The sequence below is a fragment of the Elaeis guineensis genome, chromosome 4 (assembly GCF_000442705.2).
Source record: "Elaeis guineensis isolate ETL-2024a chromosome 4, EG11, whole genome shotgun sequence".
Taxonomy (NCBI): Eukaryota; Viridiplantae; Streptophyta; class Magnoliopsida; order Arecales; family Arecaceae; genus Elaeis; species Elaeis guineensis.
In genome coordinates, this window is record NC_025996.2 from 132,615,257 (window position 1) to 132,687,345 (window position 72,089).

The window sequence follows — 72,089 nt, forward strand, 5'->3', positions numbered from 1 at the left end:
AAGCCATCGGAAGAAGGGGAAGGAAGAGAGGAAGGAGGGCCGGGGCTTACCTTCAACTTCGGTGAGGTCTCCTGCAAGAAATCAAAGCGAGCACGATGACAGCTTCTGCGAGCGATTTCTGGCGATCCTCGTCATTTCGCTCTAAGATTCTTTGGTGGGAAGGAGGGAGAAGGATCTCTCCCTTAAATAGAGCCGGAGAGAGGAGTTTGACTCCTCCCTGGCAAGGTTTCCGACCCCATTTAGGAGTTGGTCGAAGGAAGAAGAAGACTCCCTACGGAAGTCTTCTTCAATTTTTCTCTCTTTTTTTTTCATTGGGCTTTTGAGATTTTGGGCCTGGTCCAAGGCCCAAATGGGCCGAGTATTACATTATGGTTTGTCTGATGTTTGTTGTTTGAAGTGTAGGAGATTATAGTGTCACTTAGCCTCCAGTATAATCTCAGATTAAATGTGCTCTTGACCTCTTTGAATAGACTAAAATGCTTAGATGTAAACCCATTAGCTTTCTTGTTGCTTTAGCCAAGTTATAGCAGCACCTACAATCCACCCAAGTTGTTATTATAGTGTTGTTGGTGCTTTGCAATATCTTACCCTTATCAAGCAAGATTTCTCCTTTGTAGTAAACCAAATTGCTCAACATATGTCGTCCCCAATTAAAGACCATTGAGTTGCTGTTAAAAGCATCCTATGTTACCTAAAAGCAACTCTCACTCATCGATTGTTCCTATAGCCTAGTCCAATTAATCTTGAAGCTTATAGTGATATTGATTGAGCTGATTGCCCATTGATCATTGCTCGATGAGTGGATATTATATTTATCTTATATTTAATCCAATCTCTTGATTTATTGAACAGTAGCCTTCTGTCATTTGATCATCTATAGAGGCTCAATATAAAAGCTTGGCCCACACCATTGCTAAAATCACTTGGATTTGCTCTCTCTCTCTCTTTAGTGAACTTCACCTTCCACTCCAAACCACTCCTCTCATTTAGTGTGATAATGCTTCTACCATCTCCATCATCTTTAATCCAATTTTTCATTTTCGTACTAAGTATATTAAGCTAGATTATCACTTTATCTATGAAAAGTTTTTTCTATAAAGAACTGGACGTCCAATTTATTTCTATAATTGATCAAATGGTTGACATCTTCACAAAAGTCTACATCCTAGCTGCCTATATTGTTTGCAAGTTAAGCTCAACATTCATGCTCACTCGTTTAGCTTAAGAGGGCATGATAGCATATTTGATTCATACGAGCCTCAATCACAAGATATACCAATATGATTGTCATTTCTGATGCATTTAAAATTTGAATTTGAATTTCAAATAATGACCATTGGTAGAAAGTTTGATTCATGCAATCATGAAATATATTAACATGATTACTATTTTTTGATACATTTAAAATTTGAATTTCAAAAATCAGCTATAGATAATAAGTTTGATTTATGTTATCATGAGATATGCCAACATGTTTACTATTTCTACTATAATTTAAATTTGAATTTGAATTTTGTAATTTAAATCCAAATTAATTTGGTCAAAGTTTCCATTTATATTCATATATAATTATGAGACTATAAATATAATATAATATAATATAATGGTGGCAAAGTACAAACCATGGTTCATCATACTACCTTGATGGGATATGAGGAGTATCATATCGGTACGCCATACTGCTCTATACTAATAGTACTGTACAGTATTATACCGTATATAGATACTATAATGGAATTTTACTGGTATGGGATCTGGCATCGAGATGACAAACCTTGGCAACCACTATTCTCTTCCCAAAAATCTTGTCTTCTTATCCTCCAAAACAATCTTCTATTCTTTCTCAATCTCCCTAAGATCCTTGATATGCTTATATCTGAGTCCACTAAATCAGCTAGTTTTGAAGTTATCCTTCTCATTGTTGACCTTAGCTATAGTGGTTTGGTTGTCATAGTTCATAGACACTGCTAAAATTGGTTTTATTAAGAAAGGTAGAACAGTTAAAAGGTCAGTCACACATTTCATCTCTCTACTAGCAATTTCAAGAATCTGTTTGGCATTCCATGTTAGCTAAAACCCTTACTTGAAAATTGCAAACTCACCAAAGATCCACCGCCATGTGGTGCTCACTTCTCGGGGCCGTGGTTGCCAGATGAGGCTACAAACACACATAACTGGGTCGACAGCATGGTGCAGTGATGAGGGCTGCATTCCAATAGTAGCCACCTATGTGCCGCATGGTCATGGATGCTGTTATAGGCTCCTCACAAGGGGTGCTGGCATGGGCATGGCACGGTGTGATGGAGGATTTATTGTGTAGCACAAGCTACAATACTCCTTGATACTTTGGAACCCCCTGGTTGGCCATCAAATGGAAGCCTTGATGGGGTAACAAGAGGAGCAATGGCTAATTGTGGGGAATCATTGCTGGAGCTTGATATCATGGGACTCAAGAAGCTTGATATCTAGCATGGCGATAGACCATCAGGTCATATATGGATATTCGAGGATTCCATATGGATTTTAGGAGGGGCATGGTGCTTTAGATGCATTCCTAATTCCCATAGACCCATAGGATACAAGCCTACAATGGCATGATTGCAAGGCAAGGTAATGCCATGCTCCAGTGGTCTTGTGGAGGCATTCGGGGCAATGTTGGTTGATGAACTGGCCACGATGCAATGGTGGTTCTATAAGGTTGGGTCTTGAGGAATTGTTCCAGCTCTCTTATGCACTCTTGATTTCTATGATCAATGGAGTGTATTGGCAATAAGGGACTAGGTAGGCAAAGGGATTATCCATGAAATTTTGTCCACACTATTTTTAGCCGTATTGCCAAGTAAGGTTTTGGAAGTCATATCAATAAATAGGATTCAAGACAACTATGGGTTCAAGCAAGCAACAATAAAGTTTTGCCTGATGGTTGAAAAAGGATAGGGAAACATGGCTTGCAAGAATGGCAATAAATAGAGAGGAGAAAATTTATTGACTGAGGCACATCCTAAGGGGGTTCTAGTTGCATCTTTTGCACAAATGAACAGTTGATCTTTTTTCATGACATCAATCATTGGATCGAGCCTTGCACAGATTTTGAAGCAATCCAATATCTTTCTTCCTTCTATTTGCATGGATCTCGAAGTGAACATTGTGCAATCCAATAGTTGACATCGTGAAACAAGGGGAATCATTCTTTCACACAAAAGATACAACCGGAACCCCATCCAAAGATATTGCTTTTAAAGAAAGATTCACCTCCATGAGGAGCACATATTACTTGTTTTCTTCCCATATATAATGATCCTCCTATGAACTATGCATGTAGTAGGTGATCACTCAATCCCAAACAAATTCACAGCATTCACCCAAAACTTAGTTTGAATATAGTTTTAGAGAGTTTTGGAGAAGAAAAGGCTCAAAGCTTTGATTAAAACTCATATGGAGACACCAATTAATACTCATAAAGCCAATCAAGTTATCATGTGCAAATATTATCTCGTAGGAGCAAAAAAGGTAAAACTATATGATAAATAAAATCATATTTCAAATCTCAGTAAATAAATATGGTCAAATTCATATAAAATAGGATAAGCTAAATGAGGCACATGGTGACCAAGACACGGCGAGAGGACTCTTATACATACCATGACATACTATTCTCGTAGGCAAATGTGGCCAACATCATCAGATGGAACTAGTAATGCATTCATATTATTAGTTCACATATGCTGATTTGCTGGTCGATGTTAAGATTTTCTTGATTGTGGTATACGATTTGGCCTGTTGCTCTTGTGTATTGGTCTTTCTGTGCTCTTGGTTTGTGGCTTTCTTTTTATATTTTTTCTTTTCCTTCTCTCGTGGTGCAGGGTAGCTGGTCAGCATTGGTATGGCCTGAGGATCATGGCTTGGCAATGGTTTTGCCCCTCCAGAGTGATGAGCTTAAGGTTACTTGGTCTCCTGCTTTTCTTTGTTCAGATCAAAGCTGTCTGATTTCCAAATCTTTTTTAGAATTTTATTCTTGATATCCTTATTTACATACTGACCTGCTCATTTTCAGTCTTTTTCCTTTCTTTATTTTTTTGTTTTATGCTTGGTCTGCATGTTTTTGAAGGAGAATCTTTGTTAAGATCAAAGCTGCTTCTCTTTGTTTTCTCCTGGTTACTGAATGTCTTTCTCTTTCATGCGCTTTGTTAGAGGTTGCTCGGTCCCATGCAAGGGAATAGCATCATGTTATGGTAAGTCTGATGTTTGTTATTTGAAGTGCAGGAGATTATGATGTTGCTTAGCTAACTAGTTTGGTAAAAATTTCCCCTTTTTTTTTTGTTTTTTGCCTCCAATGCAAGGGGGAAAAATGGATTATATTTTCTTTGTTATTTTGTTGTATTCATCTATATTTATAGGGAGCCCTATGCTTGTCTTATTTATTACTTTGTGGTGAAACTATGCTTCTTGGGTCGGCCTTGTGCCATATCTGTTTTTGTTAGCTATTTGCATTGGCACTGCAATTGTAATTAGGCTATAGTTTAGACCTTTTTCCTCCTTTGACATGAAGCATTAGCATTAGTTTTTATTTATTTATTTATCTATTTTTAAGGTATCCATTGATATAGGGAATTGTGATGTCTATGCTGAAAATTTCAAGTTCTTAATTTTAAAAACATGTAATAGTAGTTTGGCCCTTTATGTATGGAAATTGTGTAGCCAATTTTTCCTTTCCTATCCCTTGATTAGTTTTATTATGTATTGAGTCAGCATGGAGCATCTTCTTAAAATAGATATATGTGACAAAATCTTATATCTTAACATGGATTCTCTCTTTGTTATGGTGGTTGCTATATAGGGATGCATGTTTTTTCGATAAACAAAGGTATTTATCGGCATCTTTGAATGTGCAGTGTCTATACTGGGAACTCCAAGTTCTTAATTTAAAAAAATAGAGCTAATTGGGTCCTTATGTATAAGATTTCTATAAGTCAATTTTGCCTTCCCATGCTTCACAATTTAATGTATTATTCAAATCCTAAGCTATAGGAAAATAATATAATAAGCAATTCTTTTCCTTGCATATTGGTAAATAGTCTGCTGCAGCAAAAAGTGCAGCATGCCTTCACCTCTTAGTAATCTTTACATGATTGGTTCATTTTTTTTCGCATTTAAATAATTTATGATGCAAAGGGTTCATTATGTATTTGATTATTTTGTATGTGTGGTTTCTTTCCTGTGATAATGTTGGAATTTTGGCATCTCAAATTCGACCCACAGCAGCGAAAATCTAGATGCGGAGAGACCCAACTCAAAGAGCACGTCGCAAAGAGCCTAAAAACATGGCATAGTGGGGCCCGCAGTGTGCAGCTTGTTAGAAATCGGATAGATTGTATGTATGAATTTCAAAATAATTTTTAATCGCAGTGGAAAACAGATCTAGGTTAAACTCCTTTAATCCTACATGCAATAGATCTAATCTATAATATCCGAGCTTCTGGATTTATGACATGCACATAATCTAAAAATAAAAAAAAAATATTGAGATCGAATCTCAATACTTTTGTACGGGTCAATCTACACCGCAGTCGATGATTGTGGATCTAAACGGATTCCTTTAGCTGCATATGTATACGGCCTCCATAGGTATCCATACGAGGACTCATTTCGACAAGAGGTAGGTTTCTTCACCGGGGTGCTATCTCCCTTACAGAAGACTCTTATTTGATGGCTGAAGTTGTTCTCTCATAGATCTCATATACTCTATTGAGAACTATGGAGAACAAAGAGGAAGAGGACTCGGATTTTTAGAATATTTTTTCTTTGAATTTTTTTTATTTTTCTCCTCTTCATCATAGGGTCTAAAAATTAGTCCCTACTAGCTTAGAACTCTGTGCGATGCACGATATGTATTTATTTCTTCAAATAATATTTTTATAAATTAAAAATTCAATATAAAATATTTAAATAATATAATAATAAGAAGTAACATAATTATTTTTGTCTTTTACTGATAGAAAAATCATTTCTTGAATCAATATTTTTAGCATCAATTATTTCAAAATCCTCATCATTAAGCAGAGCATGACTCCCTGTTTGCATCCCACGTATATCTTTTTTCTTCGTAGTAGGATCAATAAAAATAATATATATTTTATTATTATATAATTTTTTATTTTATTAAATTTTCAGTCATTATTAAAGACTTACTTCAGAGAAAAGGTATGATCAATCGTCGATCGGCACAACCATTGATAAGATTGAAAGACGGAAGGGACGGAAGGAAAGAGGATAGAGGGAGTAGAGTGGAGGAAAGGGGGAAAAAATAATGCGTTAAAAGTGAGGAAGACTAATATAATATATCGAGCATTTTAGATATAAATATATCAGAAGAAGATAGTATTTTCTTAAAAAAATCAAATTAATAAAACTAAAAAAAGAGAAAAAAGATTGAGAATTTTTCTTAGAAAGCCAACTACATGTCCCAAAAATCCTCACCATTCTCCCAGACTTATTCTCCTTCCCATTTCTCTCCCCTCTCTTCTTCCTTTCCCCTCCCATCTCTCTCTCTATCCTCCCTCCCCCAACAAATCTCAGTTTCATTCTCTTTCTTAGAGCAATAGATAAGGGGAGGAAGATTCTATTCACCTCTGTGGATTGCAGACCATAGTGGCATCCCCGCATTGGTGAATAACGACCACTGCCCTATCCCGATACCCCTCCGACGATGATGGCAACCGTGAGGGTGGATTCGGTGCCTACTCTACCCTCTTGAGGACTGTCTTCTTCGAGCCCAACGCCCATCGCCGACGTGGTCACGTGCATGCTCGACGACTCCAAATCGTTTGTAGCTCATCTGATTTCACCGTCGGCCACCATCCGAACATTACCGCCGAAGATGGTGAAGTCAAGAAGAATGTCTAAATGTGTGGTGGTCATCGTGGACTCGTCTACCCTTATTGTGGTCTGACGAAAGAAACAAAGGACATTCATACCAAAAAAAAAAGAAAAAAAAACAAAGGACACCACCACCAGCAAAACCTCCGATGAGAGGGACAAATAGAATAAAAAAAATTTTTCAAGTCACTCCATCCTGATTCATTGAACGTAGGCCAACCCCCCTCCTTCCCTCTCCTCGAGTCCATTTAACCATGTATTGTAGTGTTTCTAGTGAAATATTAAAATTATATTTTTCGATGCTATAATAGAGCAGTAAAGTAAAATTTAAAATTAGTGGGTTAACCGTAATTTATAATTAAGCATGTCAAGTAGCTCTTTTAGATTATTCTCAAGAATATCTAGTCAGCTTGTTAGACATGCCACTTTTAAATGCCTTAACCTAGTTTGTATATTAAATAAATGTGCTAACTATTCTAGGTCATTTTATCAGCTTAAATAAGAGTTGCCTTCAGTCTCGAGATCCTGAATGCTTGTCAAACAAGACATTTCAAAAAGGGGTGCTTATTAGATAGATGGATTCGATCGATAATTTTGTCAGCATGCCTATCACTCAAACCAACGTGAACTCAGCCTATTTTTCCAAGAAAATATTCACCAGAATCAACCTGGTCTAGTAGGAGGCACTTCCTGATACGTTATAAACATAAATATCGGCTCCAATATTTCGGTCCATATAAACTGATAAAACCTGAGATACTGGCTTATAGGATGTGTTCTTATTGGCATATAAGAGCTCTTCTACTTCATCGCGTGCTTCACTATCTTCCCCCACGTGTCACAGCCACCTGGTAGAGATGCTGCTCCGCTTCGACGAGTGGTGCGTGCAGGTTGCCGATCTGGTCCCATCCATTAAGTTGGAACCCCATGACAAAAATGGCGTCTTTGCAATGCCCTCCGCTTTGGCCCCACCTTTTATGTCTCTGCAGATCTCCGCAACAAAGCCCCCTCGACGAATCTACGCCTCTCCCCCCACCCCAACTCCGCCGCCTCCAACAACCGCAAGCTCTACTTCTCCTCCTCCACCCCTGTCGCTTCTAACTTCCTCTACCTGAGCAACCTCGTCAACTCCCGTGTCTGTGCCGATGGGCCCGCTGCCTCCGTCGCTACCTGCAGCTCACCGTATTGAAAACTCAGCTCTTCAGAGCTCCGTCCCCTCCCTCCTTCGGGCCATCAGCATCTTCCACGGCCGACACAAGTGCACCAATTTCGAGCCCTTCCGGCTGTGCCATGGAATCGGGGCCAATCCTAAGGGAACGTTTGAAGCAACAAAAAGAAAAAAACAAAAATGCTGCTTTGGGACACATGGCAGTCTCTCTCCCTTCCTCAATACTCCATTTCGGGATGTCTAGATGGCCAATAGAGGCGTCATATTTTTTGCTACGTGTCACGTGGAGGCCTCTCCATTGAGAGGCCTCTATTTTATATTACATATATTAGATTTATGAGAGAGAGGACTAGGATTTCTTGGGAGAGGGGCACCACACATGCCAAACAATTTTGGCATTAAGAAATTTACAGCAAGTATTGGCATGAGAAATTAGATCTGATTTCTCACGCCCATATTTCTTCATGCCTAAGAGAGGAATTGGTTGTTGGCACCACCCAGTTACCATAAAAATTAGATTAGTTTTCCTTCTTATCTCTATCCTTGATTTGAATCAAATTCAAATTAGGAAAGAGATCAAGAGATAAGATGGATGAGCCATCAACCAACTACCTGCCATAACAACCTCTCTCTCTCATATCTATGTCCAGAACTCTCACGCAAATTATTTCTCATGCCAAAATATTTTTATCAAGGAATATGGAGTGTGATAACCAAAGGAGGGGTGGTGGAGAGAGAGTCCCAGCTCCAATGGACTCTAAGATTTTCAAATTTGAATTAAACCGAATCCAATTCAATTTGATCCAAATAAGAAGAAGAAACCTAATCAAGTTAGAAATCCAATATCCTTAATTAAATTCTAATCTTTTTAGGAATTAACTGAACTCAAGTCTCAATCAAATAAAGAATTAATCTTCCTCGTAATTAGGCTCGATCTAATCAAATCCAACCCTAATCAAATTAAATCCAATTCAATTAGACTTGATCCGAATCTCAATTGCTCAATCAAATTGAGTCAATTAGTAATCCAATTGCTAATTAATCATCCTATGATTCACTAACACTTAGTAAATTACCTAATTACAACTTTTGCACAAGATTAATCATCAATCAAATTGATGATTTTATCTTTTAATGATTCATAATCATCGATTATCCATTTAATCAGATAAGAATCTTTTTTGTGTGTGATCCCATAGGTTCCATTCTGTCTGGTAGTGAGATATATTGTGTTTTCCATCATAACATCATCGAAACTCCTTTCAATGGATTGAAAAATTCTAACTCTATCCTTTGAGGGTCATCGATTATCGAGATGATATCGATGAGTCTCACAATCTACCAGTGACATCTAGCAGTATGTAGTAATAACACAGTAGAATGAAAGTGTGAACCTCTAGGTACAATTATCATGTGATTCAATCCTTCTATCATGAGTCCTGACTTGACGGAGGTCATAGAGAACTCGTTAAATCCCATTATCAGTCATATGCAAGATTGGCTTGACTTGAGTTCACTTGTGAATCTCATGAAAACTTTTTTTCACTATTCACACTTGCTTTAACCAAAAATTTTCTAAACTCAGTCTCACGAATCACATAAGACTTCTCTTTTTCTACCAAGATTGATGATTCCATCTAGGTGCATCCTACTCTAAACAGTGAATTTGAACCTACTGTAGAATCTGAATGGCTAAGGATCAAGAGAACATGCAGTCAAACTCAGTAGCCTCATTGTGAATAGCAGATGATACCGCAGGTCAAAGAATCACTCACACTACTACAGCATCAAGAAGATCACTGATGAGTGAGTAGACATCTAAGTAGTTTCTCATGTTGGTCACGCTCAGTGCAACTTGTTCCCTAACAACTATCTGCACTCTCACCTTAGTGTTCCTACATCGCAGACACAAAATTCATCTATCCGAAAGGGAGGTGATCCATGCATCGATCTCAAATAGATTGATCACTGTCTCCGTGACAATCTTTTGATCGAGAGTATTTAGAAACTAACCACTAATAATATATATCTCAAATTCTCAATATCTTGAGAATATACAAAATAATCTTTATTAATTTTTAGAACAAATATGATTGAAACAAAATTATTTTTTATTAATAATAAATGATTTATAAGTATAAAATTTATTCTGAAATTATAAAATGTGTCAGCCAACAATTCGCTTCTAAGATACACATTTAACACGGCTTAGTGGGGCCTGTAGGTTGGTCCAAGGCTCACAAGGCCTGCAGCAATGTGGCCCAAGCACGGTCGAGGCCCAGGCCCTGTGTGCGTTATTTGGTGCGGTCCACGATGGATCATGGGAGGAAATCACAGTCCACATGGCTGCCATGGACTGAAGTGGTCTACACGCAAAAAATCAAGGTGTGCAGCCTAGTTGTGTGCGATCCAATAGCCCAGGAAGCTCCAGGACACAATCCAATGGTTCTGGGTGTGATCAGGCTTGATCTAGTGGGCAGGAGCGTGATTAGGCAGCTCAGGAGGCTCTACGATCAAGATCCAATGGACAAAAAAGTGTCTGACTCCTGTTGAAGATAGGACTTCGATTTGGACTAGATTTTATGGCTATAAAGGGTGCCTAATGGTTGTAGAGCAGAGAAGTGCATCTCAGTGGGTCTGAGAGAGACCATGAACGGCTGAGAGCATCCAGGACATCAACAGAAGCGGATAAGGAGCAACTTGGCATGAGTAGCAGGCAGATCAGTCGAGAGTATCTTGGAATAGTCGTGGGAGTGGCCGTGAGTGTAAGGACAGAGGCTACAGTCTGATATAGCACCTTGCATCATAGGAAGTGGCCAGGGGTGTCGAGGATCCTGACGTGACAGGCCTATGAGAGGGTCTTCTTGAGGGATTTTGTGAGAACTTTTGTGAGGATCAGTGCTTCTTGTTGAGAGAGATTGGTGTATGAGAGTTGAGAGCATGAGATCTCCTCTTATACTTATTTTTTTCTCATAGTTGTAACATCCAATCCTTTGGGCCTTAGACCAGACCCATATAGAAGCAAGCCCATAAAACAAAAAAAAAAAACTGGGAACGGAAGAAGACTCCCTTCGGGAGTCTTCTTCTTCGATGAATCTTGATTGGAGAAGGGTTATAGGACTCTTGAAACTCTAGGACCCTGTATAAATAAGCCTCCCCTCTCCCTCTCAAGCCTCCACCGGTGATCGTTGAGCTCAAATTCTTCTCTTTTTCTCTTGGAAGCTGCGGTACTCTCTTCTTATGTTCGTTGGAAATCGAAGGTCGAAGAGGCCATCGGAGTTCAGGTAAGGGTTCAATCTTTCTTCCTCTCCCTCTTTTCTTTCTTTCCATGATTTTAGACTCCTCGCTGGCCGTCAGGATCGTCAAAAATTCCATGAATCATGAAATCTCTGTTCGGTTAAAACTTTTTCCTCTCTTTTTCGACTACCGACACCGTCAGTTGCGGCGTCTCACCCTTAAGATAGGACCCTCATCCCTTTATCTCTCTTCCCTGAAGGTATTGGCCATCGGTGATCGGCCAATGATCGAAAAACTAGAGAGAAAGTGGCGGTCTCCTATTTTTTCAATCTCTTCTTGATTTCTCGTCGGTCGAACCTTGCCGCCGGCCATCCCTTGCTCCACCGCCGCCTCCACCTGCTATCGAACATCCGCCCATGCCGCCGCCTCTTGCTAGAGCTCGAGCCATCGAGCCCCTTCCCTTTGGTCCTCCCCCTGTTCGGCCAAGGAAGAGGAAAGGAAAGAAGAAAACGGGAAAAGAAAGAAAGAAAGAAGAAGGAAGAAAGAAAAAAAAAAGAAAAAAAAAGAAGAAAAAAAAAGAAAAAGAAAAAGAAATAGAAAAAAAAGAAAGAAAAAGAGAGAATTTTCTCTCTCTCCTCTCTCTACCTTCTCTCTCTAGATTCTCTCTATTTTCTCTCTCTAGACCTTTCTCTCTCTTTATGGATTTTGTCTCTCTAGGGTCTTTCTCTCTCTCCGATTGCATCATGGATCCTAGGATAAACTTAAAATAAAAATATGATGATCTGAGATTGGTTCAAAATTTGTGCAGCAGATTAGATTCCGGTCCGATCTATTTCAAAATTGATAACATCAATCATAGTTAATTCATATTAAGTCATCCTGATAGGACCTCTGATGATCTCAATCATGAATTGCTTCATCTGAAAGATACGAAGATTCTCTCTTCACTTTTTCTCTCTACTTTCTCTCTCTAAAACTTTCTCTCTCTAAAATTTTTTCTCTCTTCATGAATTTTCTCTCTCTAGAAGTCTTGTGGACCAATGGATGGTCCAGATACTCAGACAAATCTCGATTTTGGTTAATCCTAAAAGAAGTCCTGGATTTGTGTTATTAGGATCGATTATCGATAATTTCTTCATATATGATTTTAATATTTGATTAGGATCATGATGAGATATGATTATCTGCATAAGATTTCAAGTAAAATATCTTATTTTCAAAATTCATAAATCAAAGAAGAACATTGATTTCTATTCTTGGATCAGTCACCAGTAAAGGTAAGAATCCCTATACATGATCACCATTATATATATATGCTATTTTACTGTTGGTCTTACATTATTGATTTTGCATCGTTGGATTTGAGATCGATGAATTTGCTATATCTGAGACACCATTATTTGCTTATATAATTTTGAGCATAAGTATGTTATGTCAATATATATGTATCAGAGATTGATGGTATGATTATATAAATATGACATATCTAAATTGATCATAATGTAAGTTGAAATTGATTTGATGAAATCAACACATAATGATTAAATAAAAAGAAAGAGATATATGATATGGACTAGCCTTGTCATGTGGAACAGCCCGTCAGGAGCTTATGCCTGGGACAGCCGGTCAGGAGCTTATGCCTGGGACAGCCCCCACTGGCTTATAGGTGGATCAGCTGGCCAGGAGCTCATGCCTGGGATAGCCCATCAGGAGCTTATGCCTGGGGCAGTCTCTCGTGGATTTTCGTACGTAAGACAGCCAGTCAGAAACTCATCCTGGGACAGCCTTGAAAGGCTTTTAAGTGAAAATTGATTCGGATGATGACTGAGGTATAGACTTGGTTAGTCCAGAGCCAGAAAAAAAATATTAAAAATCATGTGATTATGAAAAGAGAAATAAAAGATAAGACATGAAATAATTGTTAAACAAAAGTATTTCACCTGTTAATATATGATGATATATTTTTTTGACAAGATAAATAATTTATAGATATTTATATTATTTCAAATATTGAACATAAAATTTTATATTTTATTGCTTATCCTTATTTTCAAATTATATTATTATATCAATGTGATATGAAAATTCTTATTGGACTGTAAAGCTCACACCCCTTCATCTTTCTTTTTCTTCTCAGAGTTACAGGATGTTGATGATTGGCTATGGCTTGAATTTATGGATGAGCAGATGGATAGATAGAGTGTCATAGTACCTGATCAGAGGATTGAAGAAATTTAATTTGTAATTATGCAAGGTTTTATGAATTATTGTTGAAATGAATTGTTATGGATGTTGAGGTTGTAAGAAATTATTTTTGGCCTTGCATATTCTTTAGGGCTTGCTCTAAGGAGTGTACGGCCATCATGTATCCGAACCGGCTGTTGGGTTCAGGACGTGATAGAATAGTATCAAAGCATAGGTTATGATCATTAGGAATTATGATATAAGTGATTAGAATATTACAGAGTGATATCAGAGCCTAGGTTATGATCATTTGGAAACTAGGATATAAGTGATTAGGATATGATAGAGTAATATTAGAGCTCAGGTTATGATCATTTAGGGATTATGATATAAGTGATTAGGATATAATAAAATAATATTAGAACTTAAGTTTAGGTCACTAGGGATTATGAAGTGATATCAAAACTTTATGTATGATCAATAGAATGTAACAGAATGATATCAGAGCATATGATTGAAGTGGTATCAGGATTTTTATGATCATTAGGGATTGTGACTTTTCTAGGATTATAATCAATAGAGTAGATAGATAATATCAAAGTCTAGGATTATGATCGTTAAGGATATGATAGAATGATATTAGAGTTTAGGTTATGATCACTAGAGAATATGATTTAAGTGATATTTGAGTTTAAGGTTATAATTATTCAAAATTGTAAATTTAGTAATATCTGAACTTAGGTTATGATCATGAGAAATATGATGGACATAAAAGAAAGGAATCAGTATTTGAATTTCGAATCAATAGATATTATGATGAAATTTATGCATAAGTGACATATGATGTCCATAATAAAATTAATGAGTTATATCTTGGATTTTAATTAGTAAGATTGACCTAAGTATGAGAAGAGTTGACCCTGGAATGAAGTGCAAGGTATTGGTAAGTTATATTGAGTATACTAGATGATTTTTGAATATTAAACTTATATGATTGAAGATCATGATACTTTTTCTAATTTCGATGATAATTATTTAAGCATTATAAATTTTGGACTTAACAAAAGAAAGTTAATTAGGGTATGGTCTAAGAAAAAATTACATCATATGAGAGAAAAATATTTTTGAGCAATGAACCTATAAGAGATCATATATGAGACTTAATTTAGATGAAAAATATATTTGAATTTTATTATGAGAATATGAGATACACATCTTGATAAAATTTTTGGTTATTCAAAATATCATATTCGGATGTGATTTTTTTGATCTTTCAAGTTGCATTGAATTTCAAATCAAAAATTTACTTTTCTAAGTAGATCTAGGATATTTTGATATTTTTGTTAAATTAAATATGAAAAAAATTAATTTTATTAGAATATGATATATATATAAGTTATGATGAAATCTTTAATAATTCGTATTACCATCTTTGGATTAGATTCTTTAATTTTTCTTGTGATTGTTGAAGATGGTGAAGTGTATTAATTATTCAAATCAAAGTTCAGAATTCTGAATTGAACTAAGATATCTTGCTAGTGTCAAATTTTGAATAACTTATACAAGAGATAAAATTTTGTATGGATTTATTGAGTAATATTAAGGGTTGTGATGAAGAGAGCTCTACAAAAAATAATCAAGTTGATTCTACTTACAAAAATATTGACTTGAGTTTTTCTAGCTTCTTCAAGTTGGAGTTAAGATTAGTTTGGAAGTTGTCTAAATGATTGTAAGGTAAATCGAAGGTTAACTCAAATTAATTTTAGACATATTGGATTCTTGAGGAATGGTGAAGCTTATATAATAAGTTTAAATATATAAGGTGGATGAAGATTTAATTTTGTTATGTTATGCCTAAGAGATAGTAATGATAAGAAAACTTAAAATTTTGCTCTAAATTTTATATGAAATTTGAAGATTGGATCTATCTTTAATTTATCTAACATATGAGGATATTATTGATCTTTGATAGACTTATATAATTTGATAAATTAAGATCAGAGTGCACAGCAAAAGCATGATGGTTTAAGTCGATTAGAAATATTAATTCTTTGATTCAAAGATATTATGATGGAATACATTAGTTGCAAATAATGAAGAATTTTATTGATAATGAAAGGATGCTATTGATTTTGATCTAATCTGATCATAGTCGGATAATTTTTGTCAGTAGGTTGCTTCATTATAAATAATGTCAAGAAATTTTAGATATTTTAAGTTTATTATTAATAACTTGATAGTTCTGTTATTAGTGAAAACTTAGAATGTCTTGACACAGATATCATTTTTTTTTAGATTTAATATTGTTAGTCGAACTAACGTAGAAGGTTGAGGTTTTTTTTAAGATGAAAGTCCACTTGTTAAATTTGTTGCAAAGTCAAGAGAAGAAAAAAATCGATGATTGTGAAGAGTGCCCGATGTTTGACCTTTCTTTATTTTTCTATCATAGGTAGTCTGAGATAATTATGAATTCTGAGTGGAATGTATTGGATAAATAACTGTGGTATATTAATACAAACCCAAAATGTTATGGTTCTTCAAAAAAGTTGAGAAATCAATAAGAAGGGATGAGTTTGAGATTCCAAATAATTTTTGTTATAACAAGATCATGAAAAATAAATAATATGTAAGACATTATTAGAAGCGTAAGAGTGACATGATGCATGTATATATATATTTTTAGAATATATATCAAACAACATAACTTAATTTTGAGGATGAAATTATTTGAAGGGGGGAGAATGTAACATCCAGTCCTTTTGGGCCATGGACCAGGCCCATATAGAAGCAAGCCCATAAAAAAAAAAAACTGAGAACGGAAGAAGACTTCCTTCGAGAGTCTTCTTCTTCGATGAATCTCGATTGGAGAAGGGTTCTAGGACTCTTGAAACTCTAGGACCCTCTATAAATAAGCCTCTCCTCTCCTCTCCCTCTCGAGCCTCCACCGACGATCGTTGAGCTCAAATTCCTCTCTTTTTCTCTTGGAAGCTGCGGCACTCTCTTCTTGTGTTCGTCGAAAATCGAAGGTCGAAGAGGCCATCAAAGTTCAGGTAAGGGTTCAATCTTTCTTTCTCTCCCTCTTTTCTTTCTTTCCATGATTTTAGACTCCTCGCCGGTCGTCGGGATCATCAGAAATTCTATGAATAATGAAACCTCTATTCGACCGAAACTTTTTCTTCTCTTTTCCGGCCACCGGCACTGTCGGTTGCGGCATCTCACCCCTAAGATAAGATCCTCATCTCTTTATCTCTCTTCCCTGAAGGTATTGGCCGTCGGTAACCGGCCAATGATCGAAAAACTAGAGAGAAAGTAGCGGTCCCCTATTTTTTCGATCTCTTCTTGATTTCTCGTCGATCGAACCTTTCCGCCGGCCATCTCTTGCTCCACCGCTGCCTCCACCTGCTATTGGACATCCGGCCATGCCGCCACCCCTTGCTGGAGCTCGAGCCATCAAGCCCTTTCCCTTTGGTCCTCCCCCTGTTCGGCCAAGGAAGAGGAAAGGAAGAAGAAAACGGGAAAAGAAAGAAAGAAAGAAGGAAGAAAGAAAAGAAAAAAAAAAGAAGAAAAGAAACGAAAGAAAAAGAAAAAAAAATAGAAAAAAAAGAGAGAATTTTTTCTCTCTCCTCTCTCTTTTTTCTCCTCTCTCTATCTTCTCTCTCTTTATGGATTTTGTCTCTCTAGGGTTTTTCTCTCTCTCTAATTGCATCACGGACCCTAGAATAAACTTGAAATAAAAATATAATGACCTGAGATTGCTTCAAAATTCATGCAGCAGATTAGATCCCGATCAGATCCATATTCAAAATTGATCACATCAATCATGGTTAATTCATATTAAGTCATCCTGATAGGACCTCTGATAATCTCGATCATGAATTGCCTCATCTGAAGGATACGAAGATTCTCTCTTCGCTTTCTCTCTTTACTTTCTCTCTCTAAAACTTTCTCTCTCTAAAATTTTCTTTCTCTTCATGGATTTTCTCTCTCTAAAAGTCTTGTAGACCAATGGAGGGTCTAGATACTCAGACAAATCTCGATTTTGGTTAATCCTAAGAGAAGTCCTGGATTTGTATTATTAGGATCGATTATCGATAATTTCTTCATATATGATTTTTATATTTGATTAGGATCATGAAGAGATATGATTATCTGCATAAGATATCGAGTGGAATATTTTATTTTCAAAATTTATAAATCAAAGAAAAATATTAATTTTTATTCTTGGATCAGTTACCAATAAAGGTAAGAATTTCTGTACATGATCATCATTATATATATGCTATTTTATTGTTGGTCTTGCATTATTGGTTTTGCATCGTTGGATTTGAGATCGATGAATTTGCTATATCCAAGACATCATTATTTGCTTATATGATTTTGAGTATGAGTATGTTAGGTCAATATATAGGTATCAGAGATTGATGGTATGATTATATGGATATGACATATCTAAATTGATCATAATGCCAGTCGGAATTGATTTGATGAAATCAACACATAATGATTAAATGAAAAGAAAGAGATATATGGTATGGACTAGCCTTGTTATGTGGAACAGCCCGTCAGGAGCTTATGCCTGGGACAGCCGACCAGGAGCTTATGCCTGGGACAGCCCCCACTGGCCTATAGGTGGATTAACCAGCCAGGAGCTCATGCTTGGGATAGCCTGCCATGAGCTTATGTCTGGGACAGCCTCTCACGGGCTTTCGTATATGGGATAGCCGGCCAGAAGCTCATCTTAGGATAGTCTTGAAAGGCTTTTAAGTGAAAATTGATTCGGATGATGACTGAGATATAGACTTGATTAGTCCAGAGCCAGAAAGAAAATGTTAAAAATTATATGATTATGAAAAGAAAAATGAAAGATAAGACATGAAACAATTGTTAAACAAAAGTATTTCACCTATTAACATATGATGATGTATTTTTTTGACAAGACAAATAATTTATAGATATTTGTATTATTCCGAATATTGAACATGGGATTGTATGTTTTATTGCTTATTCTTATTTTTAAATTATATTATTATATCAGTGTGATATGGGAATTCTTACTGGGCTATAAAGCTCACATCCCTTTATCTTTCTTTTTCTTCTCAGAGTTACAGGATGTTGATGATTGGCTATGACTTGGATTTATGGATGAGCAGATGGATAGATAGAGTGTCACAGTACCTGATCAAAGGATTGAAGAAATTTAATTTGTAATTATGTAAGATTTTACGAATTATTGTTGAAATGAATTGTTATGGATGTTGAGGTTGTAAGGAATTATTTTTGGCCTTGCATATTCTTTAGGGCTTGCTCTAAGGAATGTGCGGTCATCACGTATCCGAACCGACTGTTGGGTTCGGAGTGTGAAAATAGTGAAGCTTGTGTGCCTCGTAGAGATAGACCTTGATCTAATCTATGTATTTAATTGTGTTCTTATTTTATCTCTTCTTTCTTTTTGCCGCAACAACAAAATGGTACCAGATCTCCTACGGATACCTATCTATTTTTTTCTTCCATCCCATCTTACTTGGTTCAGAGAAACGGTGTTGCAGACTTTGTGGTACTTGCAGACTTTGGAAGGTGCGCTGGCTTATCTTTGCGGGCTAATACTTCGAGATTATTCTGCATGCGGTTAGTTGTTATTGTTTCTTAGTGTTTGCATTGGCATGACCTTCTCCTACGTGCAATGTATCAAAATTGTATTTTAGTTGGTTTATGACTTGCTCTGATTGGTTTGATCTGGTAGGGACAAGCAATGTTTATGATTTCATTCAATTATGCACGTTGACAATTCTTTGCTGTATTGAAATGTTGAATACTAACTTTGCAATTTATTTCTGATTTGTCATTTTGGAATTATTTTGCTGGTATTGATAATTTTGTAGGTTAGCTTAAAAGAATGGAGGACAATACCGACATATACTTAGAAAGAGCAGAAGCAAAATTTACAGCAGGCCCATCGAAGAGAGAAGATGACAGCTTCGATGGAATAGGAAATTGTTAGTAGCAAGCATGGATGATGCAAATTGAAATACTACTGGTTCTAAAGGTGGTCAGTCTAGCTTTTGCAAAATAGTAGAAAACTCTTCTACAGTAGGAGTTCAGAAAACTAGTGATGGGCTAGTCATTCATGATGACCTAGTTGATAAAAGAGGGACAGGGGAAAAAGATGCTAGATCGGGAGTTTCTTGAATGAGAGTTATGGAAGATTTGAATCATGATTTAGAAATATGAATGATGAGATGAGTAGTGGCATTGATTTGAGAATTGAGAGTAGAGTTGATATAGATGATTAGTGTGTGTTTCACTAATTTATATTATCTTACTAAAATTGCCTGCTCATTTTATTTTTGTTTTCCATTCACACATTTTATAGGCAAAGCTGCAGACAGATCATATTTTGGACATCCAACATCCACTTGTTCAAGGTGCAATGCAATTTTGAGGGTGCAATGCAAGCAAGAAAAATGCAAGTTTCTACCTTTGTTGTAGGAATCTGAGAGTTGTTGTTTTCTTTGGAAAGAACACCTGAAGACATATTTCTAGATCCAAGTAAAAGTGATGTCCCTAGGAATTTCTGGAATTACATTAGACTATACAATTCAATAATTGCTTTGACATCTATGGGGGCAGAAAAAAGGCATGAGTACTATGGTTGATGGTTGGGCCTTATAGTTTTGGGATATATGGAATCCCACCTACAGTCGCTTAATATGACTTCATTGTCCAATATGAAGACCACAATGCTGCTATACAGCCTAGGTTCGAAGGTTGAAAATTGAAAGGTTGTTTGGTGTTGTGCATAATTTTCAGCAATTATTTCAACCATTATTTGCTGATAATAATGATGTCTTGACTCTGAATTGATGGTAAGGGAATGGCCTCAGTAAGATCTAAATGCCAGGCAAATTACTATGAAAAGTAAGATTCTAACTCTGCATTGTTACTTGGCATGGTATGCCATCCATAATAAAGATCCCAGGCCATAAGAAATCTTGTTCAATTCTTCTTCTACTTGGTCTTTGAAGTAGGATGTAGGAACACTGTATTCGAACTACTTTCTTCTTTGTTTCAATGATAACTACCCCATATCCTTTTATTTAAGTTCAACCTCCAATTAGGGCTGAAAGTAAAGTCTAGGAATGGAGAAAAGTAACAATTCTTTTGAAATCCAAATCTAATAAGAATTTCATATAATCCTGAAAATTGAGCCTGCTATTACGAGCAAATAACATTTCGTCACCTTATTTAAGTGATTGGCCAGGAGGAATTATAAAATATCGATCTTTAGGCCATAGTCATGTGATCTTGTTCTACCATGATACAAAGATACCAATAGAGATGAGCAAGAAGGAAAGGAGACAAACAATCAGCAGCCAGAAAGCAACTACAATTTTAACCTGTATAGTTGTGATTTAGATGGAGGGCACATAGCATATATTTCCACCACCACATTAGGAGGAAAGAGCGATGCTCAAACACAGCTAATGAGCATTCTTTCCACTACATATGGTCAAGAAAATTGCCATACTCTCTAGCCTTTGGAACATTATATGGAATATCTCTCTGAGCGAAGCTCGATACCAGTTGGAAATAGAATTGGTATAGGCATAGATATCCAACAACACTACAAGGAAATAATAAGGCATTCACATATCTTGATGAGTACTTTATACCGATAGAGTACTTTTTTGATAAGTTCATAAATTTTGCATGATTTCAACAAATTTCCTCTCACTTTGTCCATTCTTGTCACTTAAGCATCCTAGTCAGGTGAAAGGCCTTTTTCTGAGGAAGAAAATCAATAACTTGATCTTGACTATGGCAAAAGAAAAGGTATTGGGACCAGATGATTTTTTGATGTCCTTTTATCAGCATTACTGGCCCATTATCAAGGATGATATCTACAGACCATTCGATGGTCTGTATAATGGCAAGGTTGATCTTATGAGGATGAACTATTCGTTTATCTCACTTATACCAAAAAAAATTGAATCGATATCTGTTGCCGACTACCATCCTATCAGTTTATTGTATGGCTTAATGAAAATCATCTCTAAGGCTTTAAGCAACAGACTTTCCTAATACATAGATCAGTTGATGTCCTCTTCTCAATCAGCCTTTATAAAAGGAAGGTTTATTGGTGATAGCATCATCACAACTACAGAAATCTTAAATCACTGCAAAAAATCAAATCAGCAAGGGATAATAGTGTTGATTGGAATCTCCTTCTGGTTTTGCTGAAGGAGAGGGGATTTGGACCTAAATGGTGCAATTGGATTTCCAACATTTTATAAACAAGCAAAGTGGCTTTGCTGCTCAATGGAGAACCTACTCATTGGATTAAAACACATCCTCTATCCCCTTTACTTTTCATTCTTGTTACTGATCTACTAAACCATATGCTTCATTTGGCATCGACTAACAAGATTATTCCTGGGATAGGGTCTTCAAGGACTACTGGAAACCTTCTTTGTTTTTAGTATGCATACGATACAATTGTCTTCAGCAAAGCATCCAAATACCACATCAAGAATCTTAAGTTCCTCATCTACTCCTTCGAACTAGTCAGTGGATTGGAGATCGATTTTGTGAAAAGCTCGATCGTTGGGGTAGGTCTCAACCAGGAAAGATGTTCAGGCTATTCGAAAATTACAGGATGTGCTATATCTATGCTACCAATAAATTACTTGGGATTCCATCTACACCATAAAAAACCAAGAAGAGTTGACTGGTCTTTCTTAGAACAGAAGGTTGCAAAGAAGCTTGATGCATGGAAAGGATGTTTGATATCTTTGGCTAGTAGATTGGCTTTGATCAATGCCTTTTTAGGTGCCATTCTCATATATTGGATGTCCTTGTATGAAATTCCTGCATCTACTATTCAGAAGATTGAAGCAATGCGTAGAAGATTTCTATGGAGAGGTCATAACAAATACAATGATGGCCAGAGTCTCACATGTTGGGATTACGTTTGCAGACTAAAATCACTCGGTGGTTTGGGCATAATCAACATTAAACTACCGAATCAATGCATTCTTACAAAATGGTGGCAGAGATATCATAGTGAGCCAAAAAGATTGTTGCGAAACCTCACACATAAAATCCATTTTTCTAAGAAGCCACTGAGTCAGAGCTTAAATGAGGTAATCAGAAAGGCGTCACAGCCTTGGAGAAGTATTATCAAGATTGGTTAGTGGTTCTTTCAAAGCACCATATTCATACCCCAAAAAGGAGATCAGATTGCCTTCTGGCATGATTCTTAGCTTCTACTAAACCCCCTCAAGTTACACTTCCCACTCCTATTCTTTATCAATGACAATTCTGAAGCTTCCATAGTTGCTTTTATGATAAACCTCACAGCTACAAATCAAGGAATCAATAGTCCAATGGCCCAAGGCAAGGAAGAATTGGACTACCTTCAGAACATCAATCAACCAGTGAACTTAACAGTAGCTGAAGATGAAGTCTTATGGAAATGGTTCTTGACTCACAAATTCTCCATCAAAAACTGCTACCAATTTCTAAGCCACGGAGATATGCTAAGTCAGTTCGCTGCTGTAAATTGGAGGTTGCCGATTCCAGAGAAAATCAAAATTTTCAATTGGATGAACTATAACATTAAAATTCCGACAGCAGGAAACCTCAGGGAAAAGAATTAGATGGCACCCAAATATTGTCCAAACTGAAGTAGAGGAAACCTCTGTCGATAACTTGTCCATTTGCAACCATGGTCTGGCAGCAACTACAAACTCTCCTAGCATTGCTAAATCTACCCTGCCACATCGAGGATAATTAGAATATTTGGAGAAAGGGTATTCAAAACAAAGACATAAGGATAATATGGGATTGTTGGTTCTCAGTTATAATATGGAAAGATAGAAAGAAGCTGTTTCTTATAGCTGCGATACTGCCGTATCGGTTTTCCATCATAAATGAGGCTCACCATGTAAAGACTATGAGAGGAACATAAACATGGAAAACGAAGGCCCGGACGAGGAAGTAACTACTCACTCCCCTGCATTCCGAAATCTTTTAGTGCAGTAACCAACCAAGTTTTTATAGGTCCAGCTTTTGGTTTCTTTTAGTATGGAAACCAACCAAGTTTCCTATAGGTCCAGCTTTTGGTTTTGTTTTATAACCTTCGGTCAACCTGTTGGGTTTATGTTGCTCCTCTTGGCGAAAATCCACTTCTGTGAGTACTATAAGTCTTCATAATAAATTTTTATCCCCTTCTCATAAAAATAAAAAATAAAAGAAAATTTTGGCAAACCTGAGTTTCGACCATCTCATCGACCACAAACCTTTCTTTTATTGTAGAATTTCTTCTTTGGACACACATCTATGCATCCAAAGCTTCTAGAGGAATTTGTGACTTTCATGTGAGGGCTGATGCAGTTCTTGGACCTCCCATCAATTTGGATAGGTGACCAATGTCTCTACTTATATCGGCATTGCATGGCACAGTATATCATGGTGCCATGTTGTTGGAATTCAGTAGTGTTGCAACCAATCTCCTCGTCGCCTGATCGTCCGGGACGCGCACCTACAAGGAAAATCCTCATTGACCGGAGATGCCTCCGGCGGGGACCCTCTGATGCTTAAATCAGAGAGGAGACTGGGCAACAGTAGAAAAATCAGGGGCTCAGCGAGAGAGAGAGCGCTTACCAAAACTGTTGCCTTACCCCGTTTTATAGTAGAATGCGGTATGGTCCCGTCATTAATAGTGTAGACAACTGCGGAGTTATCAAATCGCCGGGGCCTATTAAATCGTCATGGGTTGTCAGGTCATCAGAATTAATCCATGTCCTTGGCAGGACAACGCCCCACGGCGATCGTACAACATGTCCTTGGCAGGACAACAGTCCATCGCAGTTATACGGCGTTTGGATGGGCTGGCCGACTATATGTCGGTATTTGATTGCCGGAACGTCGGGTGATGACTCAGAAATACTGTCGGCTGATTTGGTGCCTTGTGGAAGTCGGATGTCGGCTGCCACCCCCGACAGTGAGTCGGTGATACGGGTTCGGTGGCTCGGCCAGTTGGAAACAGTATTGGCTGTTTGGCCGGCATATCTTTGGCCAGATATTGTCGGCAGTCATTGTCGGAGTCGTCTATCCATCCGGTGGGTAGAGTCGGGCGTCGGTCGGACCGTTCCGAGGATAAATCGGCGTATAGGGGTTAGCCAGTATATCCCAACAGGTAGTTAAGAGATGGATGAAAAAATTGGGGGTACTTGAAAGAGGAGAAGAAAGTGGGGGAAACAAAGGAGTGAGACTTAATGGCTATAAGCAAGGGAAACACTAGAATGAGTTAAAATGGCACTGAAGCTCTTTTTAGAGATGATTTTGTTCCATAATGGCTAGAAGTATGATGGCAATAGATTGGGAATCATAATATAGCCGTTAGGCTGCTATTATTATTGTAAATTTTGATATTGTTGAGATAATCACGAAGAATAACTTGTTTTTTTTATCACTTTTTTTGTTTTTTAATAAATTTCAAATTTTCAAAAAAGATGGGAGGCATATGTTTGCCCTAAAACTTATATCAGCAGCCACATGGCAAATTGTGGCTCAGATTTAATTACACAGTAAATATTAGGAAATTCAAGTCCGAAATTGTTAACCTAACAATGAATTTTCTCGCCTAGTCCTATGGTCAATTGACATTTGGTGCAAAAAAACAAGTGATCAAAGTCAGCACATGAGAATCAGAGGGGCTCTAGAAACTAAGATTAAGGGGCAATATGGCCTTCGATGATTGTTCAAGCACATTGGTTTCTTGCAGTACACAAGCTTAAGAAGAAATGAAGCCAGAATCATAAAGGTGATCTTCAACATACTTGAACAACTATCCTCGCAAGCTCCAACTAGTCTCCATGGAAAACTTCATGAACTTGCTGTATCTCTATTCTTTAGCATGAAATCCTTTCTCTCCGGGTGAACACTGGACACGTACTAAAGTTACATATACTTCTCAGTATAATTAATCTTGCTATTGGCTATTTCTCTGCAAGTTATTACTCTCTTTTCTTTGCTTCCATACGTGATTCTTGTAGATTTTTTATATATTTACTATTAATTTTAAAATAAATTATCAAAATAATATTTCTTAAAAAATATTTACCAAAATACTGTCCAAAAGAAAGTCGTCCTATGATAGGGCGACTTTAGGTGCTAATTGGACCACCTTCCACGCCATGTAGAAAGATGAGTCAGCCAAAAAAAATCACCTCTGGATAGGACGACTCATATATATAATATATTTTTCTTACATTATATTAATATACATATATAATATATAAGAATATATTATATGATTATAATATATTATATAACTATTATATTTTATTATTATATATTATATAATTATAATATAATATCATATATTTTATTATTATATTATTATTTATAATATTATATTATAAAATAATAGTATATTATATTATATTATTATAATATTATATAATATAATATTATGTTATTATATATTATAAATATTAATAGATAATATATTATAATATATTATACTCTATTATGATATTATTATAGTATTATATCAATTTGTAATATAATATATGATATTATTTTACTCTTATACATTATGATAATATAATAGATATGATATTATAGTATTATATTATATCAATATTTTATATTAATATAATATAATATATATTATACAATATAATTATATATAATAATATAGTATAATATATTATATTATTATAATATATTAGAAATGTTGGACAATTTCAAACTCCAACCATATAACCTGTATCAAGATCAATAATTAAATTTTTGTGCAACTAGCATAAATTGTAACATGTGCTTTCAAATGAAAAAAATTTATAATATTAATTTCAAAATAATGTAATCCAATAGTTGATTACAAAATTATTTTAGCAAAAAAAATATACAAATATCATAACTATCGAATAGTGTATATATCAAGATACTGGGGCCTCTTGCACGTCCGTCTCTCGTAAATGCATATCATCTCTAGCCGCTGGCATGATGGCTCAGATGCGGTATCGATCGATGGAGAGGGAGGTGGAGGCTCACTCATCCTCTGTGATAGAGACACATCATTCATGGGGAGGTCGAAGTCTGAGAAGCTAGGATATGAGATATGGTGGGCATATGAAGAAGTTCTCAGATCATCGGTCGATGATACAGTCTGAAGTCGTCTATCTTCAGAGATAACTTATATAGTATCAACAAGACCGTCCATAATATCGACAAGTACTCGATCCTTGCACCCAACAGTGATCAAATAAAAACTGCTTCTTGCCGTATGGTATAGCGATGTGATCCTCTGAAACTGTCAGTATGAAAAAGAAAATAAATATTATTCATAAGTATACCAATAACAACATAACAAAATGAGACAAAAGTAAAATATACTTACAACAATGTCCATCATGCCGCTCAAAGCACGGAACCTCATCTCAAGCCACTCACTCATCAATGGCGAGATGAATCGCCTAGTGATGCTCCTGTACCACTATAGATATGGATCATAATAATCCATCATGGAAAGCATGGGTGGACCAGCCACAATCAAATCCTCCCACCGCTCTCATGCGTTAATATACTTTCGATGCTCTCAAACCCAATCATGGCGATGCCTTCCTCGTCGATCCAAACGATGGAGAGTGTCACGAGTGTTGCATAGTGGGGGGATGTCCTGATGCATGTCAAACTGTTGCATCATATACTCTAGACAATAGATCTCCATGATATCAAAGCAAATGAGAGGTGCGTGTGTCTTCTATACCTGCTGATCTGATTAACATATCTCAAGCAATGCGGTTAATATCTCTGGTGTGTAAGGCATCCACAGCATCTGATCATCGCGCTGTTGATCTAGCTGATTCCTATAATATATGACTGTGTGTACCATCAGATTGCTAGCACCAGTCAGTCGAGTCCTCTACTTGTCCAAAATAAAGCCACTATATTATTATGTAAAAAGATGCAATCATTTATCATATAAAATTAATGCTACTAGTTACATACCTGTAACCTAGTGGATCAACCTGATCATGCTATACGGCACCAAATGGATCCTCAAAACCAGCATCATCCACATCTAACGGGACATGTCCTGCTACATCACCTCTTGCTGCTGACTGGTGGGCTTCTACTCTGGGAAGCATACGATTTAACCGTCTGACATGTAAATGCTCCTAGATCCAAAGCTGAAGCAACACCAATGGCCCTGCTATCTCACATGCATCTGGTCTGCTGGCCCTACAGAGCTCATGATACGAGAAGGCTAACGTAGCGCTGCCCTAACTCCACTGCCCACATGCATCAAGATGATATAGCAGGGGTAAGTACAATAACTACACGTAAAAGTCAGACTTATCGGTGAACAGATGGCCATCGATAAGATAAAAAATAAATACCCGTGTATGCCTCCATATGGTCCATCATCTGCATCATTTGGTAAGTGGTGGAACATATCGTAAAGCCAGTGAAATCTCAATGAAGATCCCGACAATATCACCTTTGATGGTCTAATGTCAAACAACTCCTCGCAGAGATCCGACCAAATGATCTACGTAGTACCGGTGATAGCAGACCCATGTACTTATAATCCAAGAAGAACAGCAACATCCTGCTATGCGATTGTTGCCTTTCCGATGTGAAGGTAGAAAGTGTGAGTCTCCTGACACCATCGCTCTACCATGGCTGTAACGAGGGCCCAATCAAGTTGTATGTCGCAAACTCTAAAAACTCCATAAAAGCCAACCACATGAAGATACTCTACAATCCTCTGATGTGACTATCAAGCGCACATCGCGGTGGAGCCTCTGTGTCTGCAGTGCAGAAGCCCTATGTCCTTCCCAGAATATATACTATCACTACGGTGTTGAGATTGGAGATAAAGCACGAGAGGGTCAATCGGTCCTGGATGCACGTCGGAGTTTGAACCAGCTATATCTGAGGTGCAAAATATAAAGACAAGTGTGCGACAAAGATAGTAAGAATATTAAATAGCCAATATTAACAACATAATCATTTCATACATTTTTTCAAATATTTACATGATATAATTACATAATCAAAATAGTATAAAAATAACACAAGCATTACATAAAAATAGTCCACATGAAAAGTAGAGATAAATCAGTACCCATGGGGATATCTATGCTGATTATGCCCTATCTCTTTGCACAATCTACACCGTACAATATTGTGATGCTCTATTGCATCTATATCATTTCGAATCCTCCTTGACTGTGGACACCCCTTTCCTTATCTTCTTGTGGATGAGTGTGATATCAGTCTCGGTGCAGTCCACTCAGGCCAATAATGCGGACTCTCTAGAAGATGAAAGGTAAATGCATATGACTGATCATAATATGCAATAGTATAATAGTCATCAACGAACTGCTTCCAATCTAAGTTTTCGTTGGCACAAACAGCAAACAAGTGAGAGCATGGATAATATAGTAATTGCCACTTCCTATATATGCATGTGCGTGCCCCTAAGTCGATTGTTTGTATATAATCAGGTTCATTGGGACTATAATGCCTTCATCTCAATCGAATCTCATACAAATCCGATTGGTTATTGTACTTAATCACACAATACTCCCTAGACTTCAGTTGCCGTCCATTTAACTTTCATCTAATCTTATCTGTGAATATCCTGTCGGCCTCCCTTCTTCATGATGCAATTGCACATCTGACGCTGAACCACTTCGACAAGCATTCGAAGGAAAGACGAACAACAACGGTAATGGGCAATGAGTGAGCCCCCTTCAACACCTTATTGAAGCTTTCAGATAGATTGGTATTTATTATTCCATATCTACATCCATCTGTATCATGCACCAGCGCTCATTTACTCAAATCATCAAGTGGATATATTTTCAGATATTGAAAGCAATTGGGCCATATTCTCTCAATGTGTTGCATGCTTCGATCAAACTTCCAAGGTTGATTTTGCTTTATGGTTTGATGAAAATAAGTTAAAAATACAGCATCATGGAATCGACCATTTAGGTTAGTCTCAATATATTTAAGACATAATCTATGATACCCATATGGTGCTATCCATCTAACAGATTCATCTGAAATAACAGCTAATATTTCTTTATGCTGGTCTGAAATTATGCTAATCTCCATACGATCATGTGCCACATAATAATGCAAGTGCCATAAAAATCATGACCAACTACTACGATTCTCACCTTCACAAATGGCAATACTAGAGGATAGATACTCCCATTTTCATTTCTTTCTATAGCTATCATGAGAGTACCCTTATATTGATCGTATAGATGCATTGCATCGATACTAATCAGGGGGCGATAGAACTAGAAGCCCTGAATGCATGGACCAAATGCCCAAAAAACTCGATGTAACATCTTTGTGTTTGCCTCTGTTGTAGAAAATTTTACAAAATCTATCACGATCTCCTCGTTGGTATGATGAACTACAGCTAGCCAAAGACCTAATGCATTATAGGACTCTATCCAATCTCCAAATAGCTTGCTTAACAAGTTGTTTAGCTATCCATATCTTTCTGTAAGATGCCTCGCACTGCCATGCATCACGTACATAAACCTGACAGGCTGATATGGATATGGATATCTTTGCTCTAACTGATCCTCTAATGATATCGATAATCATACGTGCATCAAGCTGTGGATGATCTCGCATCACATCTGTATTCAAGTATATGTGTGGTCCTTTATATATCGTAATCTTTCATCGCTACGTCTTGGTCCAAAGGAATGTATGAAGATGCCAACTACAAGTATTCGACTGTTTACACACGATGCTCTATTTAACTCGATCTGACTCGACGACTTTGAAAGAATGATGGGTGCGAATGATATATTGTTTCACGATACATTAAACTTGTTCTTTCGACCCAAATACCATTTCTTTTCTTAACTCTTCATTCCCACCAAAGAATGGATGTTCAGGCAATACTCCATGGGATACGGCCTCATCATCGTCGGATGCATCAACTAGCCTGAATTTAAGAATAAGAGGTGCCTCATATAGTGAGACATCCTCTTCTATACTAGATTCTCCACTTTCACTGCCATCAAACTCTGTATCATCATCTTCATCTTCATCATCAGTAAGATTAGGATCATAACTAACAGCGGCTTCATTTTCAAATAAAGTTATCTTAGCCATTACAGTTTCCAATCCTCCTAGTCTGGCACGTGTTGTATGTGGCTGATTAAGTGATACAGAATCGTAAGATTCATGCTCCATGATAGCTACCACATAACTAGGACCGGCACCCATATCATCAAATATGATATTATATGAATATTGATATACAGACTCTGTACCTACCATATACTAATGATTATCAATCACGGATGCTGCTGGTCCACCAATGGTATATACAGAGGTGCCTCCGTACTCATATCCAGCTTCATCAGCCATTGGAGCTGCATCGGTAGAGAACCACCCATTTCCAACTATGCAAGTAGGGCGGATATAGCTTGAGATATACTAACATTCTGTTCGCCACCATCCGAAACTCCTATCATTGTTGGCTCAATAAAAATTTCAACTGCTCAAAAAACTCTCTCTGATGGGATGCCCAAGATGGTGTTCATGTTCTGATCATCTTCAATAGATACAGCCAAATACTGTCCAATGGTATTTATCAAAAATCTACATAATAAGAAAACTCCATAGTTATTGAGATTTCATCCGGTGACAGCATAGCAGACTTACATAAGTTCTAGATATGTTATGTTACGGTGCACCATGGTCATCTGGATCCTTCCACCATCATAATATGCACCGTTAGTATTATGACTGATCCTCTTATCTCAATGAAAGATAACAGTGACAAGACTTGGATTCATTTTGTTGAAAATTATTGTGAGAAGTAACTGCATGAACATATAAACAGATGTTCACTAGGAGGAAGTACTTAATATTTAAAATGACTTACATAATAAATACATCCTATCGCTGTCTATTAGGTAAAGTTAGATCCTATCCCATTCAGAAATTATATTAATTCTATAGATAATTATGGTAATCAACCGATGCGCAATAAGAGCTGAAAAAAATTTTGATAGTATTTTTTCTTAGTTCTCCCCATACGGCTGAAAGTATGTGAGGAGAACTAAAGAAAAATACTGTCTGAAATTTTTTTCAACCCCTATTGTGCATTAATTGATTATCATAATTATCTATAGAATTAATTATAATTTTTAAATTATTCAAACTGGATAATCAATTGATCAATATATATAATTCTCTCATCCATATAAAAAAATCTAACTGTACAGATGTTTTAGAATATGTATATTAATCAAAAGATGGATTTACAGTTCCATGTAATGCAAAATTTTTAAAAACCATAGACTTAACTAGCTTGTAATCCAATACTTATGGTGGTTGGGCCACGAATTCTATGAGATTTTGGGCCCAGCCAACCAAACAAATTCAAGTAGAAAATTATTTTGATAATTTATTTATAAATAAATATTATATTTACATTAAATTATCTTCTTCCTGTACAAATTACTTTCTATTATAAAAATATAAATAACATTATAAAAATAAATTTATAATTCAAATAAAAAAATAAATCATAAAAATAAAAAAATAAAAAAAATTATCCTTGAGTGCCTCTCTGGATGGGGGTGGGATAGCGCATCGAGGAATGCCGGTGGCAGTACGTCGGGGAGGAGGAGGGGGCAAGCCGAGAGAAGAGGAAAAGCCAGGGACCGAGCGGGAGAGGGAGGGGGGGTTTTTCACATCGGAGAGGAGGGGGACGGCCACCGGGGACTGAGAGGGAAGGGTCGGGGTTCTCGCGTCGAGAGGAGGGAGGGCCGTCGGAGAGGAGGGGGACGGCCGCAGGGGATTGAAAGGGAGGGACCGGGGTTCTCGCACCGAGACGAGGGAGGGCCACCAGGGAGGAGGAGGGAGAGGGGTTTGTCTGTGTCGGGGACCGAGAGGGAGTGGCGGGGGCGTTTGCGCCGAGGATCGAGAGGGAGCAATGGAGGGCATCTGCGCTGGGGACCGAGAGGAAGAGGCAAGGATCGCGCAGGGAGGAGGGGGGATCGAGAGGGAGAGGGATCGTGCGGGGAGGAAAGGTGGATCGAGTGTTTTTTTTTCCATGAGGAGAGTGTTTTTTTTTTTACCTAAGTCCCTTGTGAGTCGCCCTTCATGAAGACGACTATTAGGGTCGCTCTATAGAAGGGCGACTCATATAGTCACCCTTCCATAAGACGACTATATTAGTCTCCCTTCCAAAAGACGGTTTTCCTTATTGACTCACCTTTCCACGTGACGTAGAAGGTGGTCCAATTGACATCTAAAGTCATCCTTTGGAAGGACGACTTTCTTCTAGACAGTATTTTCGTAAATACTTTTCAAGGAACATTATTTTGGTAAATTTTTTTTTAAAATTAACGGTAAATGGGTAAAAAATCCAATTCTGGCTCTATAAAATATTGTGAAGTCCTCTTATTAAACCAAATACGGTCGATTTGGCATGCTAATGATCCAACTAGCCTTAATTTAGTTTTCCATGAAACAATGATATAATATTCTCCCTATTCCATTCAAACGCTGAAAAGAAGCATCCTAAATCTCATTCAGACCCTCTCCTATTAACAGGACAATGCCGAATTTTCAAGTCAAACTTCACAATGGCAACCTGATAGATCCGCAACATCTTCTAATTTCTATTTTCTCTAACTTTTTGTACATACATATCTACTTCTACGTTTGACAGTTCATCTCCCGGGGGGTTGACTTGCTGGCACGAACTGGCTTCTCCTACCAAAATCCCTACCAAAGTCTCAAATATTGTGTATAGAGTCTGTACAGAACTCCCTCATCAATAAATCGGATGGTCATACTCAACCTCCTAACACTCACACCAAAAAAAATATTCTCCCTATTTCCAAGTTTTAATGGGAGAGACAAAAGCAAAAGTTATTTATGTCCCTCATAAACAACTCCACCTACCCACATATGGGATTTGGTTGGGGTTGGTTGGGGGGTGTGCAGCTATGGGCAAGTTGAAAGTGATATTGCAAGATATCCTATGCCTCAATTCAAGCCCAACAAACCATTAACCATTTATCTTACATATTTCCTTTGAAACACATATAGAAGAATGTTGTGGTGTTCATGATCGGCATATCCAAAACAAAGATAGAGTTTGGGATAAAATTATTAAATCATGTCCTGTATAGGTTATTGATGGCATGTTGAGTTTATAAAACAGGACAAATAAAAGGCCAGAAAGCAAATGCCAAGCAGGGTCTTGTATCAAGAGTTTTCCATGTAGAAGTGTTGTAATTATTAGACAGTTTAACGGCAAAGAAACAACTTGGGAAAGTGGTTGCTGGTATGTTATGTTTCTGCCATGGTTAAAGTTATGTTATCCTGTTGAGTAGTCCATTGTTGTCCTTGATTGTTCTATTTATATGTTCTCTTCTGAATTTATTTTAATCTTTACTTCACCACTGATTTGTTTGTGATAGAATTCCAAAATTAAGAAAAAGGTCTACCACATTGCCATATATTTTTAACTTTTGAGGACAGATCATGGACATTGTAAGGTTTCTTCAAATTCTTCGTCATCGAAGAGATCAAGGTTGGAGATTATCTTGCCATGACCATCATCAGCAATGACGGAGTGGGAAGAGGAGACTCTCGTTGTTCCTTTTCTTTGTTCATCATCATTCTATCATTAGTTCATTGATCGACTGAAGAAAGAGCCTGCAAGATTAACAAGTTAGGATGGTAAAATTGAATGAATTGAAAGCATATCTCGGAACAAGATGATGAGTTAATTTAAGCCTATCTTTATCAAGCTAGAAATTAAGTTAAGCTTGAACAAACCTTGGTCCAAGCTTGAGCTAGAAATTAATTTCAATCTTGATTACCTTCAGGAGTAGGAACTATTCTCAAAGACATCTTCCTAGATGAATGAGATATTGGTTGAAGCCCTTTCGAAAGATCGAATTCCACATACGGTCGCTTAATAGGACATAATTTTCAGACAATTATTTCAACCTTTCTTTGCTGACGGTAATGATGTCTACATCTGACTTGGTGGCAAGGGAATGGCCTGATAAGATCTAAATGCCAGGCAAGTTAATGTGGAAAGTAAGATTCTAATTCTGCATTATTATTTGGCATGGTATGCCATCTATAACGAAGACCCTAGGCCATAAGAAAGCTTGCTCAATTCTTCTTCTACTTGGTCATTTAAGAAGTAGGATGTAGGAACACTGTACTAGAACTACTTTTTTCTTCATTTCAATGATCACTACCCCATATCCTTTTATTCAAGTTCAACCTCCAATTAGGGCTGAAAGTAAAATCTAAGAATGGAGAAAAGTAACGATTCTTAATTTTAAAATCCAAATCTAATAAGAATTTCATATAATCCTGAAAATTGAGACTGCTATTACGAGCAAATAACATCTTGTTGCCTTATTTAAGTGATTGGCCAGGATATATTACAAGCTATCTTTAGCTATAATCATGAGATATTTTTCTACTATGATGTAAAGAGACCAATAGAGATAAGCAAGGAAAAAAGGAGACAGAGCCAATCAGCAAGCAGAAAAGCAACTACACTTTTAAACTGTATACTTGTGATTTAGAAGGAGGGCGCACATAGCATGTCTTTGCACAACCACATGAGAAGGAAAGAGCAGTGCTTGAATGCAGCAAATGAGCCTTCTTTCCTCTATGCATGCTGAAGAAAATCACCATATTCTCGAGCCTTTAGAACATTGCATGGAATATTGCTCTGAGCAAAGCTCGATACGAGTTGGAAATAGAATTGGTATAGTCATAGACATCCAACAACACCACAAGGAAACAAGAAGGCATTCACACATCTCAACCAAAAGTAGATCAAGTATTTTGAAACCAATCCAGTACTTCGACATATTGATAAGCTCGTAAATTTTGCATGATGTCCACAAATTTCCTTCCTTTCTCCATTCTTGTCACTCAAGCATCCTAGTCAGGTGGAAGGATCAAATTTTCAGTGTTTTTTTTGTTATTTAACAAATTTCAAATTTCCGAATAGGATGGGAGGCATATGTTTACCCTAAAACTTATATATGCGGCCACATGGCAGATTATGGCTCAGATTTAGCTATAAAGTAAATATTAGGATATTCAAGTTAGCAAATATTAATCTAACAATGATATTCTCATTTAGTTGGTAAATTGACAATTGGAGCAAAGAAACAAGGGATCAAAGTGAGCATATGGGGAGCAGAATGGTTCTAGAAACTAAATGGAAGTTAAGGGGCAATGTGGACTTCGGCGATTTTTGAAGCAGTTATATGCCATTGGTTTGTTGCAGTACACCGGCTTAAGAGGAAATGATCACGAGGGAGATCTTCCACACACTTCAACTCCTATCCTTGTGACCTCCAACTAGTCTCATGGAAAGCTCCATGAACTCCTTTAATATCTCTATTCTTTGAAATAAGCCTTTCCATATAGGGAACACTTGATATGTACTTAATTATTTCTGTGTAATCAATCTTGCTATTGTCTGTTTCTCTACTTACGAGTTATTACTCTCTTTCCATTGCTTCTTTATGTGATTCTTGGTCTACAAAATATTGTGAGTTCCTCTTATTAAACCAAAATATGCTCGATTTGGCATGCTAATGGTCCAAGAACTATACTATAATATTCCCCCACCTTTCCAAGTTTTCAGGTGAGAGACAAAAGCAAAAATAATGGCCCTCATAAACAACTCCACCTACTACCCACACATGTGAGAGAGAGCTGATCTTGAGGTTGTTTGAGCAACTATGGGCAAGCTGAAAGTGATATTAAAAGAAATCCTATGTTGATGTTGCTCTTAGGGTAATGAACATAAAACCTCAATTCAAGATCCAACAAACTCTTAACCATTTTATCTTACATATGTCCTTTCAACTACTTCCTACATTGTCTTTTTGATGGAACTACTTCCTGCATCATCACTGTCTACTTTGAAAAACAATTCATGGTCGATATTACTTCTCCGCAAATTTTAAAATTCAATCAATAGAAATTGTTCAGTTATAATATTTTGATATACTACTGGATTTTTCTAACCATAATAAAGCATAAAGAGCAGCAGGGGACCCCTTAAATCTGTATTCAAATTTGATTGTTTCTTCTTTATAAGGATCCATTGAGGACCTTAAATTGTGTTGTTAGCTGAAGTCACTTGAGAGGCAAATGCAGACAGCTTTGACCGCTAGATTTGTGAGAGGCCAACAGTATGATGTCATGGCTTCAGGTTGGTCACCAATCCATTTGACATTGGGATCCATTGCCTCTGATCCTGAGGAATCCCACCCGGAGTTGAAGGACAAATACGTTCTATTATAAATGGTATGAAAACTACCATATCGATAGTCCAACCAACAAAATCTTTCAAAATGGTTCAAGAAAAGATAACGAAGCAAACATCAACTGCTAGATTTTTCAGCAATGAAAGATAGATGTTCCACCTGATGGTGAAATTCTAATGAAAATTGATTGCCTAAGTGAATATTACAACTTGATTTGTTTCTCCTTCTGCTACTTTTTTATGGTTTCAGATTCATCTTACTTCTCTTTTTGTTACTATCAATCCAAAAGTCCAACTTCTAGATTCCATCCGTCATCCTTTTTTTTCTTCTCTTCGGTAACAGGGAAGTGAGATAACTCACTACAATCAAATGAAGGGGATGCCCCTGCATCTGTTCAAATATTATGAGATAAGCTACGAGCAAAGTCTTCAAACCAAATCCTATTTTGACTTGCTTATCACCACAATTATTCCATGTTATTACTGTCTTTGAATCTTCCTCAAAGGTGATTCTATCATTTTGAAACAGATATAGTTATTTTAAGTTTATATCAAGCAGTCATTTTTTGTTGATTGGAATAGATGCAGCATATAATATTCGGTCCATCCGTCATTCTTTAGCTATTGGAGACCCTCAATAATGGCCGATTCTTTTTTAGTCCCAATTAAATGACACTGGCCCTCTGGTTAACCAACTCGGGGTTAGGAATCCATCAGCACCTGATGGGCCTGAAGGATTTTAAAAGTGAAATATATAGGCCATCTCATTGGGTGGCCATTATTACCTGATGGTGTTGAATAAGCCAACAAGGGGCAAGTCTATTTCAAATTTAGCACAGTACTAGTTCAAGCTAGTCTTGTTTAAATTTTGGATGAACATGAGTTGATTATGAATAGCATATTTCCAAAATTTGACAAGAGCCTAAGCCCTCTCATGGTTTTCACATACGGTTTCAGGTTGCATCTTTTATATTGCGAAAGAACGATCGACGTTCTTTCTCATGTTGACCGTGAGATCATGCCCGCATGTCTCTCAAAGCACTCCAAACGTCTCTATTCATCCATTAACACAAATCTCAAAGCGATCATTATGCGATCCAATGAACACATACACGCATGTATGTGTGCACATGCAGAAAAACATCTGCACAGACACACATATGTAGTGTGTAAACCAAGTATCAGGATTTGTGTACTTGAATCCTGAAGTGAGATATGTTTATAATATAAACTAATTATTAGACATGTTAAAACTATAAAATATTTTTAGCTAAAGTTTAGGTTGATCACGGCAAGCATGTCTAGGAAATTTAGAGCGTAAAAGTGCATGCATGCATGAATACAGGCGCTGCACGTGCAGACATGTTTATCGTATAAACTAATTATTAGAATTATATTTCAACCTTAAAGTGAGCACACGTTTCCTTTTATATATAAATTACTATAACGAATAAATAAACACAAATGTATTTATAAGTTATAGTAATAGAAAATATTATTTATTTATTTATCTAATTTTGAGTTTAATTGAATCAAGTTCAATTGAACCAAGCCTAATTCCACACTAATAAATTTATTACTCAACCAAGTTATATTCGATCCAAAGGCAGTGCCAAACATCAGTTTTTCCTTTCCTTTTTTTTTTTTTTTTTTTTTTTTAGTGTGCCAAGCATCAGTTGCTAATCAAATTTTGTGCTAATTAAATATGAGTTGGTGGAAACTAGCTTGCTTGTTTCACAACCACATGAATATCCAAATAAACAAACATCTTCATTGGACGCATATGATGGGATACGTTTGAAAAATATATACACACAAATGAACATCCCTTGTGTCGCACCTCATTGCAATCCATCAATTGGAGCCAAAGAAAAAGACGTTACCGTCAAAATCCAGCGCCGTGCCGTCCGATTCCAAGAGTTTACCCGGTCTAATGTTTCAGCTGGCCGTACGTAGAGAGAGAGAGACATATGCAGCAACTAGATTAAGAGGATCATGCAAAATCCAACGCACACGCACACAAAAAACGAAAAAAAAACGAAAAAAAAAAAAAGAAGTTGAACTTAGCTGAACTTTTCTTAAGTCATTTCCCCTTCTTATTTTAAACCGTTACATCATCTCTCAATTAACAATGTACAAAAGAAAGGGATTATAATCAAAAAAAAAGAAAAAAGAGAGAAAAAAAGTTAGTCTCCAAGGGAAGAAAGAGAAGTATTTGTCTCACTTCCAATCCCGTGTATCACAGTCAGAACAGCTCTCTTGGGCGATATCAGTGATCTGAACCCCCGAGTCGTAGACCGACCCGGTTTTCCACTCGACCGGAAGGACCTCCTCCTGAGTCCACACCCACTTCCCATCGTAGCCGCCCGTCACCACCATCCGGATCTGCAGCGGCCCGGTCGGAACCCGGTTCATGCTCCAGACCGCCCCATAATCCCGGCTCATATACCTCCAATGACTCGACCCAACCTATCATCATACAATAATAGCCCAAATCATCAACATATCAATCTACCACCAAAATTAACACCCAAAATCCACTGCGTTACACCGTGCTAATTGCTGTACCTGAGCCACATCGACGGCTACGATGTCGGTCTGGCCACCTTGGAACAAAAATTTGATTGCCAGATGGTTTGGCCACTGGCTATGCTCTTCAACTCTGATGGCGAGATTCTTGTTCTTATGCTTGCAGGGAATCCTGATGGACACCAAAAGGAAGAAGCTACTTGGGTGAGACCGAGTCGGGAAACCGTGTGATGGTGGGCCAGCATTTGATCAAGGGGAGGACTGTTACCTCTTGTACTCCACGTCGACCATTCCAAGCTGCTTCAATTCCTGGCCCATCCCCTCCTTGGCCATGGCCATGAAAGCCCCGGTGGAGAGCAGGAAATCCGTGCGATTGCTCCTGTTGAAGTCTGTCACCATTACTTCAACTCCTCTGCTGCTACAAACCTTGGTACTCCTGCATCTAATCTATCTCCCCAAAAAGAAACCAAAAAAAAAACAAACAAATCAAATCAGAAGGTATTCTTGTCAGGGATTGAGCCAGAGAGATTAATTCAAGTTTGAAGTAGTAGGAACCTGGAAACAGCCTCCACAACCAATCCCTCCTCTATAGAGAGCAGAGCTAGCAGCAGCAAGATAGCCTCCATTGAAGTCCAGTGCCATGGGTCCATACCCACAAGCCCCAGCTACACAGAGGACAAAATCAACCCATTAGATTTGTAAACCATCAGATTAGATTTTGGAATCTAATAATTAAGAGAGGGAGCAAAAGATTATTGTGATCTTTGGAACATACCTGAAAGAGCTGAGGAGGAGGAGAAATAGGCAGCCTTGGACTGATGCACACATCTATCACAAGCAGTAACAGAGGATAGGAGGAGAGAAGCATAACAGAGCAAGAGAACAGAGTGGCCACCCATGTTGATTGATTGGGATACAAGTTTGATAGGCGTTTGTGGAGAGGGAAAAAAAAGGGAGAGCTGGCTTTAATAGAGGAGAGGGAGGAGTGGAGTGATGGGATTGGGGAAGTGGAATAAAGGATGCCGAGAAGAGATAGAAGAGGGTTGATGGTGGGAATGGTGGGTCAATGGTCCTTCATTTAATAAACCATGGTATATAGAAACGGTGCAAAACCGGGGGAAAGCTGGGAAAAGGACATATGGTTACACCAAGGCAAGATGCCGTGGAGCTACAAAATAAAATAGCTACCTCCCACCAACTCCAACACGAGCCCAACAGTGAGAAGAGGGAGGAAGGGCAACCAAGGAGTTTAATGGAGTCATGGGAAGCGTTCCCTGTTTGCTGGCTCCGGTGGAGCGTTGCGAGAGAAAAAAACGTACCCCAAGACAAAAGGCGTCAACTTTACTTTAGGGGTGGGACCCGGAACATGGGAAAGGTGGAGGGTCCGATGGGAATTTTGGTTGGGTTTTAGTTTTGTGAGGGATGAACCTGGATGGCAACCATGTGGGGCTAAGGTCAAGGAAGGTTTGCTGAGATCGGGGATTTGTGGGGTATTATGTTTGGTCACGAGAGGAAAGGGAAATTGGATCGGAAGAATAGATAACTCTCATTCAAATTCAAAAAAAAAAATTAAAAAAAAGATGGATGATAAAAAGAAATGGCCCATCCATCTTAATATGTCAATTTATACTCTTCCAAATTAGAAAAATAAAAAATAAATGAAGTATATGAGGATGGTTTATATGTTAACAAAATTTTCTTTCATTAATTTTTTGAAAAAATTTCTACATTTTTTGATTTTTTCATTTATTTTATTTATATATATTTTTATTTTACTTATATTAATAATCATATACTATTAGATTTTATTATTATTTATTTAGCATATTATTTCATTATCTTTTATTTTTCTATTTATATTTATTATTTTTAAGTTAACTATTTATATAAAATTAATAAATTATTAATTATTTATATAATTAATATAATTAATTAATTAAAATTTTATATAATTTTAGTATAACTATATAAATTATAAAGATTATAAGTTTATAATTGTCTTACTTCCATTATAAATTGATTATGATAATAATCATAATATTTTTTATCAAAAAATAATTTAATAAAAATATTAAATAAATATTATTTTTGTTTTTCATTTCTCCCGTAAAAAGATGAATCCATCTTTTTACGTTTCCTCTCCACCAGTCGTTCTTCTTTTTCTATTCATCCTTTCTCAAATCTATGTTTTGTTTTTTACCAAAAAAAAAAAAATCTACGTTCTGTATCAAGATAAGGACAAATGTATGCCTTGCCTTGAGGGAGGTGGCAAGCAAGAATAATTAAAAAATTAGATCCGTGGATGCTGGGTAAAGGGATAAAGAAACTTTCAGATTATTTTTAGGGGACTGGAGACATCGCCGTGACAAAACTTGGCTGGCTTCGATTCTTCTGGGCCGCGGCAGTTGCGGCTGTGGGCGCTGCCGTGTGACCCAGGAAAGCGAACTCGTCCGGGTAACATGCAAGCCATCATAGCGGAACAGGCGCAGTGCACATGGGAGAGCAGTTTAAGTGACCGTTAAAAAATAAGAAGAGTACAAACATTTTACTGCACAATTTAAAAATAATGTTGCTTCACGAGAATTTTGGGGGGCTAGGGTTGTATGTTTGTGTGGTCCATTATTTGCAGCTCTTTTCTATCTAAAATAGAACAAAAAAAAAAAAAAAAAAAAGGTTAAGCCGACACTAGTAGTACAATTATTAAAAATGAAACAAAATTTGTTGTCATGTGTTAGATGATTCCATTCTATGTCGCACCTACCCTTCAACGTGTATAAACCCTTTGGATCATATCACATATAGTATTTTTTTAATTTGTCACAATAGTTAGACCCTATAGCATTAGGTTACTTGTCCGAAAGTACATTTCAGAATGAAACTTAGTTTAGGGAGATACGCTTCGAGAGAGCTTGCTTTGTGTATACCGGATTCGTCGGAACGTTACCAGGCGATTCACATGCATGTCCCAATCAGGGCTCTCTCTCTGCCTCTTGCATGGGATCAAATTTGAGGAAGCTTGAAGTTAAATCCTTGACGATAGCAAAATGGTCCCAATGATTTGCCACCTAGATCAATGTTGAACTTCCAATGAACTTCATTGCCTTCTACTCATGTTTGGTCAACTCCAAGCTACTCCTCCGATTATTCTGAATTTGTTTGTCGATGCTATTGGGATCGCTTCTACTTTCTCCTTTTTTTTTACTATTAAATGAAAGTTGATTTTTGCTCTACAAGAAGGCGATATCAATGAACTACTATATATTTATTTTTTTACTAAGATAAAAACGACAAAGTTAAACATAAATCTACATTAGATCAGGTAGATTGATGGTTTTTTTATTTTTATCTTAGTTAAGAAATTAAAATGATCGATCAAAAATATAGGAAACAACAAGTGTGTCCCAATCAGAGCTTTCTCTCTGCCTCTTGCATGGGATCAAATTTGAGGAAGCTTGAAGTTAAATCCTTGACGATAGCAAAATGGTCCCAATGATTTGCCACCTAGATCAATGTTGAACTTCCAATGAACTTCATTGCATTCTACTCATGTTTGGTCAACTCCAAGCTGCTCCTTCGGTTATTCTGAATTTGTTTGCCGATGCTATTGGGATCGCTTCTACTTCCCTTTTTTTTTTTTTCTTTTTCTTTTTTTGGCTATTAAATGAAAGTTGATTTTTGCTCTACAAGAAGGTGATATCAATGAACTACTATATATTTATTTTTTTACTAAGATAAAAACGGCAAAGTTAAACATAAATCTACATTAGATCAGGTAGATTGATGGTTTTTTCATTTTTATCTTAGTTAAGAAATTAAAATGATCGATCAAAAATATAGAAAACAACAAGTGTGTCCCAATCAGAGCTTTCTCTCTGCCTCTTGCATGGGATCAAATTTGAGGAAGCTTGAAGTTAAATCCTTGACGATAGCAAAATGGTCCCAATGATTTGCCACCTAGATCAATGTTGAACTTCCAATGAACTTCATTGCATTCTACTCATGTTTGGTCAACTCCAAGCTGCTCCTTCGGTTATTCTTAATTTGTTTGCCGATGCTATTGGGATCGCTTCTACTTCCCTTTTTTTTTTTTTTTCTTTTTCTGGCTATTAAATGAAAGTTGATTTTTGCTCTACAAGAAGGCGATATCAATGAACTACTATATACTTATTTTTTTACTAAGATAAAAACAACAAAGCTAAACATAAATCGACATTAGATTAGGTAGATTGATGGTTTTTTCATTTTTATCTTAGTTAAGAAATTAAAATGATCGATCAAAAATATAAGAAGCAACAAGTGTGTTCCTTGATGAACCAAATGAAAGGCATACAAAAAGAAAGAATAAAGTATCTTGATCCCTCTCGAGATTTAAGATAATTACATAATCCCATCCAACGTTTCAAAAATATACACGTAACTTCTTGATCAAATATAAAAATTTAAAATTTAAAAAAAATATTAAAATAAAAAATAAAAAAATAATGATGAAAACAGTAAGATCATTAGTTTATTTAGTAAAAAAATATTAGTAGAGAATTATGTACTATGCATGCAGCAAAACTTTAGTAATGAAATGTATATTTTTAAAATATTGGATAGGAACCTATAATTACCTTAAATTTTGAGAGAGATCATTATAATTTACTCAAAAAAAAAAAAATTGTAGTCCACTGCATGACCAACATAATTTGCATTACTGGAAGCAACCCAGAGTCCAGAACAAGGCTGACTTAGCTAGTCGAGACCATGTTTGTAGGTTGGCCCTAGTGGTTCCGAAAAGGACAATAATGGCGTGTACGATGGGCTTCTTAGACATGTTTCATGTGCTGATTCGGTTTAGTTTTCCATCGATCCATGTGGTATGCTCCCACATAGCTACAGTGGCACACCGACCTCAAAAATATGCGCTGATCATGTCTTCCATGAAATATATTACATGGAACACAGGAAGGGAGATTCTGAGATGCCTCTAGTTAGAGTTTAAGCATTGAGCATAAATAAGTGTTAAGGCCCTCATTAGAGTAAAGCATTGAAGCCTAGTTAGATAAAAGTAGGCAATCTTAAATGCAAAAGGTAGTGGATTTGTCATAATGATTAGTGTAAGTCTTTAGGAATAGATCTATCGAAAAGAAACTTAGGGTGCTAACGATGAATTATTAGATATGTGTAGTTTTCTTTAAAAGAAATTTTATAAAACTAGCATTCAACCCCCACATTGTGGGAATTTAATTGATAATAATAATAATATTTTATATTAAAGATTGTTTTCATCAATTAATCCTATGATGAGATCAAAAGGGTTTCAGAGAGTTCTTCTTTCCAAAGATGACCTCCCAATCTAGTGAATACGAAATATCATTTCTAATACTCATGTATTATTTTACTATTATTATGTAGATTTATACTTTTATTTTTTATTTTTTTAAAAATAAAAAAATAAAACTTGACTGGTGGCATTACGGGAGATTATTCTATAATCTTATGTGTCAATATGAAATGTCACCTCTAATATTCGTGTATTGCTTTATTATTATTATATAGATTTATGCTTTTATTTTTTATTCTTATTTAAAAATATAAAAAATAAAAAAATAGAACTTGACACATGGAGTTGTAAAAGATTATCCTATAATCTTATATATCAACATAGAATACTATCCCTAATATCCGTATATCACTTTATTATTATTATATAGATTATTATATAAATTTATACTTTTATTTTTTATTTCTTATTTCAAAAAATATAAAAAATAAAAAAATAAAACTTGACATGTGGCGTTATGGGAGATTATCCTCTAATCTTACGTGTTAATATGGAATACCATCCCTAATATCTGTATATTACTTTACTATTATTATATAGATATAGAAGTATCAACACGGAATACTACCCCTAATATCCGTATTTTATTTTACTATTATTATATAGATAGATAAATTTTTTTATCATACTATTTATATTTTTATTTCTTATTTTTTATTTAAAAAATATAAAAAATAAAAAAATAAAATTTGATAGCGATGTTGTGGGAGATTATCCTATAATCTTACGTGTCAATATGGAATGCCATCTCTAATAATTGTGACTCCTAATAATTGTGTATTGTTTTACTATTATTATGTAAATTTATACTTTTATTTTTTATTTTTTTAAAAAATAAAAAAATAAAAAAAATAAAACTTGACATATGGTATTGCGGGAGATTATTCTATAATCTTATGTGTCAATATAAAATGTCACCTCTAATATTCGTGTATTGCTTTACTATTATTATATAGATTTATGCTTTTATTTTTTATTCTTATTTAAAAAAATATAAAAAATAAAAAAATAAAACTTGATATATGGTCCATGGAGTTGTGAGGGATTATCCTATAATCTTACATACCAACATAGAATGCTATCCCTAATATCCGCATATCACTTTACTATTATTATATAGATTATTATATAAATTTATACTTTTATTTCTTATTTCTTATTTCAAAAAATATAAAAAATAAAAAAATAAAACTTGACATGTGACATTGTGGGAGATTATCCTCTAATCTTATGTGTTAATACGGAATTGCATCCCTAATATCCGTATATTGCTTTACTATTATTATATAGATATAGATGTATCAACACGGAATACTACCCCTAATATCCGTGTTTTATTTTACTATTATTATATAGATAGATAAATTTTTTTAGCATACTATTTATACTTTTATTTCTTATTTTTTATTTAAAAAATATAAAAAATAAAAAAATAAAATTTGATAGCGATGTTATGGAAGATTATCCTATAATCTTACGTGTCAACATGGAATGCCATCTCTAAAACCCGTGTATTGCTGTACTATTATTATATAAATAGATAGATTTTTTTACCATACTATTTATACTTTTATTTTTTATTTAAAATATATATAAAAAAAATTGACATATGGCATTATGGGAGATTATTTTATAATCTTAGGTGTCAACACAGAATACCACCCCTAATATTTATATATTACTTTATTATTATTATATGGATATATATAGATTTTTTTATCATACTATTTATGTTTTTATTTTTTATTTCTTATTTTAAGACATAAAAAAATAAAAAAAATTGATACGTAACATTGTGGGAGATTATCCTATAATCTTAAATGTCGATACAGAATGCTACTCCTAATATCCGTGTATTATTTTACTATTATTATATAGATAGATAAATTTTTTTATCATACTATTTATGCTTTTATTTATTATTTAAAAAATATAAAAAAAATAAATAAAATTTGTCACGTGGTGTTACGAGAGATTGTCCTATAATCTTATGTGCCAACACGAAATGTCATCTCTAATATTCATATATTATTTTATTATTATTATATAGATATTTTTTTACTTTCAATAGCGGCTACCTAGAATTAGATTGATGGGATAATGCCACCAAACCATTGATTGCTTCAATTTAGTAATTATCATAATAAAAACCAAGGGCGAAGATCTTCATTTGCTCATTTGCATAGTCCGTATTGTGGTATTACTATCAGATCAAAGTCATTTTAGAAAAACAAATGCACGATCGCTTGCTGTACATCTAGTTATTGTTCCCTGTACAATCTTTGTACACGTCAAGGAAATAAGAGAAAATGGATGCACCATCATTATGATGACTTGGCATCATTATACATATCACTTGGATTATACGTTTAGCAGTGGTACCGCTCCCAATTTACTGCACCAATTGGGGTGGTTGGCAAAGCCACGAGATATCGGTACTTGATGAGGATTTAATTTAGAAATGGCAAAATTTAACCCAAAGTTGCCAGCCTACTTGAACCGACTCGAAAAAACATTAATTTGGATGGAGTTTTTTTGTCACCAAGTTGCTTCTAGGTGGATCCAAATTAAGTCGATTATAAATGGATGGGTCTGTGTAATTTAGCCCCCCAACCCGGTGGTTTATCTAGGATGATCCGATTTAAAACTAACAATTCTTAGGCGTAACATACTTGATGGCTTTCTAATTATTTTCATCCAGGTATCTTTTTTAACAAAAAAAAAAAGTTTACAAAAATGATGGATCGAGTGGGCCAAGACCTTTTAGAATATGTGACTGCATTTTATCTAGTTTTATCATTAGTTAGTTCATAATTATCATATATATATTAAATTTTATGTTTATTATATTTATAATTATATATTTAAAGATAAATCTTAATTTTGTTGTTTGTGACCTTTGAAAACCTCATTTTATTTTATTTCTTAGTAACGAGTAAAAATTTAGAAAGGTTGATGAGCTGATATAGATGAAGGAAAAGTATATATGGGGTATGGGTCGAACCTACTTCAACCTGTATGTAAACTAAACGCAATTTGACCCATTGACACACCTAGTTTGAATCATGCTTTCGCCAGATTTTGGTTGGTCTTCCATTTATTTTTGTTAATAAACAAAAAAAAAAAAGGTGACATGGCAGTAGATCAAGGGAAAAGTTTGCACCCCATAGTTGGGCTCTGGTGCCAAAGAGGCCTGGTTCTATTTGTCGAAGGCTCCATTGAGTCTCTTAGACAGGATCAGATCCAAATTTAGCTCATTTTTTATGTAGTTCTCATTAAATCTAAACATAATGCGAGTTCTACAAAATCTAAATAAGCAGGACAAAATATGTGATGTCTGGGAAACAGGCTATAAAAGTATTAACATTCTATGAAAATTTAAAGATATGATCCCAACCGTGTGGGCCATGAAAGAGAGCCGGATGAACTTGGTCACATACTTCCTAAACAACAACATCAGAGAAGAAAGAAGCAAGGTACTTTTTTGACCTCTCAAATGTCATCATTTTTCGCATGAAGTCCTAAGTTAAAAAGTTTACAATCAAATCCTTGAACTCACTTTGAGTGAACCAATGTGATCTTGCCATCTATCTTATCAGCAGAACCTGAAAATTTTTTATCATGCGAGTATCATGTAATTATTTAAAGTACTATAAGACTAAAATACCTTTATATCATTTAGCCAAGGAGGAAAAAGTGGTTTAGTCCTGCCAATCCCCGATTTAGACAAAATGATACTCTTCCGTCTGCCGCAATGCGTTCTTTCATGCTTTGCGGCTGCACCTTGGACCATCATCCACCTCCGCATGAACTTCTCCATGGTAGAATGTTTTGTTTGATTCGGTTGTTTTATTAATTTATTAGATTCTTTAAAATTTTTTATTAATATCAAGTGTCATTTTAGTCTCTTGAAGCACGACGTTCGAGGCCAATGGATGGCTGCTTTGTATTATCTCAAGGACTTATTTGATTCTTTTGAAAAATGATTATGGTAATGTTTGGTTAAATATGGAAGTGGCTTATTTTTAGCGGTGGCAATTGGATCGGATCAGATATAAATAGATCAGATCAGATATGAATCGAGTTAAAAATTTTAAATCCGAACCTGACTTGTTTATTAAATAGATTCCGAAACCCAACTTATTTAATAAATAGGCTATCCGACCCAACTTATTTATAATCAGTTTATAATTTCATTAAAAAAAATAAAATCCAACCCATTTATGATCGATTTAAAATAATAAAAACCTGCTCCCTGCCCTCACCGCATCTCTGCCCAACTGCCTCTCCACCCTCACCGCACTCTCAGCTGCCTCTTCACCAATCTGTGCCTTTGCCGCCTCCGGCTCTGTCTAACGAGAGCTTTCGGCTGTCTCTTTATCAATCCGCACTCTCGGTGCCTCCGGCTCTATCCAACCAGAGCTCTCGATCGCTTTTGGCTCCACCATTAATCGCCCTTGTCCTCGTCCATCCTGAACTCTGCCATGATCCCTTCTATCGAGCTCTCGGTCACCACCATGTGGGTGTAGTGGACCATGGTGGCACCGTCCATTAGGTCACAGCTATACGGTAGCGGGATCCACAGCTTCTGCCCTACCTCAATCTTGTTGGGGTTTGGGATCTTGTTTGCCATTGCGATATCCTCATAGGTGATGAATCCGTTGAAGATGTTGCAGGAGATGGTGTCAAGGCCATTGCTGGCCTTGATCTTGTAGAGAGGGTGGTTGCGGGCAGGTACATCGGTGCTATTGGAGCAAAAGCAGGAGAAGCAGATGTAAATAGTAGAGTTGGCATATATGGCAACGGAGGAGTGGATGGAGAGGGGAAGGCCATTGTCGTCAAGAAGGGCGCAGACCTGGAAGAAGAGACTTGACAGTGGTGTAAGTTGTGGTGTTGGGGGGCCTGTAGCTAAGGAGAGCCTGACATAAGGCCCTCATAGTGGCATTGCAAACGAATGGTGCCGCCTCTGTAGCCGGTGGGGAGGAGGAGAAAGATGAAAGGGAGGTGGTGGAGTGGAAGCACCGACCTCATCTTTCTCTCTCGCTACAGGATGGAAGTCAAGTTTGGAAGTCGGGTGAGAAAAGAAAGGAGGACTCTGGAGTCCAGACATCCACGATTCCATCGCCTCTAGGCTGTGGACCCTCGATCAGCGCCCCACTGCCTCTTTTACCTCCAGATCTCTGGTTTCTTCACCTTTGGTAAGGCCGTGTGGTCGAACTCCATTGCCTTGGCATTGTCTTCGGAATAGGGGCGGTGCAGAGAAAGAAAGGGAGGGAAAGAGAAAACCCTAGCTATGATGGAGAACTGGGGTATTGGTGAAATACAAAGGGTCGCGTGGCATGTTATCTACCATAGGTCCGTAGGATTTGATGCGGTCCAATTGCACCTCATGCAATACAAAGCAGAGGCAAGGTATTGGGATGGTTAGGACCATGGGATCGGAGGAATTGGAAAAAAAGCGTGCCGAACAGGAGGAGCTCATTAGCCTTACTCAATCTATTTTAGCGGCCGAGTTAACGATATACTAGCTAATTTGGTCCAACTCAGAAATTATATGGATTAAATGGATTAAGCATGTTAGACACCCAAAATCTAAATCTGATCCAAATAGTGAACAGGTTAAACAGATCAACATATTTATGATCCAAATCTATTTAGTCCATATCTGAGCTTGTTTATGACGGGTCGAACATAGATTGGATTGATAGGTCGGATCATATTTTGCCAACTCCACTTATTTTGAAGTTGCTTATGTTTAATCAGATATCCATTTTTCTAAAAAAACTATATAAAATACCTATTATGCACTTAATACAAGTAAAAATCTTACTTTATTCTATAAATGGGTCAGGCTGATCCATGACCCAACCTGACCCGGCCTGACCCACTAAGACCCAATCCAACATATTTTAAAGGACCTGTGGGGTCGAAAATGGATCAAGTCAGGTTCTAAAATTAAATGCATTTCATTTTTTGGATCGGATTTGGATTTACTAAATTTGGATCCGATCTGACTCGAACCTAGTGTACCATTGAAGTCGAATATGTTTGAGCCTCTAAATTATGATTTAAGATTTGTATAAGTAACGCCCTTAATATAAAGATAGGTTTAAAATTATTTTATATTCTAATTTATTTTGAAAATAATATTATTTATTGTCTATTTTGTATAATTCATAGTATTTGATTACGTGATAATTAATATGTAGTTGGCTACATTTAATCCGAATCTGATCTGAATTTAATTTTTTTCGAGTTGAGGCCGAATTATACATGGATCCCACTCAACCCGAATGACCCATTGAGTCGAAAATTTTGATTTTATTGTTTGTTCTCTTTAAATACTTAATTTTGTCCTATTTCTTAGTTACATACATAACAAATAAGTAAAACTTTAGATGAGTTGGTGAGTTGATATGAATTAATGAAAAATAGATATCGGGTATGGGCTGAGAGTTTTTGGCTCGAACGTGATTCGACCTACATGGAAACCAACAAAATTTGACTCATTGACATATCCTAGCTTGAACCTCGCCTTCACCCGATTTTAGTTAGGCTTCTATCTTTTTTTTTTTTTAATTATTATTATTATTATTATTATTATTATTATTATTATTATTATTATTATTATTATTTTACGCCGAAGAGGGACGACAAAGCCTCTCGCACCTTATTGCATTAAACTTTATTTTTTACAATAAATTCCGGTGAGACCCGTGGGATATTTGATCAGATCAAAAAGCGGGAAAATAGTGCTAACCAGAGGACAACCGTTAGGAGCCCAGAGGCCTCTGATATCAAAACTATCAGGTGCCGTTTGTCTTCTAACAAAGAAAGTAAAAACCTATCACCTCATTGCCTTATGCTCGTTCCTGCGCACCCATTTAATATTTATATTAATTTTTTTTTCTTTTCATTCTTGCAATTGAGAAATGATGAGTTGATCACGTCGAGGTGAAGACTTGTTGCTGCTTTCAATCCGGAGAATGCAAATGAGTAGACGGTGGAAATGGTTTGAAGATATTTTCTGAACACTTGGTTTTCTGCATTACAGTACGAGGAGTTGAGGAGCTTTAAGATTTGTTTTACAGTAGACCACACGGTGTGAGCGACAAATTCAAATAAGCATTTGTTTCTCTCTCTTCAGACGCACCAAGTGGTCACGGAGAGCACTGTGTCAAAGATCGTGCGGATGCTTGAGTCATTGATACATAATCTTCAGCTATCCCAAAACAAATCAACACTTTTAGGGCGCTTGGTCCTGTAATACCTTTCGTGTTTAGGATTTCTGCAGTTAAAAGCTTGTTAAAATATGATAACCAATTAAAAACTTGAACCCTCTCTGGGATGCAAAGCTTCCAAACAACCAGGCTTATCAGTGGTGTAACCCCACCACGCTTGAGAAATGTATAACATCTTTTAGTTGTGAATGTCCTTGAAGAGTGCCATCTCAAACCTCTTTTGTCATTTCCTGGAAGAGTCCTGAAGTTCCTGAGGTTGTCTGAGGGTACCGGACGGGTCCAAATCTTTTGATAGATATTTAGACATGTTGCGGCCAATTCTCTCATTGTCTGATCGTCGGGAACGAGCATCTACAAGAGAAGTCCACACTGATCGGAGATGCCTCCGACAGAGACCCTCCGACGGTCAAGTCAGAGAGGAGACTAGGCAACAGTAGAAAAAAATCAGTGGGGTCAGCGAGAAAGAGCCAGAGAGGTATATAGAGAGAGAGAGCTCAGGAGTTTCGAAAGAACACGCTCAACACTGTTGTCTTCTCCGTTTTATAATAGGGCGCGGCATGATCCTGTCATTAATGGTGCAGACAATTGGAGAGTTGTCAAATCTCCAGAGGCTGTCAGAATCGCCGTTGGACTGTCAAATTGCCATGGGGCTGTCAAATCACTAGGGTTGATCCATGTCCAGGGTGGGACGATGTCCCCAGGACGGCCACGCCGCACGTCCTTGTTAGGACAGCAGCCCATAACAGTCGTACGGCGTTTGGGGGAGCCGACCGACCATACGTCGGTACTTGGTTGCGGGACGTCGGGTGAAGATCCAGGGACACCGTCGGTCGGTCTGACGCATTGTGGGGATCGAACATCGGCCACCACCCCCGTCTGACAGTGGGTCGGTAGAGTCGGACTCTGTCGTTCGGCTAGTCAGGAACAGAATGGGTCCGCCCGAGCGACATACCTTCGGTCGGACAGTGTCGACAGTCGTCGGTTGGTGCGGTCGGTAGAGTCGGACGTCGGTCGGGCAGGCTCGAGGATGAGTCGGCGTGAAAAAGATCGGTCGGTATATCCCAACAAGACACAGCCCATTTGTCGCTAGAAAGAGATATGGGAAGGTGAGAGATAGTTGCTGGTCTTGATACCATCTCTCAAACCAAGATGAGGTTAGATTACCATCATGAACATGTGGAACAGAGAATATTTGGAAGGGGTCAATAAGATGAGTAATGATGTTCTTTCCAGAATGGGGAGGCTCTCGTTGCTTGTCTTTTAGGCATTTCACTGGGGAGGTTATTGGTGTAATATACTTTATAAGGATCAAATCCTTCCAAGGCCTAGCCTCGCCATTGAAGAGTATGAACCACTAACAAAGGAGAAGCGCTTTGTTTGTGATTTGTAAGTTTTTGTCAATTTTAGTCCTCCCAGATTTTTGGGGCGACATACTGAGACTAGAGATCACTTTGTAAGGTTCTTTGCAGCCTTTGCCTGTGCTATTGCTATCCCACAAAGATTCTCTACAGTACTTGTCATCCGGTAGATTAGAATGGAGCTGATTACTCATTTAATTGGAGTCAGACGTCCACCTATTGATAGGATTTTTTCTTCCTCCAACCCGATAGCCTCTTCTGAACTTTTTTCAAGCAAGAAGTTACAGTTGGTAGAGCTACCTTTCTATGGTAGAGAGGAAGATCGAGATAACGAATTAGGAATTCTTCAGTTTGGCAACCTATCAACATCGATGATTTTTGGAGTTCAGCCTGGCTTAAACATAGTTCTACCACTTTGGTCTTTACTGTAATTGATCTTTAGACTGGTGAGCAGCTCGAAGCAGTATAAAATGATCTTGAGATGCTGCTTTGAATAATTACAAAAAATTATAGTGCCATCTGTGTATTGAAGGCATCTGTGTTTATCTGTAACCTCTGATCGACCAATGCCAGCAAACAGGTTGTCCTGAGAGGCAACATTGAGAGCACTGTCCAGCAAATCAACCACCAGCACAAATATAAGTGGGGATATTAGATTTCCTTGCTTCACTCCCCTTCTATTTTCAAACCATTTCCCCATCCGGCCGTTGACAATGATTACTAATTTAGAATTAACCAGAATGGATCCTATCCAGACCGGACCAAAGCTTGTTTTTGCAGTAGATCAATGGAAAACTTCGCAGCTCTGGTGCCAAAGAGGTCTAGTTCTATATGCCGAAGCCTTCTTTATCTGACACAAATGTAGCTCATTTTGTATTTAGTCTCATCGAATCTGAAAATAGCACGAGCTTTAGAATATCTGAGAAGCACAATAAACCATGTGATGTCTGCAAAATAAGTTATGGAAGTACTAACATTTCATGGAAAGAGTAATTCTTTGTATACTATATAAAAAAATGCAACGTTCCATAGTTTGATTGGACAATGTAGCCATTGCTTTCCAACACATATTTAATATCCATAGTTTTATATTTTAGTTTGAAATTTTGAATGATAAAAAAATCCTTCATTTTCTAAAAAACTAGGATATTCTATGGTCATATTATGCCATCCTGCGGTTAAATTATGACTTCTTCTTCATAATTTAACCACTCATAAAATAGGAAGAAATATTTTTATCATTTAAAAATTTTATAAACTTTTAATGACGACAATGCCTTTCTTTCTTTATGACTTTTGAAAAAAATTATGACTTTCAGTATGCAGTAAGTCATAATTTAACCGCAGGATATTATAATATGACCACAAGATATTATTATTTTTTTAGAATAGGAGAGACATTTTTATCATTCAAAATTTTAAATAAAAAAATAAAACTGTAGATATTAAATGTACTATTAAATGCATGTTGGAAAGCGATGGCTACATACTCCAATATGATTGAATAGTATGCTCCATGTTATTTTTATTGCATCGGATGCGATGCATAATGACTCTCTCTCTCTCTATGAAAATTTAAAGACGTGGTCTCAATCTCGTGGGCCATGAAAGAGGATCAGATAAATTTAACCATATATTTTTTAAACAACAACATCAGGGAAGAAAAAAGTAAGATACTTTTTCGACCTCTCAAATATTTTTATTTTTCACAAGTGAACTTGGGTTATCAAGTTCACAATCAAATTCTTGAATTCAATTTGAGTGAACCAATGGGATGCTGCCGTCCATCTTATCAACCGAAACTGAAAAGATATTGTCATGCGAGCATCATGTAATTATTTAAAAGTACTATAAGGCTAAGATACGTATATATCATTTTGCCAAGGAGGAAAAAGTGGGGAAGTCCTGCCAATCCTCGATTTAGACAGAATGATACTTTGTCCGGCACAATGCATTCTTTCATGCTTTGCGGCTGCACCTTGGACCATCATCCACCTCCTCAAACCAATGTTTGTTTGATCCGGTTGTTTTATTAATTTATTAGATTCTTTAAATTTTTTATTAATATCAAGGGTCATTTTAGTCTCTTAAAGCACGGCATCCAGGGGCCAATGGATGACTGTTTTGTATTACATCCTTATTTGATTCGCAAACAAAAAAAATTATTATAATATTATTTTTGAAAAATTGATCTATCAGAATATGATATCTGAAAAATAATTAGAATATATTTAATTAACTATAGAAAGTGACTTATTCTGAAGTTATTTATATTTGATTGAGCATTTATTTTTCTAAAAAAATTATGTAAATATGTATTATATATTTAATATCAAGAAAAATTTTATCTTATTTTACATATTATCATTATTTGTAAATTAAAAATTATGATGGATAGGATTTGAGATGTTATGATGGAAAGACTATTCATCTCAATCATAAATTTTTTGATGACTTAAAAAAAATATTTTTGACAAAAAAAGAGCCTCTGATTCCTATACCAGGGAAAAGTCAAAAATCATGTCTCTTATACAATTTTTCTTTCCTATGAAATATATAAATTATAGTTCTAAAAAAACAACTTTTCCATCTTCCTCTTTTGAAAATTCCAATCAGAAAAGAGTTTTTTTTTTTTAAATTTTAGTGTCCATACTTTCTCCCCTTCGTTTTTTTTTCACCAACCAAATATGTCTCGGATAGTTTAGAGTATCTTTTTTTATTTTAAGAGTTATATTTTTTTTTTTCTTTTAAACCTGATTAGGTTCAGGTTCTCTCTGCTTTGCCTTTGTACCGAAGACTATTACCCAAAAAAAATAATAATAAAGGAATGCACGCGCATGAGATGCTCAAGCATCTCCACTTTTCCCAGACCCCACAATATTTCGCACTTTTTCCAGCTATATCGCCGCAGTATCTACCATCTTGTACCAACCCAAACACCTAGAATCCATTTTCAGTGAGAACACATCTTGAAAATATCTATAATACTTTCCTAAAAGAACTCATGTTGTAATCCACCAACGTGTTCATTTTCTACTTTCCAGCTCGCATTCCGCTGCTTAATTTTTCCAGGCCACATACATTGTCTGCTCTAGTAGATAGTAATAGGTGGCACAGTGCACGAGTTTAATAAGTAGCTATGTGCATAAGTAGATTTAGAGGTAAACTCAGAACTAAATTAGTTTAAATTGATTTTCTAAAATTGAAACTGAAATGGAATAGGCCATCTATCAAAATCGCTTGAATTTAATCCGAGAAATTTAATTCATTCCGATTCGATTTATCAAGTTGATATTCAATAGATTAAGCTAAACAAGCTAGACTAAGTCCGAACATAAAAATTCTATGTTATATATAAAAGATAATATAAGAAAAATTAAAAATTAAAATATATTTATACACATATATATCAGTCACATCGGATTGGTTTGAACACACACACATATATATATATATATATATATATATATATATATATATATATATATATATATATATATATATATAAAGCATATTAAGTGAGAGGAGTGGCTTAATGTGAGAAGTGAGAGGACATAATAATAATCTTTGGATCCATTTCAATAGTTCAAATGAGCACCGCATGCGCATTAAAAAAATTAAAAAAAAATGAATAGATAAACCCTAGAGGACAGTTTGGTACTTGATATACTTCCTATATATATATATATATATATATATATATATATATATATATATATATATATATATATATATATATATATATATATAGCTGATAAATAGAATAAGGTGTCCAAATTAAGATGCATCCTCTTTTATTAATTTACCAAAAAAGAAATGCACGCTTTACTTAAGCTTTATACGTTGGATAATGACTACAAAAATACAATCAAGTGAAAACATATGTATTGTTGCGGCCAATCGCCTCATCGTCCGATCGCTGGGGAACGGGCACCTGCAAAAATGAAAAGTCCATACTGACCGGAGGCGGCTCCGGCGGAGACCCTCCGACGGTCAAGTCAGAGAGGTGACTGGGCAACAGTGAAATAAAGACAGAGAGCTCAATCGAGGGAGAGAGGGAGAGAGGTGCGAGCCTATGTTTTTGGAGTCGAGAAGTGGGGGGAGCGGATCCCTTGCACTGTTGCCTTCCCCGATTTATATAGTGGAGCACGGTATGGCGCCGTCATTAATGGCGCAGACAAGTGAGGAATTGTCAACTCACTGTAGACTGTCAGAGTCGCCGTGAAAGTGTCATGTCGCCGTGGGGCTGTCAAATCGCTAGGGTTGACAATGCCCTCGGTGGAACAATGTCCCTAGATGGTCGTGCCGCATGCAGCTGTCAGGACTGACAAGCTCTGGCGGCTGTACGGCGATCGGAGGAGTCGATCGACCCTAGGTCGGTGGCCAGCTGAGTGGCGTCGGGGCCCTCCGTTGGTCGGCGAGTCTTACGTGAGTCGACCATCAGACCTCCGGGTTCAGTTGGTCGGGAAAGGTACGCCCGACATATCACCAGTCGGTGATGGGCCACTAATTGGCCGGTGATGACGTCCGTCAGTCGGTTGGTCGGTCCCTCCGGCCGTCAGTCGGTCGGTCGGAAGGTCCCTCCGGCCGTCAGTCGGTCGGCCGGAAGGTCGGTCAGGCAGTCAGTCGGTCGGTCGGTCCCTCCGACCGTCCGTCGGTCGGTCGGTCCCTCCGGCCATTGGTCGGTCGGTGGGTATTCCCCAACAGTTGCCCCCGTCCACTCCTGAGTCGGATGGTGAGTTGGCCGATGCTTTTATTTGGGCAGCAACCCTGGGCGATCAGGAGTGGATTCGTCGTATGCCAGATTCCGACCATACCGCGGGTTGATCCGATGTCAGGCGTCTCATGAATGCCAAGCGATTCGCTGGCGTCAGACGTCTAGCCGGTGTCAGATGTCACATCGGCGTCAGATGTCAGACGTCGCATCTTGTCGTCGTCAGACGTCACGTCGGTGTCAGCAGGTCGGGTGCCGGACGATGCGGTGTCAGATTACCAGATATCCGGTGCCGATTTTGGGAGTGCGGGGCACCGTCAGGCATCCCGTCGGGAACGCGAATCGGCGCGGGCGCATTAATGCAGAACTGCGGCCCCGTTTGCCGCGTGTCGAAGGTGGTTGGCCGGCGCCCCCCGCATTTAATATGGGCAGTGCGGCCGTCCTGGGATGGGGCGCACCGAATCCTCAGGCCACCCGGAAGCCGCCACGTGTCGTACATCCGTGAGGCTTCGGTCGGCGCGGAGACATCTCGGCCGTCGGACGGCCCTATATATATAGGACCACCCGGACCCAAGACCTCACTATCGCCATTTTGCTGCCGAAACTCTGTCCGGGCGATTTCTCAGTCGTCGCGGGCAGAGCTTTTCTGCTTCCAGAAGGGTTTCTTCCGGTTCGTGGTCTTCCTTTCCTCCTCTTCTTCTTCTTCTTCGCCTCTTCTTCTCGTTCGGTTCCGGTGTAATGGCCGAAAATCTGACTCGGGGAGCTCGGTCGGGAAATCCGACTGACGACTCCCGGTCGACTCCGGAAGTTGAGGTTTCCTCGCTTTCGGGGTCGAATGTTGATCGGCTTCGGGAGCAGTATTGCATCCCGGAGCAGTTTCAACTCTCCGCCCCAGGGGCCGGCGGTCGGGTTAACAGCCCTCCGCCCGACCATCTGGCGTTGTATGTCGAAGACCTTCGTGCGGGTCTTCGGCTCCCGATTCCGGAGTTCGTCCGGAATTTGTTGAACTATTACGGACTCTGTCCGGCGCAACTAGCGCCGAACTCCGTCCGTCTCATAATTAGTTTTGCGCTGTTGTGTCAGCTCTTGCCGACCAACCCTCGTATTTCGCTCTTCCGGGCCTTCTTTGTGCTCCGACCCCACCCTAAAGCCCGAGGGTGGTGGCTCTTCAACCCCCGGAAGGGCCTTTCCTTCATCACTGATCTTCCATCGTCTATCCATGGGTGGAAGAACCAGTTTTTCTTTGTTTCTTCTCCATCTTCTTGGGGCTTTCCTTCCCACTAGGGCATGCCCCGAACCGAAGCCAATGACAACAGCCGGGTGGAGGCGGACGATCGGGAGGACTTCCACCGACTAAAAGATATGTCGGTCCCGAAGCAGAGGGAGCTTGTTACCGAACAAGCTCTCTAAGACGCCGGCTTGAGCTTGGTCCCCCGACTAGGTATCGCCCGATCCTCCGGTCCTCTTTTTCATTCGGCCCTTGGTCCGGTTCTTTGATTAACACCTTTGTCGGTATCGTAGGGACACCTCCGAGAATGCGGCCGACAGACGTCGAGATTCGGCAATTCGCGACAAGGAAGAGGCCAGCATCGGGGGCCGGACCTTCGCGCCCTCCGAAGAGGCCTGCTCCAGCGGCGCCGATCGTCGAAGCATCGGTGACCGACCAATCGGAGCCCGTCGTAGCGCTCGCGGCTCCGGCAGCGTGTGCGGAGGAGAGGCCGGTGGAAGAAGCGGCCGAAGGAACGTCGGCTGTCTCACCGGCAGCAGTGGAGCTGAATGACGTTCGGGAAACCGAACATCATCCGGCGGCGTCTGTGGCCGCAACGGGGGTGCTGGTTCTACTTCGAGCATCCCCTCGCTGCCGGTTCCGTCGGTCGGGGCGGCCGATCGAGGGAAAGCCCCGATGGACCCCGCGGATGAAACAAGGTCGGGGAGCCGCTCTGTGCCGCCCAGCGCACAGTTCCCCGAAGGGGCGTCGGCATTGGCCGACCACAACCTGGCGAGGAGGTTGTGCCAGGGGATCCTCCTCCCGGCCGACGTGGAGTCGTTGAGGTCTCGGCAAGTGATCGAGATGCTATCCAAGTTCTACCCGACCATGGTCGAGGTAAGCTTTGTTTCGCCTTCTTTCTCCTTAGAATTTTTCTCACCATGTGTTCCTGACAAAGCGCTTGCATCGGCAGCTGATCTACACGATGTCGGAGCTCGAAGCCGGATACCGAAGGTTCGGAAACGTCCGAGCGGCCTGGAAGGAGAGGTCGGCGACGGCCGAAGCCGAGAAGGCAATGCTGGTCGACCACTTAAAGCAGTCGGCCGATCGAGAGGCTAAATTGGTAGACGAAGTCTCCCGGCTCGGGTCCGAGCTAAGGTCGGCCAAGAAGGAGGCCAGACATAAGGGCCGGGCCGTGCGTCGTCTGCGGAACGAGCGGGATGGCGTTGCCACCGAACTCCAAGGCGAGCGCGAACAGCTTCGGGTCAGCTTGGAGAAGCTTGCCAAAGCTGAGGAGGACTTGTCGGTCACCCAGGCCGACGCCGACATAGCGATGGCAGAGGCAGAGTCGGCGAAGGACGCGCTCGGCCGGGCGGAGGAGGAAGCAAGGTCGGCGAAGGAGTCGGCCAGTCGGGCGGTGGAGGACTTCCGGGCCTCCGACCAGTATCGGGAGGAGATGCTCGAGTCGGGCTTCGCCTCGTACCGGGTGGGGTACGAGGACGATCGGGATGCGGTCCGGGCCTTGTACCCAGAGCTGGACCTCAGCAGCATCGTCCCACCGGGGGCTGAGGAGGAAGCCACCGAAGAGATGGCCGACCAGCCATCGGGAGGCATCGTCGTGGTGGAGGAAGCCGTCCCGGAGTAGGTGGCGCCGACTGCCAGTCCCCCACCGACCGAAGGTCCAGCTTCAGCCGTCGACCCAGCGTCGATCGTGGCCGACACACCGGTCATCCCCGATCTTCCATCGGTCGAGGAGATCGACTCAGAAGGATGATCGGGCCTTGCCGACTTTCTTTTGTCTTTTCTATTTTTGGAACACTTGTAATCGGGCTTTGACCCGACTTTGTAAATCTTACCTTTAACTTTGAATGAAAACTTCTTTCACTTTTTCTTTCATCTCTTTCTTTCACGTGTATTGCTGAATGTCTTCGTGAGTCGCTAACTTATATAAGTCTCTAACCCATATAGGTCGGTTAGGACGTTCGGCAACTCGTGCCGCCACGAAGGTAGAGTAGGTCCCGACTTTGGATCGGCCTTTGATAGTCAAGGTCGTCAGTCGGGCGCGTCTGTTGAGTCGGGAGCCGACCGAATGGTGGCAAAGGTTCAGTAGTCGGGTCTCCACTGACGCGTTCAGTCGAATGTCGTCCGGCGCATTCAGTCGGGGAAACGACGACAAGTCGGATCTCGATGCCCTTGCGTCGGGTATTCATGCTGCGCCTTTTGATATACGGTGGTAAGCCGAATATCGTCCGACCGGCCGTGGCTCGGTCGGTAAGTCGTGGATGCGACTAAGGTCGCGTTGTGCGATAGATGGTGGTAAGCCGAATATCCTTCGACTGGCCGTAGCCTGGTCGGGAGTCGCGACGTCGGTCGCGTAGGCATTTTGCCTCTCTTTGGTCGGAGCCCGATCGGCTTGTTAGCCGATGGTTTGGCTCGAAAGTTCGACTGTAGAAGGAGTGTCAACTCCCATCCATCTGGATGCATCGGTCCTTGTAAGGGTCCGATTCATCGTCGGCCGTCGAAGGAGTGCCAACTCCCGTTCATATGGGTGCACCGATCCTTGTAAGGGTGCGATGTACCGTCGACCGTCGAAGGAGTGTCAACTCCCATTCATATGGGTGTACCGATCCTTGTAAGGGTCCGATGCATTACCGACGATAAGGCCGTCGGTTTCAGGCGGATACCAAGTCCAAGTCGGTATGTTGGGGCTTGGGCTTGGTGAGCTCCGTTCGTTAGTCGAAGAGTTAAAACTCCGAGATTTCAAACCAAGTTCGTATTCCGACCGAACAATTACAAAGTTCATTGGTAATACAACTTCAAGTTGTCGGCGTTCCAAGTTCGGGGAATGGGTTTCCCTTCAAGGGTCTCCAGTCGGTAGGCACTCGGACCATAAGTGTCTGCTACCTTGTAGGGCCCTTCCCAATTTGGAGCCAACTTCCCTTGATCCAGGGGCTTCGAGACCTCAGCCTTCCTCAGGACTAAGTCACCAGGCCTGAAAAGCTTTGGTCTGACCTTGGCATTGTAATACCGAGCGACCTTCTGTCGGTACGAAGCCATGCAAATTTGAGCCTCGTCTCGTAGCTCGGGGAGGAGATCTAGGTCGGCCCTCCGACACTCGGAGTTGTCCGGCTCTTGATACCGCTCGACTCTTGAAGATGGCAATCCAATCTCGAGCGGGATCATTGCTTCCGTCCCGTAGGCCAAGTTGAAAGGCGACTCCCCGGTCGGAACGCGGGAGGTCGTTCGGTAAGCCCACAGAACGGAGCCTAGCTCGTCGACCCAGAGGCCTTTGGCTTCGTTTAATCGAGTCTTGAGTCCGTGGAGCAAGGTCCGATTGGTCACCTCGACTTCACCGTTGGACTGGGGGTGCCCGACTGAAGTTAGTCGGTGCGTGATCTGGAACCTGGCGCAGAAGTCCTTGAAGTCTTGGTTGTCGAATTGCCGTCCATTGTCGGTGATGATCGTATGCGGCAACCCGAACCTGAAGATGATGGACTTTTGGATGAAGTCCTCCATCTTCCGCTCGGTGATCTGTGCCAGGGGCTCGGCCTCCACCCATTTGGTGAAGTAGTCGATGGCGACAACTATGAACCTTCTTTGACCCGACGCTGGAGGAAAAGGGTCGAGAATATCGACCCCCCACTAAGCGAAGGGCCATGGAGCAACAATGGGAGCAATTTGACTGGCCGGTTGGTGTTGAATGTTGGCATACTTTTGACAAAGTTCGCACCTTCGGACCAACTCGGCCACGTCCTTCCTCATGGTAGGCCAGTAGTAGTCCTGTCGCAGGACTTTGTAGGCCAGGGACTTGCCCCCCAAGTGATTTCCGCAAATTCCTTCGTGAACCTCTCGGAGAGCGTAGTCGGCGTCGGTCGGTCCCAAGCACCTAAGCAAGGGAAGGGAGAATGACCTCTTGTAGAGTCGGCCGTCCATGATTACATATTGTGAGGCCGACCATTGGAGTCGCTTGGCCTCCGCGGGATCCTCGGGGCCGATCCCGTCGGTCAGATACCGAACGATCGGGTCCATCCAGCTTGGTTCGACCGTCAGCTGCTGTACTTCTTCGACCCGATCGACGCTCGACTGCTCGAGGGTCTCCACGAACGTCCGACCCAAAGAATCGGAGGCCAAAGTCGCTAGTCTGGAGAGTGCGTCGGCACGGGCATTCTCCGATCTAGGGATGTAGGAAATTTCAAAATACTTGAGGCGTGCCACGAGGACCTTTACTTTCTGAAGGTATTTGACCATGGTCGGATCTCGCGCCTCGAATTCGCCCTTGACCTGCCCCACGATCAGCTGAGAGTCGGAGAATTCCCAGAGGCTGTCGACGCCCAGTTCCCTCGCCATCCTCAAGCCAGCGAGGAGTGCCTCGTACTCGGCTTGGTTGTTGGAGGCCTTGAAGTCGAATCGGAGGGCGTACTCGGTGACCACCCCATCCGAATTCGTGAGCAGGAGCCCAGCCCCGCTCCCCTGAGCATTTGAAGCTCCATCGATGTGCAGTACCCAGGTGGAGACCGGGTCTGGCTCGGAGACCGCATCTCGTCCCGGGTCTTCAGCTCCCGACCCTTGGTCGGTTGTCGGGCACTCGGCGATGAAGTCGGCCAAGACCTGAGCCTTCAAGGCAGGCCGCGGTCGGTACTGAATGTCGAACTCGCTGAGCTTCATCGCCCACTTTGCCAGTCGTCCAGATGTGTCCGGTCGGTGCAATATCGCCCTCAGGGGCTGGTCGGTGAGCACCACTATGGCATGAGCCTGGAAGTATGGACGGAGTCGTTGTGCGGAGACGGTCAGGGTGAAGATCATCTTTTCCATCTCCGAATATCTGGCTTCGGTGCCGTGAAGCACCTTGCTGATGTAGTAGATAGGCTGATGGGTTCGGTTCTCATTTTCTCGGACAAGGACCGAACTGATCGCCTCAAAGATGTGGCCAAATAGAGATACAAAGTTTCCCCGACCTGCGACTTTACGAGCAGCGGTGGGGAAGTCAAGTACTTCTTCAGGTCTTCGAAGGCCCGTTGGCATTCATCCGACCAAGAAAAACCATTTGCGTGGTGCAAAGTTTTGAAAAACGAGAGGCACCTTTCAGCTGATCGGGAAATGAATCGGCTGAGAGCGATGATTTTTCCATTCAGCTGTTAGACCTCCTTCTTGGTGTTCGGATGACGCATGTCGAGGATTGCCGTTATTTTCTCAGGGTTGGCCTCAATCCCTCTCTGAGAAACGAAGAATCCGAGGAACTTCCCTGAGGTCACCCCGAAAGCGCATTTGGTCGGGTTGAGCTTCATTCGGTGTCGTCGTAGAGTGCGGAAGGTCTCCTCGAGATCTCGAACATGATCCGGGACCTGCGCACTCTTCACCAGCATGTCGTCCACGTACACCTCCATGTTGCACCCGATCTGGGCTTTAAAGACCTTATTGACAAGTCGCTGGTAGGTGGCGCCGGCATTCTTCAGTCCGAAGGGCATCACCCGGTAACAGTAGAGGCCCTTGGGAGTCACGAAGGCGGTATGCTCCTCGTCCTCAGGCACCATCCGGATCTGGTTGTATCCGACGAAGGCGTCCATGAAGCTGAGCAGTCGAAATCCGGACGTCGCGTCCACCAGCTGGTCGATCTTGGGAAGTGGGAAGCTGTCTTTCGGGCAGACTCGGTTGAGGTCGGTATAGTCGATGCAGATCCTCCACTTCCCGTTGGCTTTTTTGACCATGACAACATTGGCGAGCCAATCGGGATACATGGATTCTCGGATGAAGCTCGCTTCGAGTAGCTTGTCCACTTCTTCGTCGATGGCCCTCTGCCTCTCTGGAGCGAAAGACCTTTTCTTCTGCCTCACTGGCCTCATCGTCGGGGTGACCTCAGGGAAGTTCCTCGGATTCTTCGTTTCTCAGAGAGGGATCAGGCACCATCCGGATCTGGTTGTATCCGACGAAGGCGTCCATGAAGCTGAGCAGTCGAAATCCGGACGTCGCGTCCACCAGCTGGTCGATCTTGGGAAGTGGGAAGCTGTCTTTCGGGCAGACTCGGTTGAGGTCGGTATAGTCGATGCAGATCCTCCACTTCCCGTTGGCTTTTTTGACCATGACAACATTGGCGAGCCAATCGGGATACATGGATTCTCGGATGAAGCTCGCTTCGAGTAGCTTGTCCACTTCTTCGTCGATGGCCCTCTGCCTCTCTTGAGCGAAAGACCTTTTCTTCTGCCTCACTGGCCTCATCGTCGGGTCGATGTTGAGTCGGTGGGTTATTATTTCTGGGGGGATGCCCGACATATCTGCTGCCGACCAAGCAAATATGTCGGCATTGGCCTTCAGCAGCTCCGTCAGTCGTCGTCGTTCGGGGTCGGGCAGTTGAGACCCGACCCAAACTCTCTGATCCGGATTTTTCGCTATCGGGATCGCCACGAGCTGCTCGACCGGCGAACCTCGCTCTTCCTCCTCCCGTTGGTCCAGCTTGTCGATTGTCAGGGAGCCCCTCGACTCGTCATTTTGAGCGGAGATCTGGAAGCATCGTCGTGCGAGCTGTTGATCCCCGCGCATCTCTCCGACCCCATTTTTGGTCGGGAACCGAACGAGGAGATGGTACGTCGAGACGATCGCTTTGAGGATGTTCAGTCCGGGTCGTCCAAGGATGGCGTTGTAGGCCGAAGGAACTTGGACGACCGTGAAAGTTAAGTGGACCGTGCTTTGCCGTGGTTCGGTGCCGGCCGTCACGGGCAGGGTAATTTCTCCCTCTGTCGTGACGGCTTCTCCGGCAAAGCCGATCAAGGGCATGGAGACCCTCTTAAGTCGGTCGGTTGACAGTCGCATCCGGGAGAAGGTCGAGTAAAACAAAACATTTGTCGAACTTCCATTATCAACAAAAATTCTTTTTACATCATAATTCGCTATTGTTGCCGAAACAACGACAGCATCGTCATGGGGAGTTTGGATGCCCCGAACGTCTTCCTCCATAAAAGTGATTACGTCATCCGGGCGCGGCTTTTTCATCGGCTCCCCCCCCGCGGATGTCCCCGGGCCCAGCCGCTTGGAGATCATGTTGATGACTCCGGCCGTCGGCTGATTAGTCGCCGCTTCCTCAGTCGGCTTGGGTCGTCGATCGGCAACTGGTTGAGTCGGCGGGCCCTTCCGAAATTTATCGAGATACCCCCGGCGAATGAGGGCTTCAATCTCATCCTTGAGCTGGATGCACTGCTCGGTGTTGTGGCCGTGGCCTCGGTGAAATCGACAGTACTTCCGACGGTCGAGGCCCTTTGCCTTCAGAGGCGGAGGCCGTCGCAGGTATTCCTCCCCCTCGATCTCCATTAGAATCTGCGCACGAGGAGCGGAGAGAGGAGTGTAGGAGTCATACCTGGGGCGTGCCGGCCTTGGAGTCTGTTGCCGGGGTGATTTTTGGATTCGTCGGGGTGGCGAGACCCAACTATCTATCGGGGGCCTGCTGGGTTCGGCGGGTTCCCGACCCTTCCTCCGCTTCTCCTTCGGGCCTCTGGGCTCGGCCAAGCGTCGGTCGGAAGCCCCTTCGTCCGTGCGCATGTACTTGTATGTGCGCTCCAATAGCTCGACGTACGTTCGGGGGAGGGTCTTGTCCAGAGAATAGGTGAATCGGGACGCCCTCAGCCCCCGTTTCATGGCTGAGATAGCCATGTCTTCGTTGAGGTCTCGGACCTCAAGCGTGGCCGTGTTGAATCGCGCCACGAAGTGTCGGAGCGTCTCATTTTCCCCCTGTTTGAGGGAGAAAAGGCTGTCCGACATTCGCGGTGGCTTCCGGCTGGTGCTGAAGTGGGCCACGAACGAGTGCTCGAGCTGTCCGAAAGAGTGGATACTTCCCGATCGGAGATCGGAGTACCAGGCTCTGGCAGCCTTGCAGAGTGTGGTGGGGAAGCCGATGCAAAAAAAAGTGTCGATTGCCCCTTGGATCGTCATGAGAGCTTTGTAGCTCTCAAGGTGGTCGATCGGATCGGTGGAGCCGTCGTATGGCTCCACGTGCAGCATCTTGAACCGACTGAGAATCGGTTCGTCGAGAACTAGTCGGGAGAGAGGTTGGGCAGTCTGGAAGTCGACGTCATTCGAAGACTTCTGGCCGTCCACCTGCAACTGCGCGAGCTGGCGGTCGATCTCCTCGAATCGGCGCTCGTAGTCGTCCGCCCGTCGGTGCTGGGAGACCCCAGGAGTGGAGTCTCCAGAAGATTCCGAAGGGGAGGCGGACGGCGTTCGCGGCCGCTTCTCCTTCCTCGCCCGTTCCAGCAGAGAAGGAGAGGGCTGGTGGGACCGTCGGTCATCGCGCCATGGCTGTCCCTCCTCCTCTCCATGGGATCGCTGTTGAGGGCGCCCGCGCGGAGGCGACGGGGACCGGCGTGGTCGTCGGCGGCTACTCCTGGAAGGCATCGGACGGGCCGCCGGCTGTTGCTGGAGGCTCTTGACTGCGTCCGTCAGCACGGTCATCTGCCGTACGATGGCCGCGATCTGCGCCTCCGTGGTCACTGCGGGGCGTGGAGAGCTAGGCTCCGCCGCCGACGGTGGCGGGGAGGCCTCTTCCCGGCGGGAAGAGCACCTCGCCGACCCGGTGATCCTCAATCGTTGGGCTCTTGTCTTCGTCATCGTCCCCCCTACCTGGCGCGCCAATCTGTTGCGGCCAATCGCCTCGTCGTCCGATCGCCGGGGAACAGGCACCTGCAAAAATGAGAAGTCCACACTGACCGGAGGTGGCTCCGGCGGGGACCCTCCGACGGTCAAGTCAGAGAGGTGACTGGGCAACAGTGAAATGAAGACAGAGAGCTCAATCGAGGGAGAGAGGGAGAGAGGTGCGAGCCTGTGTTTTTGGAGTCGAGAAGTGGGGGGAGCGGATCCCTTGCACTGTTGCCTTTCCCGATTTATATAGTGGAGCACGGTATGGCGCCGTCATTAATGGCGCAGACAAGTGAGAAATTGTCAACTCACTGTAGACTGTCAGAGTCGCCGTGAAAGTGTCATATCCCCGTGGGGCTGTCAAATCGCTAGGGTTGACAATGCCCTCGGCGGGACAATGTCCCTAGATGGCCGTGCCGCATGCGGCTGTCAGGACTGACAAGCTCTGGCGGCTGTACGGCGATCGGAGGAGTCGACCGACCCTAGGTCGGTGGCCAGCTGAGTGGCGTCGGGGCTCTTCGTTGGTCGGCGAGTCTTACGTGAGTCGGCCATCAGACCTTCGGGTTCAGTTGGTCGGGAAAGGTACGCCCGACATATCATCAGTCGGTGATGGGCCGCTAATTGGCCGGTGATGACGTCCGTCAGTCGGTTGGTCGGTCCCTTCGGCCGTCAGTCAGTCGGTCGGAAGGTCCCTCCGGCCGTCAGTCGGTCGGTCGGAAGGTCGGTCCGACCGTCAGTCGGTCGGTCCCTCCGGCCGTCCGTCGGTCGGTCGGTCCCTCCGGCCATTGGTCTGTCGGTGGGTATTCCCCAACATGTATTGTAGTCTCTCAAGCCAACATCACGTACCAAACTACATGTAGAAACACCAAGGCCTTCAACCAACCTACGATCAACGGCCGACACCCATTGTTGGACGCGCTTATCTGGACTCATTTCCTATTTTTCTCCCACTGAACAAAGTACTCCAAGCCTCAGCTATGGGACCATATTACCTTTTACATAAAAAACAGCTACCTTTTCTCAAAGAAAGAAAAAAAATTGCCAACAAAGCTTGGAAGTGGTAAGCTTGATGAGATCCCAACATCTTTCGTAATGGGTTCCTAGAAAGTAGAAAAGTCATTGATACTAGAAGTATATTGGAGCACAAAGATGAGTATAGTTACTGCTTGTATCGCAACAGATGATAAGATAAGGGATTTCTCACATTATTAGAAGAGAAGATTGTCTACTTCACCAAGCTCATATTAACTAATGCCTTTAGCTTCAATGCCTAAAACTATTGTCACAAAATTATCTCCAATATTTAGGGGTGAAGATTTGCTTATTGTGGTGATGCAAAAAGAGATAGATACTTCGCAATAGCGAACGACATCAAATCAGAAAGCTAAGAGACATGGATCTCTTAGATACGAAAAGGCAAAGCAGAAGTCTCTCCAATATTATTTTCAATTAGAAACTAAGTTTTTCAAAGAGGAGGAGCTTTGATTTAGGAGGATCATCTAACCAATCAGAGACCAATTTAGCCACATCAAGTAAATCAGAATAAATTTTAGAAGCAAAATCTGCTACATCCAAGACGCCAATGAGTACCAAAAGTTAAGAAAGTTATAACTTTTAATCCAAAAAGAATTTGATGATACGATTATAGATGAAGTTAATGCAAAAGTAAAGATCCAACTTCTACCAAAAGTAAAAAATTTAAAAATATTTTATTATTTTTATAATTTCTATCCTCTTTAATTGGGAGAGTAAACTAATCCATTTGTGCTGAAATTTATGGGCATAAAAAGAGGGGAGTCATCATTCTCTTCTAGCTAGAAAATGAATCCTATTTAAGTAAAGAGATTAGACTTCTATAAAATAGTAGAAGCTTTCAACTTCTCTTTTTGAATTGGATGAAGAATCCGACCTGAGAATTTCACTAGCATAACTAGAGGATATATAATATAGTTTTAGAGAAGGAGAATAGAGATAGTGAAAGAAAAGAGTATAGACTTTACTTTCCGCACACTAAAACATAATAAATGGAGTGAAAGCAAAGAGCATATCCGTGATATGCACCACAATCTGCAGATCATGAAAAATTCCTATTATTTATTATTTTATTTAAGAGTTTTTTTGAATTAAGTAGATTGAAAGAAATCTTTCTTCCTCTTTGACTGGATCCAGTGGTCTTGGGATGAGTGTGCAATAGCCTTCCAACTCTATAGGGCCATCTACACAAGAGATAATAACCATCTAATTAAGATCGTTGCTTTATACTTTAGGACACCTAAGAATATATTGTACTTGTAGTAACCCTGGCATCTATTGAGGTTCTTGAGCCAATCCACCACAAAGAGATGGCCATCCTCATCAACATAGCAAAGATCTGGTCTCCCAACAACCATTCTAAGTCTAATGCAGATAGTGCTAAGAATAGATTGGATATAGATTTGACATTAGTATATCCATACTTTTATCCATATGTTTCGACAAATATAAATATGGATAAGGATATTAAATCGATATTAAAATTAGTATCCATATTATTCTAAATGGACATAGACATAAATTGCTCATTAAACATAACTATATTGTTCTGAATAGACATTGATACAAGTCAAATATCAGCTGTATCTACATCTTTTAAATCCAAATACAAATACAAGTTGGATGTTATTCTGATATAAATCCAATTTTTAGTGAAATTCAATAATAAAAAATAATATTAATTATATAATTATGCAGAACATGAGTAGAATGCACCATCCAAGTGGTATGTGATGCACAGATAGCTAAGGATCTAGAATATAATTATTAAATTCATATGGCGACCGAGCTGGTCAAGGATCCATATCATTGGTCTGGCCAAATTTATATTAAAAATATCAGAACTTAAAATTTATTTCAAATAAACATATGATATAAAAATATTATTTTTTTTATATTGAGTACAACCATTACTGAGTGCTTAAAATTTGTTTATAATTATTGTTGAGGCTGGGCGTTGTACCTATAAGATTGCTGAGTGGATATTGACTTTGTGGAGTTTCTCTTTCACCGAGGTATGATCTCAACCTAATACCTTGGTATGCTATCACATTGAATAATCAATACTGGCATTCTATCTCAAAAATCACTGCTAAGAGTTGAGGTATGAACTGCGTGCATAGCTTATAAATAGCTTTTCAATATAAAGGATATCATATCTTACTGTATTCTGAACAATTATTAAATTGCAGCCAAATCTATATATTGAAATGGATGGTCTGGACTATATTCTTGATAGAGAGCACTGTAATTTATTGGATTTAAATCCAAATGAAGATCTAACTATTCAACATGAACACCATAATTTGTTAGTGTCAATATTAGAGCAAAGAAGTCATCGGATATATATATAGAAGACCTTGGGCCTGGGAGGTTATGTAAAGTTTTGGAAATAATTATTTTTACAAAGTTAAATTAATAGTTAATAAATATTCAAAAGTTCTTTAAAAAAAAATTATATAAAAAGATGCCATATATGATTCAGAATTATTATATCATATTGGACAAGATTTGATCATGCAGTTCTCAACGGTCATATAAGAACACTAGAATGATAGGGGACCAATTGCAATATAAGGCTTGAATAGGAGCAGGAAGGCCATCTGATCTCACCCTTCTTATCAGGGGTTCAATGGTGCGATATTTCTTATGCTGGACCACATTGCTTATATGTTATCATAGTGGATTTGAAGTAATAGGTCATTGGTGAGCGAGAAGCTTAGTTACTTATTCCAATAACACATAAAGTATGTGTCATCTATCTCTAGGCCAATTAAAATGAGATTCTCTTTGATAATTTTCTTCAAATGTTAGATTAAGAAAGATCTAATTTTAATTGAAAAAGTAATTAGGATAAAAATGAAAATTTTAAGGATGGGTTTAGATTATATCGGGTCAAATAAGACTCAACTAAAACCAAAAAACCTAAATCAACTTTGATTGAATCTAATGGAGGAGCTATAGATAGAGAATCTTTCTGATTGTCTTTCTTTGACAGAATGTTTAAGGAACAGTGTTTGTTATTGTCAAATTAGTTAGTTGAAACTACGCTTGGAAGGATTCATTATTGTGATAGTTGATCATGATAGTCTGTAGATGAGTAACTAATGTCTTGTCTGGTCTCTTGTTCTTTTGATTGATGCACTACATTTAAGCAGGAAAAGATTCGCTTCCTGAAGGGGTTTTGTTTCATAAATCTTTCCATGCAGACAAATTTATGATCCACAAGATCTAACTAACAAATGCAGCTTCATTTAGTAGAT

The 72,089-nt window shown here is 39.6% G+C and overlaps 1 protein-coding gene across 1 annotated transcript; it reads right to left on the bottom strand.

Annotated features, from left to right (window-relative positions):
- Positions 1-38,863: 38,863 nt before the first annotated feature.
- LOC105042632 (expansin-like A1) lies at positions 38,864-40,542 on the bottom strand. The gene is made up of 5 exons (XM_010919916.4): positions 40,105-40,542; positions 39,885-39,994; positions 39,598-39,776; positions 39,369-39,501; positions 38,864-39,269 (listed from the first exon to the last, which is right to left on the bottom strand). Exons 1-5 carry the CDS (start codon positions 40,226-40,228, stop codon positions 39,021-39,023), a joined length of 795 nt encoding a protein of 264 aa, XP_010918218.1. The 5' UTR covers positions 40,229-40,542; the 3' UTR covers positions 38,864-39,020.
- Positions 40,543-72,089: the final 31,547 nt, after the last annotated feature.

What these genes read in the sequence shown, in the direction of transcription:
- LOC105042632 (XM_010919916.4), bottom strand. Translation starts at nt 40,228, where the DNA reads ATGGGTGGCCACTCTGTTCTCTTGCTCTGTTATGCTTCTCTCCTCCTA. An exon ending in GTTGTGGAGGCTGTTTCCAG is followed by an intron (nt 39,777 to 39,884) that starts GTTCCTACTACT and finishes TTGGGGAGATAG; the next exon opens with ATTAGATGCAGGAGTACCAA. An exon ending in TAGCCGTCGATGTGGCTCAG is followed by an intron (nt 39,270 to 39,368) that starts GTACAGCAATTA and finishes GTATGATGATAG; the next exon opens with GTTGGGTCGAGTCATTGGAG.